Raw genomic sequence first — 60,374 nt, forward strand, 5'->3', positions numbered from 1 at the left:
CAACTCACTTCTTTCCAGCAAGTCAGGCACTGGGCACAATGGCTCCTGAGATTCCCCTTTTCTCTCTCCCTCCTTTCCTCTTTTCCCCTGGAAAAATTCCCAAGTTCTTTTTGCTCTATAGATCCGTGGGCAAAATGCCTGTAACTCTTTGGGGGGAGCCATACTCTTTGCTTGCTAACTCTCAAAAGAAATATGCATTTAGTCTGAAAACGGATGCAGGAATTTTTATTTCAATTACACCTCTTAAACTTATAGCTGAAACACCTCATTGAGCTAATGAATGATTTGGCAAGGAGGTAAAAATGCTGGAATTTTCCAGACATGTGGAATTTGAGATAAAACAAACTGAGCAGACAGGAAAGAAAAGGAAATGGAAGGGTTACATTTTGTAGCTTTGAAGTGGAGCGAAAGTCACGTGGTCTCGTTAGTGGAGTTATAATTATTTGAATCAATTCTCATGGCTTAATTCCAAAGTGTTCAATTATTACACAGTCATGTATCTGAGAGAGAAAAAAACGCCTATTACTGGCAGATACCCTTGGTCCAGTCAGTCTCATTTTTGAAGTAAATATGGTCTCAAGAAAAAATATACAGAGTGGGGCAAAAGTAGATTTACAGTTGTTTATATGGAAAATAGTACAGTAATTAATAAATAATAATACAAGAATAAACTCAGTGTTTTGCATACTCACAACTGTAAACCTACTTTTGCCCCAGTCTGTATATACAAGCCTTTGCCTTTATTTTTTTTCCAAAAAAGACTATTTAAAAAAATTTTTTAAATCCTCATCCAAGGACATTTTTTTCATTGCTTTTAGAGAGAGAGGAAGGGAGAGAGAGAAACATTGATGCGAGAGAGAAACATCAACTTGATGTCTCCTGCACGCGGGACTGGGGATCAAGCCCCAACCTAGGTATGTGCTCTGACTGGGAATCAAACCTACAGCCTTTCAGTTAGGACTAAGCTCCGACCAACTGAGCCACACCTGTTAGGGTTCAAAAAAGATGATTTTCTTGAAGAACACTTCTTGAGCACTTACCATGTAGCAAGTGTTTTACATATATCATACCGTTTAGTCCTTGCAACAATTCTATAGTGAAAAGATTATTGACCCCCATTTTACACATGAGAACACAGAGGCCCAAAGAAGAGCAGTTAACTTCTTCTAAGATTAGCCAGTAAGTGGCAGAACTGATTCTAAATGTTCTACACCTAGCTAACTCTTGCTGAACCAAGTCCCCTCTGTGCCTCTGTCTTCTACTCTATGAAATGGGGTGATTCCTGCCTTAGCTAGTGCACATGCAATATACAGAGGCACAAGCAAACCATTAGATGCATGACTGTGATAGACGATAGAGTACAATAACTGGGAGAATCAAAAGGAAAAATTGGTTTGACACCTAAACAGTGATATGAAATTCTAGAGTGTTGGTAAATAATATTTGTTACTTTAAATATGCATGTACATTTGATTTGTCCCTCCAGATGCACCCTGCACACACTTCTCCATCCTGTGGTGCACAGGACGAGGAACCACTCCCAGCCCACCTCGAGAGCTCTGCACCAGGCACTGCAACGTCCCGCCCAGGTTCCACACACCTTGCGCACTTCAGTTCTCCCCAGAATTCCAGCTGCCAGTAGCCGCATCTCTGTGTCTGAGGGCTGGCCCCAAGTCACGGGAAGCCCAGTCTGCCAGCCCGGCAATCCAAAAGCAATAAATAACCCAATCCCAGGTGCAGCCCTCGATCAGACTTCAGAGGCATAAATGCCCCAACTCCCTCGCCCTTTGGTGGAATGATCCTGGGGTGTGTGTTTGCATTAGTTCCCAGCGTTTCTCTGTGGGACCACATCCCTATTATAACTGGCTTAATAACACAATCTTATTGGCCGCCTTCTCTTCCCTGTATCACTCCCTTACTCCTCCACTGGTGCACCTTGAATCTCTCAAATAAATTTTCACTTAGACTTTCACTTAAACCCTCATCCCATAGTCTGCTTCTGAGCAACCCCCAAACTCAAATAGACTTCCTCAATGGCTGGCTTCCTGTTGGGTTCGGCTAAGAGGGAAGTACCCGCAAGGAGGGGGAGGGTGGTATTTTACATTCTACCCTCCCCCCAGGGGTGACCAATGCCTGGCTCTGTCCTGGAGCCAAAGGTCCAGCTCCCGTCTCCTGCTCCCTCTCATTACTCTTTCAGGCCATAAACAGCACCTCACCTTCACTAGGCCTGGGGTACTGCCGTGTTCCTTGTGATCACCCTCCACCCCACTCACTATTCTGCAAATAGTCCCTTTATTAAACCTTTCTCAGGTTCCGATTTTAGCCCACTGCCGGCCCCTATTGGTATCACAGTGATTCGGCAGGGTTGAGGGCTTCTGGATTTGGCCTCAGGTAGTTGGTAACAAGAGTAGGTGGAGAGAGCTCACAGGGATGATGGGATTGGTGGAGGGAGCAGAGATGCACACCGGGCACCGGGGCCTAACTGGTCAGGGAAGGTGGGGACGTTGGTTATCTTTTGCTGTGTAATGAAGTATCTCAAAATTTGGTGGCTTAAAACAAACATTGATTTTCTCAGTTTCTGAGGTTCAGGAGTCCAGGGGCTGCTTAGCCAGGTGGTTCTGGTTCAGGGTCTCTCAGGAGATCGCAGACGGGCTGCCGGCTGGGTCGTAGTCGCCTCAATACTTGACTGCAACTGGAGACTCCGCTTCCAAGCTCATGTACTAGTTGATGGCAGACCTCAGTCCTCACTGGCTGCGGGCTGGAGCCTTTAGTCCCCTGCCACGTGGCCACAGGGCTGCTCACAAGCCAGCGGCTTGCTTTTCCCAAACAAGCGATCCAAGAAAGCACCCAGCACAGACCCCACATCTTTTATAATCTCATCTCAGAAGTGTCAACTTGCTACTTCTGTTGTATGCTGTTGGTCACAACCCGGTACGATGTGGAAGGGGAGTACATGAGGCTATGGACACCACTGAGGGCCAATTTGGAGGCTGTTTTCCACAGGTGTTCGAGCGTAACAGAACATCCCATTGAACTTCCCCGTGAGGGCACAAATATTCTTAGATGAGGCACCGGCAGCTCAAAGTTTAAAAGAGCGTCCCAGAAATGAATTGTAAGAGGCACCCAAGATGGGAGCATGGGCAAGACTAGAAAGCCCAATCATCCAAACATAGTAAAAGAAACCAATTGCGTGCCCTTTAAGTAGGCTGGAGAGCCGCTGTAACTTCAGAGGAACCACTTCCTCTCTCTGAACCTGTTTTCCCACTTGTAAATAAGGAGATTGGACTGAACTCTGGCCTAATAACAGATACGTAGCCAACTTATGATGGTTTATGCTCTACCCACATTAACTTCTATTAACTCATTTTGCCTTCACAGCAAGGGGCAAAGCTTATTTGTAGGAGTCTTTGGTACCATTCCAAATGGGCTAGCTCTCTCCCACATTAATTTCTCCTTTTCCCTCAGAGCTGGAGCTCTAATCACGTGATTCATGTGTGATTAATGTGTTTAGCAACCCACTGGCTCTTTCTCTGAGCCTCTTGTGAAATATGCTTTCCTGTGTGGCAATCAGAATGCTTTGTGACTTGAACAAAGTAAACTAGAGACTCAACAAGTTAGATTCATCGCCTTCCTTCCATGATGTTTTGATTTTGACCTCTGGGAGAAGAAACAACCTTGATATCTTCTGAGTAAATAAACTCCCAGTGGCTGAATTCAGCCAAACCATGAAATGGATTATCCCCTAGTCCATAAAGGGCCTCCCTGGCGCATGACTCTTTGCTGTTCCTTAGTTAGGCCTTAGAGACTTTGCTCAGCCTCTGCCTGAAAGGCTCCTCCCCCAGATAGCCACTAGACCCTTTCCCCACCTCCTTCAAATCTTTACTCAAATCTTACCTTTTCACAAGGCCTACCCTGAGCTTCCTATGTAAACTTGTGTGATCTGTGTCCCTTCCTTTGTTTCTTCCTTTACCTTCTAAAAGAAAGCACTGCTAAAAAATCACAAAGAAAAAAAATAATTCATTTACTATCTTATCTGCCAGTAAGTTTCAAAGAGATGAAGATGGCAGTTCATCGATTCAACAAATACTGCTCTTTGTCAGCTACTGAGTTAATAGGAATTCAGTCTTCAGTTCTATTTTTTTCAGTTCAATAAGCATTACACTGGTGGTCTCCTAAGAGTGAGCCTTGAGGTTTGGTGGTGAATTGTGTCGAGATGGAGATCCGGCCAAGTCTGTGAAGGCAGTGAACTTGAAATGAAGACCCGAGTTCAAATCCTAGATCACCTTCCTTGGTCGCCTTGGGTAAGTCCCTTCCCCTTTCAGTTTTCCTTCTCTAAAATAAAGGGAGTGTACTAGTTAACCTCTAAGATTTCTTCTGGCTCTACTGTTTGATGATTTTACCCTTATTTCACTGAGAGTTATGGCCTCTTGAATCATTGTGAATTCCCAGGGGTGAATGGGCAAACACGCAAGAGGACAAGATAAATGGAACAGTGTATGCCTATGAGCTGTTTCTTATGAGCCAACACCTTTGGGGCCAGAGGTCTTCCTTAAGCATGAGTAGTCATTGGGTGACAGCTGAAGTGGTTAACTCAAGGTCATCCTTTTTGGTTTTGGCTGTGTATCCTTCAGCCAAAGTAGGGTGCCCAGCTCATGTGTCTGCATCCTCAGCAGAGGAAGTGTTCCGTGGTGCACAGAATTGACGTTAGCTTCTGGTTAGCCTACTAAGCACAGAGAAGGGAGTGTGAAGAGGGCAAGTTTTGGTTAGGTGTGAGGTATGCTCGAGAAATTCTCATTGAAGCCACGAGGAGAGCATTCCAGAGATGTGAAATGCATGTGCCCAGAATGGGAATGATGCAATTCCAGCGAATGTCCAGGGCATATTGAATAGGCTATCCATGAGCCTCCCACTTTCCCTTGCATTTGCTTTCTTTTCTTTTTAAGTGTTGTTAAAAGAGCAACAAATCTCTTACTTGGTTGTGGGTATGAATTGACTGACGTGGCGTGCAGGCAACTGCATTTATGGAATCAGAGAACAGCATATGGTACCAAGAGTCAGAAAACCTGTGGACGTTTTCCTTTGACTCCCTGGGCCTCATTTTCTCCATCTGAAAAATACAGGGATTGAACTAGGATCTTTCTAATACATGATGATTCTAAGTCATCTAGTCTACTACATCAGGATACCACAGCAGGTATCAACAAACTCCAACCCATGGCTGCTGTCTGTTTTTGCAAAGCCTGCAAGCACCACTGAAACAGGCTGGCACTGTGCACCTTGGAAACCAAGTCAGGTGTCCTCCTGTGTTCCCTCTTGCTCCCTCTGCTCCCAACGCCTGCCTTCCCTGCCAGTGTTTTAGCATTGCTGCTGTTCAGGGACCCTGCTAGTCACTGCCTACACAATGGGGTTGTGCTACTAGTGACTGCTGGTCACTGAGCAGTGGAATCTCATTCAGGTTAAAAATCAAAAAAGGAAATTCTGCCATTTGCAGCAACATGGAAGAAGCTAAAGGACATTATGCTACGTGAAATACACCAGACCAAGTCTAAGTGACTACTAAGTCACTAACGGGCTGGTAGCATATATGGCATGCATACACTAGGCAAAGAGATGATTCGTTCCCTGGGCAGGATAGAGTAGGACACAACAAGATTACATCTCATTACTCAGAACAGCATATGATTTAAAACTTATGAATTGCTTAGTTCTAGAATTTTCCACTCTGTATTTTCTGACATTTGAAACACAGAAAGTGAAACTGCAGATAAGGGGTTTGCTGTACAGACTTAACCCTAATGCTAGTACTAGAAACCTGTAAATGAGAGAGATGTGGCCTCTGTGTGGAAGAACGCACGGTCTAAGAAATTTCAAATTGTTAATGGCAAAATGGCACCAGATGTTAGACTTGGGTCTTTGAGTTTGGTTAAAAAAGAATTCAGAGCCAAGAATCAAATACAAGCAAAAGGTCATTTAGAAAGTCACAGAGGTAGAAGACGTGAGCTAGACTGCTGGGCTCAGGAAGCAAGTTAAGAGGCAAAAGAAAGGCTCTTGGAGCTTAGGACAAAGAAGAAAGGGGGAGGAAAGGCGTGTGCCTGCTAGAGAGAAAAAACAATGGGACGAATCCTTTGTCTTAAGGGCTGTCTGAAGGGTGTTTAACTGGAGGTCTCAGGGGAGGATTATAATAGAATATTCACCAGCTTTCCAGGTGTGTCCTTTCAGAGTCATTGTCTTTACTGATTGGTGGGCCCCAGGGCAGAGAATCTTTAGTCAGTGCGAATGGAGGCTGGTCCTGATGTCAGCCGTGCATCACCCTGCCTGGTTTTGCTGTTTCTAGGCCCAGAATTGAGACATAGCTGAGGCCTAGATGTTATCTCTAAGGTTTAAAGTTTAAGTAAGTGGTCGTGCAAGGGCTTGTACAGGAGTCCCTTGAGGCTATTCTCAGGTGCCCCTGGTTTCTCCTCTAACGGGTGCTGTGGGGATTTACCACATGACTAACCAGATGCCAGGGGAGGAAAAGTCAGGGGAGGGTCTGAGCTGCACCAGCAGCAGATAAAGGTCAGGGGGGTTTACACCACATGACTAGAGGTATGCTAGAGGAGGAAAGGTCACCCTGGGGGTTAGGTCCCACCCCAATTTTGCCATTGCTAGGCCCCTGGTGCTTTCCACCTGTACCTAGTCTATTCTTACTCTTCTTGTGTCTAACTGCCTACTATATCATCATGCGATAACGTCTGAGAACGTTTCCTACGGGCTAATGGCAAGACTACCAGAAAAAAGTGCTGGTATGACGCTCAGCTTTCCAGTCCCCATGGAACTCCGTCCCTGAAACCTTCCATCCACTTTCGGGATGTTTTCCTAGAAGATGAGGGCAGGAGAGGCAGTTGTAAATAAACCGAAGGAGCAACCTTCCTCCTGGAAGAAAAAAGATGAGCACTGAGCTTATCTGGATTTGATTTGCGATCCTGTGCTTAACGACCGGAAAGTCTGTCCCATACAGGTTGGTGACACTAACTAAAATAAGGAGGGGGGCGGACCTAAGATAGGGGAGAAACCGGGGATCCCTGCTGCGCACGCGCATTTGGTTTCTGGCGGGCGCAAAGCCCCACTGGGTCGGAAACCTTACGTCAAAGTCTACGTTGAAAAACGTAGGGCGGGCGGCGAGGAAAACGCAGGCTCTCGGGTCACGTGATGCGGCAGGCGCGTCGTTGACACCTCCCTCTCCAAGATGGCGTCCTTGCTGCAATCGGAGCGGGTTCTCTACCTAGTCCAGGGAGAAAAGAAGGTTCGGGCCCCTCTCTCGCAGCTGTACTTCTGCCGCTATTGTAGCGAGCTGCGGTCGTTGGAATGTGTGTCTCACGAGGTAACGCAGTCTTCTCGCAAAGGCTATGTGTGTTGGGGGAGGGGAAGAGGCGTTCATATTAGTCACCGCGTCGGACGGGGCGGTTCTCCCAACGTGCTGATTGGCCTGTTTCCCGTCACTCAGATTTGCTTGAGCTTTAATTTGCTTGTCATTTGTCACTTGAAAAGGAGGAGCGGCCTTGGGTGGGGCTGAGCGGATCTTCTGGTTCCAAGGCACCCTTGGATTGGACAAACTTGACTTTGGGAATCCTGGCTATCTTAGGGGGGGTTTGATAATGGGGTGGGTCGGAAAGAAAAAGGCGTGGGCGTGCTTAATTCACGCCACTTGAGGGGCGAGATGCCGTCCTTGCACGATTGATTTGCGTGGAATGGACGCAAGCATTGTCATTCATGCCCCTCCCATTCTGGAAGTTCTGCCTCTACTTTGTCCCGAAACTAGGCCCTGCTCAGACTCTGTCCTGGCTCAGGCCATGGCCTGCAGCAGGGAAGAGGTTGGGATGGGGTGAGCGGAGCCAAAAACGTTTACAACAGGGCAAGTCGTGTAAGAAGCTGAGTGTTCTGTTCATGGTGCGTCCCCTGAGGGTAGGGGGGGGCTGTCGTCCTTCGCAACAAATAGGCATTGGTGGTGAGATTGCTCATAAGGTAAAAGACCCCGCCCCGTAAAAAAATCACCAGGTCACTAAAGCCAAAACTTCTGCAGCGCTTGGCACATCTCGTTCGTTCAGTAAACTTTGGGAATTAAAAGATGAGCAAGACATAATCCTGCGCTTGAATAGCTCACAGTCTCATGAAGAAAAAGCTGATAGTAATAATAGATACAGTTAATTCAGTACTTTCTATATGCCTTATACTTTACATAATCTCCTTTAATCTTCCTGCAACCCAGTGGAGTGGGTACCTTTTATAAAAAGAAAATCATTTGACAGGTAAAGAAATGGACATAAAATGTTTTCCCTAGGCCACAGAGCCAGACATTTGGGGGTCAGAGGGAGAGCCAGGATTTGAAAACGAGCAGACTGACTCAGAACTTTAGTGAAGATCCCTGGGCTGTTAAAAAATGCATATGAAAAACATTGCTTATATTACAAGCCACTTTACATAGTATCAATATTTTACTGGGGATATTTTTCACAGCATTAAGAATCGTGAGGGGAGGCATTTAAATAATAGAAGAAAAATAAATGCTATATATGTGTAATATGACATTGATTTTTCAGGGATTTTTTTTCTCCATGAACACTTTGTGTGTGTTTATGTGCGCAAGTGTATCTGTGTATCTCCTTGGCAGGTCCTTTCTCTTTTAGATGCTTACTTGTTCCAGCTCCACCCTTACAATTTGTTGGACTAGATTCTCATTTGGTGGTGATTAGGGAGCTGAGCCTTCCTGCCCTCTAAGGATGTCCAGTTAGGACATTGAGTCAGTAGCTGCATCTTTACAGACTGGTGTGCACCTGTGAGATAGAGGCCGTTAGGGCTTGGGAAAGGATGAGACTGGGGAGGGCTGGAGCAGTCCAGGGAGCTCTCATGGAGAGCCTGGTTTCGAGCTGCATGTGAAGGGACAAGCGTAATTTGGAAAGGGACACACAGGAATCATTTATATTTTGCCTTTTTATGATGAGTCAGTGCAAATACTAGTTAGTGATATTCTGTTTTATGTTTTGGGAGATTTTTGAGCTGTAATTTTATTAACATTTTCAAAGATGGTCCTGTTCATAGCAGATGATGAAAAAAGAAGCCAGTTTTTATCATAGTATTTATTGAGTGACTTTGTCTTTCCATATGCAGGGGACTAGAATTCTAGAATTGTCAAATAGGATCTATTTACATTTAACCAAGTAATTATTCAGACCTTACAAAATACAATGAATTTAATTTTTGTATTGTGTTTTGAGTTAAATACAATAGTAGTTTAGCTTAGTTTAATTTTCCATTTAAATATCTCTGATTGGTTGACTATAGCTGACTTTGTAAATTATAATTTATAACTGTTCTTCAGTGAACATGTACTGCTTCAGAATGAGAAAACTTTTTAAGTCTCACAATTTAAGTGTGGTCAAATCACTACAATCCAATAAAGCTAAACTAGATAAGAAGAATATTTGATCACAGCTTTACAAATTAGCTTATTTTATTTATTAATATATTCTTCAGGTTATTATAGAGTTCTTCTTTTACATAGATAATTTTTAACAAATCTAATTCATAAAATCCTGATGGAAGGGAAAAGGAAAGATCAGAAAGGAAAAATAGAAGGGTTTAGGCAGTCTGGATGATTAAAACAAACAGGTGATTAAGGAATAAACCCTAAGATGAAAATAATTTAGGTCCTTTGCCAGATCAGCGGTTTCTCCCCTTCTGCTTCAGTATAACGTAGTTTAAATTTTACTCTTCTGGCAGAGACATATACACCAGCTAAGCTGAGTTTCTTTTCCTCTGATTTTTTAAATTTCTTGTTTCTTTCTAGGTGGACTCCCACTATTGTCCCAGTTGCTTAGAAAATATGCCATCAGCGGAAGCCAAACTAAAAAAGAACAGGTAAGACCGGGATTCATTTTTTGTTTTCCTCAACAATTTTTGTAGTAGCTGGTAAGAAAACACATGGAATAAACTTTTATTTTTTAACTAGCTTTTTTTCTTTTTCTTTTTGCATCACCTTTGCAAAAGATAAAATGTCCTTTGACCCTTTAAATAAACGTCCCATTTTAGAACAGTTTCAGACTTAAGAATTATTGTGAAGATGATACAAAGAATTCCCATTTACCCCATACCCAGTCTCCCCTATTTTTTAAAATTTATTTGAGGGAGGCAGAGGGGCAGGGAGAAAGGGAGGGAGGGAGGGTGAAAAGAGAAACAGCAATTTGTTCCATTTATTTCTGCATTCATTGGTTGATTCTTGGTATGCACCCTGACCAGGGATTGAATTCATGACCTTGCTGTATTGGGAGGACACTGACCCACTGAGCTGCCCGGCCAGGGCCCCCCCAGTTGTTAACGTCATACATTAGCGTGGTATATTTGTCTCATTAATGAACAGTACTGGTACATTATTATTAAAAAGCAACACATTTTATTCAGATTTCTTTATTTTTTCCCCTAATCTCCATTTTCTTTCCCAGTGTCCTATTCAGGATATTCACATTTTATTTAATAGTTATGTCTCCCTGGGCTCCTGACATTCTCTTAGACTTTTCTTGGTTTTGATGACCTTGAAAGTTTTGAGGAGTAATGGTCAGATGTATTGTAGAATGTCAGTTGGAATTTTTCTGATGTTTTTCTCATCAGCTAGGAGAATATGTTTTGGGGGGGAGGACCACAGAGGTAAAGTGCATCTCTCAACATATCAAGGGAACATACTATCAGTATGACTGTCACTGTTGATGTTAACCTTGATTATTTGGCTTTAGCTAGTGCTTGTCAGGTTTCTCCCATGTAAAGTTACTCTTTTTTCCTCCTCCTTTCTCAGGCTATACTCTTTAAAAGGAAATCCCTATCAACAGCCCACACTTAAATAGTGAGGAGTTATGCTTCCCCTCTGTGAGGGCTATTTACATAAATTATTTGGAATTATTTTACATGGAAGATTTTTCTCTTCTCCCTCATTTATTTATTTAACCATTGACTTAAAGCAGAACCGGCTCATGGATATTTATTTTATACTTTAGATTATAATCCAGTACTACTTTTCTTATTTGCCCAAAGTGGCCCACCTTTGGCCATTGGGAACTCTGTCAGTAGACTCCTGTACCCCTTTGACTTACTCCAGTTGTTGTGTGTGGGGGTTGTTTGTTTATTCTTTAGAGCACTTTCTTTCCAGTACTACAAGATTTTCTAGGCTCGTCCGGTATATTTTCTGCCTCAATCCTAGAATGAACCATTTTTCCAGGAAGCTTTGGTTTCTTTTATTGGAAAATGGTATTAAAAACCAAGACCTGGGTAGCAGGTGTGCTCATTGCTCCTGCGTGCTGTTTGGTTTTTCACTCGATGTGAAACTCCTTTGCCATCATACTCCCACTCCCCAGTGGATATGAACCATTATTATTTGCCTTTCCGGTCTCTGAGAAATACTTTCTGATAAGCCATATAGTTTGTATACTGTTCCCACATTAATTTTTATCATTTAATCCTGAAAATATCCCTGTGCGGTGGATACTCTTATTATCCTTATTTGAGGATATCCAGACGGCAAAATGTTGCAGCTAATTGGTGTGATGGAATGGAACTTCAGACCAAGTCCAGGACTGGCCGTGAATCTTGCTCATCTCAGGTGGTGGAAAATTTTAAAACAACAAGGTACAAGGGCTCCTGAAGAGGAAATGTTGGCCGAGCACGAGGAGGATAGTGCCAGAAAGCCTGGAAAATGCAGCACTTCGGAACCATTCCAGTTTGATAGCATTGTTTGGTATCTCTTTCAGCTCGCTGGCACAGCAAATAAGCAGTTATTTTCCAAACCAATTTCACAGATCATTGCATTGTTACCTCTCAGTTTTCCATTGTGCAATTGGTCTGTTGTCTCTCAAGGTACAAGCTGTGACATTTCTGCTTTCCTCAGATCTCTTTGTGTTCTGTAGAAGCATAAAGAGAGTCTGAAAATAGTTAACTGCAAATTGTTAACACTGATGCCCTCAGTGGAGTAGGACTTGGTCAGGCTCTAATTCTTCAGGAACTTTGGTGATGATTGCTTTTTTTTTAAAAAAATAATGAACATATAATACTTCTGAAATTTTAAAACAAAGTTTGCAAGAGTCGCGGGAATACTTTGTTAGTTCTTTGTGCTTGAGAGACACTTCTCCTTTACAGTTCTCTCTTGAATTTCTAATACCTAGAACAATGGGGCATAGTAGGTGCTTGGTAATGTTTGTTGAGTAAATGGATTGTTGTATTTTTTTGTGTCATAGGTGCGCCAATTGCTTTGACTGTCCCGGATGCATGCACACGCTCTCCACCCGCGCAACAAGCATCTCCACACAGCTTCCCGACGACCCAGCCAAGACCACCATGAAGAAAGCCTATTACCTGGCCTGTGGGTTTTGTCGCTGGACATCTAGAGATGTGGGCATGGCAGACAAATCTGTGGGTGAGTGGCATAGACTTCACCTGGAGGTTTTGTGAAATCAGCAGCACCGTAATTGCCCGCAGGGTATTATTTGTTACCTTTTGGGTAGTAGGAGCTAAATTTAAAGTACGTTGTCATTAAATCTTTTGCATTCCCAAATTCTCACACTTAGGGACGATATTTCATCTAAGACAAGGTTAACTAGTTTTCTTAGAGTTGGTAAAATAGTTTTTATAAATCTGACACTTTCTTAAACTCAAAATATTGATGCTCTTTATGAAAAATAAGTGTTCCTGATAGCAAAACACACCATGAGCAAAATTAAAAATAAAAGTGAAAAATTAAGAAAAATATTCGGATCATATGCAACAAACTAAAGATAAATAACCAAAAATGAGGAACCCTTATCAATCAATAGGAAGGAGACTCAATAGAAAAGTAGGCAAAAGACATGAACAGCAGCTCACAGAGTACATATAAAAATGGCCAGGAACCAAAATGTGCACCCTGAAGATGCCATAATAGGCTTAAAATGGTATCTGTCTTCACCCCATACCCTTAAAGTAACCTTGCACATTCCATGGAAAGACCTGAAACTTCTTTGAAGTCATAACTCACATCTCACCCTCTCATGTCCCTCCTCTCAAATTTTATAGACCTTTTTTTTTTTTTTTAAATAAAGGAGTCTTTATTCAAAAGCTATGCCATTTTGGAATAACAGCTTTCTGCCTGCATTAGTCACTTAAGCCTATCAAGGCTAAGCGCTTTAACTCTTTAGTTACAGCTTTAATCACTTAAGCTGATCAAATAAGGCTAAAATCTTTAACTCCTGAGTTCGCCTATTGTTTCCGCCAGTTAGTTTTTAATTATCTCATTTCTATAGAATTGGTTTACAAACTAAAAGAACAAAAGATACAAAAGCTACACAATGTTGGAAAAATGGCAGGCTTCTGCCCCAGAAGCCCTCCCCTCTAGAACACCCAAAGAAGCAGAACCCTGCCACCCTCTGCAGGCTGGCCTGACCCTCAGCTGTGCCCAGACTTCCTTCTCCCATCCAAAATACCGTCCTTTGGGAAAGGCACGCAGCGGCGGCACGGTCATCCGGGCTTCCTAAAGGAAGACAGCTCTTTTTATCTTTACTGTTTCTTTGGATATCATGAACTGCCTTGTGATGTTAATATTGTTTATATGTGAATTTTTCAAGTATCTTCAAGTCATATTAATATGAGTTCTTTGGGAACAAAGAACCTGCATTGAGTGTATGAATTCTTCATTTAGCTTTCATTGTCCAGTTAATTTGATTTTTTGTTTTCACATACAACTTGATGAGGCAGTATTTTCTGTAAAAAGTCAATAAATACACATTAAAAGTTCGTTCACGTTTACTATTAATCAGGAAAATGCAAATTGAAACCTCATTGATTTGGTAAAATGTTTTATATCTGGTAATAAGTGTTGACAAGAATATGGGGAAATAGTTCTTTCATACACTACCACCTTGAAGAGCAGTTTAACAATGTCTGTTCAAATTTAAATTGCTTTTTTCATTCTCCCCGGCAATTCCATGTCCCCAGTATCTATCCTGAAGCATTCACACAAATGCTCAAGGATACATGGATGCATATGAATATGTGTGTGTACATATCTATGTATGAAATGTTTATCAGTGGAACAGAAAAATTATGTGTGTTTGGACCTAAAGACTACATAAGGCATTAATTACCTGTCCATCTTTTGAGCATTTCAGAGTGAAGACTTCCTTTATTTTTTCATTTCTTATACTTTAGAGAATAGAAATACTCTTTATACAATCAGTTCAAAATCTTAACTTGCCATTTAATTTTTATATAAATAGCGTTGCTAACTATTGTTTTTTTCTTTCTGAATTCCATTTAATTTTCTGAAAACATTTTAGACATTAAAAATTCCCATTTGTGGATTTTAATAAAAGATTTTTGCTTACTAATATATGAGAACGCTCATACCAAACTTATGTCATGTGACATAACTAAAATGAACGTGGATAATTCTTACACAATATGGACGGAAATATGGGTTACTATTCTTTAGATTCAGCGCTGTTCTTAAAAATCTAATCCTTGATTCTGTTTACTTTGCCTCTTGGTTTAGAATGCTTGAGTTCTCAGTTCTTTTGACTTTGTACATTAAGTTGATAAAATATTCTTCAAAAACAAAAAATGTTAATTAAACAAGCATAATCTTAGTTCCTTAAAAATGCTCATTGGTGGGTAGGTATTTCCTGAAATGTGATTTATATCAGAATGACTCCATAGCAGCTTCTTAGATTTTGAGTAAATATTTGTATGTGTATGTTTTAATTCCAATGTAGCAAGTGAGTTGTTTGAATTTGTTTGAATTTAAGTTAAACATAAAAAAAAAAAAACCCTCAAATGGCAGCGTAATATATGTCTCAGTGAGTTAAAATGTATATTTCCATGTTTGTATTATGTCTCTTTTTAGCAAATTAAAGAAACAAAGCCTACAAATCCAAACAAATTTCTCAATTTGTTCCTCTGTAAGTGAATGTTTATGCTTTTTGGATTGGGAGCCATTAGGATTAGAGAATTTTTTATTTTAGAACTTAAAGCCTGTGCTTTCTTCTAGAAAGCTCATTCTTCTAGGGTATCTTGACACTGATAATTGAGTTCCAGGAGCTCTGAAAAGAGTACAGATAATTTCATTCTTCCGTGATGTCATTGGTGTCTGAGGAGCTCTGAAACCACTTTAGTCGGAACTGTTTGTTTTTAAGTGTGCCATTGTGTCAGTAATGTGCAGAGAAAAACTCACAATGACATCGTTGTCTCCCAAATTGCTCTTTAGAGTAAATTACCAGTTCTACAGAAGCAATTAGGTAGAACATTTAGATTTTTAAAGATACTACAACTGAAACATTTCTTCCGCATAATTATTTTTCCTGGTTTCCTTAAGCAGACAATCTTTAAAATATGAATAATGTACAAAAGAATGTTTTTGCTGCCATTTCTTGCAAGGGAGTATAGTGGCACCTTCAGCAAGAGTCCTTTTGGTATTGAAAAAAGTTATTTTAACTTACACAAATAATTCACATTCATGTATTTGTCCCCCAGCTTAAGAAAGCAAATATAACCCAGCAGTTGAAAGCCCTTGTGTTGCCCCCTCCCCATACCCTCCTTGCCCTTCCTCCTAGAGAGAGGCGATCATCACTTACCGGTGTCCATGCATGCCTTTGTACTTCATCTGTGTGTTTAGCCACTAGCAGTAATGTTTTTCCGTGTGCAGCAGATGGAAACATGCTGCATGTGTCTGTCCTGCTACAACTTTTCTCTATCAATATTGTATTCATTGATAGTAGTTGATTTCATGCACAACTGATCACCGTTTCCTTACTCAGTCTCTTAATGGACATTTAGGTTGTTGTCAGTTTTTTCCCCTCCACAACAGCACTGTTAGGAACATTCCTGTCTGTGTTTCCTGAGTCACAAGAGTGAGGGTTCTCTGCATAACTAAAAGTAAAATTGCTGGTTTTAAGTTGTGTACTTCTTTAGCTGTCTAAAATGGTTTACTGGTTTTTCCTCCCACTAGCAGTGTGTAGGAGTAGACTACCCTTTGCTTTAGGTCTTTGGCAGTTATTAGTATTGTTTTTCCGGACTGATAGTTGTGAAATGGTATCTCATTATAGCATATTTTTTCAGTTTTTTTTATTAGCTTTATTGAAGTATCATTTACATATAACAAAGCTCACCAATTTTAAGTGTAGACTTGTATGATTTTTGACAAATATGTGTGCTCATGTAGCTGCCACTGCAACCATGTTACAGAACAATTCCATCACCCCAAAGAGTTTCTCAGGGCCCCTTTGCAGCCAGTCTCTTCCCTGACCTCCTGGCTCTTGGCCCACTGATATGCTTTCTATCCCTGTAATTTTGCCTGTTCTAGAAGTTTATATAATTGGAGTCTTCTAGTATGTAGTCTTTTGTGTCTTTTTTCACTTAGCATAATACTTCTCAGGTTCACCCATGTTTTTGCTTTTTTTTGTTGAGTAGTATATCTGTTGTATGGATGTATTGCATTGTCCAGAAAGTCCATTTAAGTTTTTTCTGTAAAATGAAAGACACATTTTTCACTTTCAACAATAACTTTATTGACCCGGATATTTTGAGTATGTCAGCTATCTACCTCATGGTGTAATGTTGGTTTTTCTCAATGTCTCGATTTGATCACTCTCATCATCAACTGCCTACCCAGCCGTGGAGCATCGTCCGGTGAAGAAATCTCCAGCAGGAAACTTTGCAAACCACTTTTGACACATTCGATCAGTCATAGTACCTTCTCCATACACTGCACAAATCTTTTTTGCTTTTTTACCTTTCTTGAAATAATAAAGCATAATATGCCAAAAATGTTGCGTATTTTCTTCCATTTTCAATATTAAACGGATACGCAAGAATTCTCCGATTCTGGTTTTTTCCCCTTAGTGCACACTGATATGACAGCTATCACAGTACAGTCTAACAGGATTGTTTCGCATGAAGTTAAAGACAACTAAGTGCAACTAGAACCATCTTATGGAGAAAAAAATCAAACAAACTTTTTGGCCAACCCAATACCATAGTTTCTCCAGTAATGGACATGTGGATTTTTTCCAGTTTTTGTCTCATGAATAAAACTGTTACGAACATTTGTCTACAAGTCTTACTGTGGACATGTTTTCATTTTTCTTGTGTAAATATCTAGGAGTAGAATTGCTGGGTCATAGGGTGAGTGTATGTTTAACAACTAGAAAATGCCAAATTCTTTTCCAAAGTGGCTGTACGATTTTGGATCCTCACCAGCAGTGTAAGGAGAATTTCAGTTCCTCAGCAACCCTTAGTATTGCTGTGCTTTTCCATTTTAGCCATACCAGTGAGTGTGTAGTGATACACCTCACTGTGGTTTTAATTAGCATTTTCTTAATGTGCTTATTTGCCATATATATGTATTTATATATATATTTATTTTTTGGTGAAGCGATTGTAGATATCCTTTGCCCATTTTTAAACTGAGTTTTTGTCTTTTTATTGAGTTGTAACAGTTGTGTATTCTGGATACAAGTCCTTTGTTCAGTATATGATTTGCAGATATTTTATTTCAGCCTGTAGCTTACCTTTTTATTTTCTCAGCAGTGTCTTTTGAAGACACTGCTAATTTTGATGGGGTTCAATTTATCAATTTTTTATTTTACAGTTTGTGCCTTTTGTATCCTAGTGAAGAAACTTAGCCTAACCCAAGGTCACTAAGGTTTTCACTGGTGTTTTGTTCTAGAAAGACTGTAGTTTTAGCTTTTACAGGTAGGTCTGTTGTCCATTTCAGGGTAAGATTTGTATATGTCGCGAGGTAGCGTGGAGGTTCATTATTTTTGTATATGGGTACCCAGTTGTTGCAGCACCATTTGTTGAAAGTATTCATTATGGTTTTACTTTTAGCTTTTTGGAATAAATAATCTTTTCCTTGATGATTTGTGCTGTTTGTTTCTCATGTCAGAAATTTTTTTCTTATTTTTCCAAACCAACATCATAAAACATAGAAATTGCACAGTGTTGCAGACAAGAGCAGAGTCTCCGGAGTCACAGTTTGGTTCCTGGCTTTCCCACTTACGGTCAGCGTGACTCTGAGCAAGTCGTGCAGCTCTCTGAGCCTCTGCTTTCTCATGTGTCAAATGAGGCTAATCCTGTGATGGAAGTCCCCACCTCACGGGGTCATTACGGGAATAAAATGAAATGTAATACATTTCAAGTGCCTGGCACCGAAGATGCACATGCGTTAGTTGTGCTGGTGACCATTACCACCATTACTACATTTAAAGATTTATTCTGAGCATTCTGGTCTATCTAATTTTAGGACTCTTTCTTGGAAGTTCTGTGAATTTATGTTTTTAAGTCTTATATTGTGGCCTGCAGATGACCTGTGTTGTGAAAATAAAATTATCAAATTATAAAGTTCTTACTTAATGTTCCTGTATTTTGCAGCCAGTGGTGGTTGGCAAGAACCGGAAAATCCTCACACTCAGCGGGTGAGTACAGGGTCATTAGCGAGAGGATGATACAAGAAAAGGTGGAGAGAAGGACTGAAGGTCTTCCATTTTATCAGTGCATGTGGCCTATGCTTAGAAACCCTTGGTGTGTATTTTGATGTCTATTACACAGAAAGTGTTTTTCATGTAAGACATTAAATCACAATGGCAGTTTTTTCCATTAAGTTAATAGAAAAACCTAGGTATAGTTTCAGCTGTGTACTCAAGTTGTGGACTGGAAAAAGGAAATGATACATTTTTGTTTTTCACATACCCACCAACTAAGTTGAGGTTCCTTTTGTTCTCAGATACTCTTGGAAGTATCATCAGCATACAGACATCTTAACTCCTGGATACACCACTAGTTTAGAAGATGCCCTTTGACTCAGTAGTGGTTGCTTATAGAATCATGACTGCAGCATCCTTTAACAGTTGATAGAGATTTGATCTCTGTAGTATACATTAGCGCTGATGTTTTTTTGCCCCTGAAAATAGAATGTAAGGAAGATAATGAAATACTATTGAAAGGAAGTATGTACAGTCAGATTGCAAATCAAACAATTTATTATCTAGTAATTACATCAACAAAAGTTTAAAATACTGAAAGTACCCTGGAGAATAGTGTGGGAATTTGTACCTTTTTACATATATTGTTGTTAGTATAAATTAGTACAAAGTTCTTGAGCTCTCAGCAGTACCTACTTCCTAGAATCGGACCTACAGAAATATTTACACTATGAACAAAAATACATATTCATTTATCATATATTTATTGAGAACTTACTATGTGCCAGACACTGTCCTGAACAATAGGAATACATGGTCCCTATCACCTAGGGAAAACAAAATCAAATAATCCCCAGGTAAAGGAAAAAATAAGTAATATGAAGGAGAGAAATTATGCCATGTGGACATTTATTGGAGGGATAGTTATATCTGTATCTAGGGATGTTGCTAAGCTTTGAGGATAGCAGGCACAGAAGGGAAAGAATTCGGGGCAGGGGAACAGTATACGCACGGAGCTTGTAACTGGAAGAAGCAGAGCAAGTTGTAGGCAAGGTGAGTGGGACGAGTGGAGCGTAGCATCGAGCGACCAGAGGGGCGTATTTGCTGTCAGACCCTGTAGGGTCTTAGAGACTAAGGTAAGGAGTCTGTGAAGCCTATAAAGGTTTTAAGCAAAGACCTGGCAGGATCAGATTAGTGTTTCCAAAACATAATTTCTCCTGAATTGAGAGGACAAGAGTGGATGCCAGGAGACCATTAAGTCTTATCATAGGAAACAGTTAAATACCTTCTAGGATATCTGTACTGGGTAATAAGATGTAGCCTTTAAAAAGAGTGAGGTAGATGACCTAGATGGGAAGTTTATGATACTTTCAGTGGAAAAGAACATTACAAGACTTTTTCTTCTTTTTTATTTTATTTTTTTAAATTTTATTTATTTACTTTTAGAGAGGGGGGAGGGGAGGGAGAGAAACATTGATGTGTGAGCCATTGGTTGCCTCTCGCATGCCCCTAACTGGGGACCTAGCCCGCCACCCAGGCATGTCCCTGACTGGGAATCGAACCAGCAACCCTTTGGTGCACAGGCTGGTGCTCAGTCCACTGAACTGCAGCAGCCAGGACAGTTTTTTTCTTGTATGGAAAATAAAAAGATCTGTATTTATTTTTATGCATATAAAGCTATATGTCTATACATGGGTTTTTTAAAAAATGTATTAAAAATATAATATCATACCTTTGCCTTTAAGTGTGTAAGAAGGATATCTAAACTCTAATAGTGGGTACCTTCAGTGAGGACAGATTAGATTTGGGCATGAGAGATGAAAAAGAAGTTTCACTTATTTTTATGTTTGTATATTTTTTGAATGCTTCACAATTAACATATGTTGTTTTTATGATTAAAATATATTATAAAAATGTGTGAGGGAATGGGGGAGAAAATAGAGTATGAAATATTACATTCTTAGAAATAGATGGTCCTGTGGCCTTGCAGAAAAAATAGCATTTGTGAGGGGAAATAAGTAATGAAGTAAAAGAACAGTCAATAGACAGCATGACATTTCCAAGCCTTTTCATTGCCCATTTCTTCCTGTTGTTGACCTTGAAAGTTCCATTTCAATTCCAAAGTAGATCACGTAATGGAGATAAATTCTCTTTGAAGAAAAGGGCAAACCTGCCACCTTAATAATTTGTCCTCTCTGTTTTTTATGTGTCTCGTCAGTATAGCTGATTAATTTTGTATGCTTTCTGTTAGCTTTTTCGTGAAATGAATTCTGAGTCTTTGATTTATTACAGATGAACAAATTGATTGAATATTACCAGCAGCTTGCTCAGAAAGAGAAGGTTGAGCGAGATCGCAAGAAACTGGCACGACGTCGAAACTATATGCCTTTGGCTTTTTCGGTGAGGACTTTGTACAAAAAGGAGTTTGCAGTTCATTGAACAGACTTAGTACAAAAAGGAGTTTGCAGTTCATTGATCAAGACCTCTGTGGCATGAGAACAGTGACTATTTCAGAAAGTGGCCATTGTCCCTAGCCTCTGAAGGATGGCTAACAGAGAGGTTCCTCAGATCAGAGATGTTCAAGTCCAGTAGTTATGCATTTACCATATCATTAGTTGTGTTTGAGTTCTGAGGACATTTGTGGTTCTTTCTCCGTCATTCCTCTTTTTCTTCTGATTGTTCTTCAAAGAGACTAGAATTTAAACTGTAGGCACCACAGACCTGTTAAGAGTTTTGGATATTAGAAACTCAGAAGTGGTTTTCCAGCTCTAGTTACAATTTTGGCACCTGCCTGTGTTTCTCCTGTATAAAAAACACTGACTTGACACAGTATATTAGCGTGGTTAAATAAATAGTAATATATGCAAGTGTAATTTTTAATAGGAAGTATTTTTGGAAGTCATTCTTTACTGGTCTGTATGCCACCAATCAGAAGCAAGAGATAAGGATTTGGAGCTTTTGTTGTTGTCCCCAAGTTTTATTTACTGTCACAGAAGTTTGTTTTCTGTGTGTTTGCTTGGAGCCAAGCAGGTTGGCATTTAATAAATACCATTTGTTGAATAGCAATAAATGATGCGTCAAGCACTAGGCTAAGCACTTAATTGTAATAATAAAACCTGTGACAACTGGATTGGGGAATAGATGGTATATCCCCATTTTACAGTGGAGGAAATAAGACTTGTAAAGGTTAAATAACTTGTCTTACTGCTTCTGCATGAGAATTAGTTAAGCCATCGAAATTCTAAGAATTGGTAAGGTCCATATAAAAGTATCTAGAATTTAACAAAACATTAAAATTCACAAAGCATCTATATTTGCCAAAGACTTTAATGAAGTCTCAGTGAGTTTTTCTGCATAGTCCCGTGGTACAAACAGCATGTGCCCTGGTGTATTTAGGAAAGGGATTTGAATTAAATGCATCATTCTTCCAACTTTCCCACATAAGCTGCCTGCTGTATGAGTTTGCTTCTATCTTATGCTGCATTTTTTTGTCTCTGTTGCAACCTGCTGCTATTTTGGGGCCTACAGCAACACACTATTCATGTAGTGGTAAGTTCTCTTTTATGATTCTTGCTAACCCTGAAGAAGTTAGCAGATGGTCACTGGTGTTCCAAGAAGACATTGATCATGTGTCTTAGACACTCCACATCTCATCTAAGCCATAGCTTAGATCTTTCAGGTTAATAGTTAAAAAAAAAAAAAAATCACATTATGTTCAGTTTTACTATATTAATGTAGTTTTAGTCTCCACTTTTAGTGCTTTTATTATTATTTTAAGAATAAGATGATGTGGGGCTACAAATTCCTCTCTTTAAAGGAAGCTTTCAAATTAAGTTTGTTTTGGTTTTGTTTGTTTTTTGCTTATTTCCCTGAGCTTCTCATGCTGTCCCACCCAAAATTCTTTCTTTTGATAAGGAGGCTGTGTAAAGGTGGGATTTCTAAGAGGAGTTTCTGAACTCTGTTTAGGACAAATACGGTCTTGGAACGAGGCTTCAGCGACCACGAGCTGGTACAACCATCAGCACTCTTGCCGGACTCTCGTAAGTTTGGACATTCAGTGCCTTTGAAGAAAAAACGAATCAAAACGAGTATTGAAGGAATGTGATTTTTAAGAAAATAAATAAATAACAGTTGCCAGTGGTGAAGAAAATTCTCATACTTAGAAAAGACCTGAACAGAAAGAATATTCTGTAATAGAAGAATACTTCAACTTTTGATCTCTTAGACTTTAAAGCTAATCAGGTGGACCCATGAGAAATTACTGCATTTTCTCTTTTAGCCTTAAAGAAGGAGAGGACCAGAAAGAGATAAAGATTGAGCCAGCTCAAGCTGTGGATGAAGTGGAACCTCTACCTGAAGACTATTATACAAGACCAGTAAATTTAACGGAGGGTAATTTTATACATGATTTTACTTTGTTTATATTTTACAACTAATTCTGCTTTTGTTACTTTTATACCTTGTGATTTGAAGTTTTTCCTAGCATAGTTGTTAGTAGTAAAATGAGTCATGTAAAAAATAAAATAGATTTAATAGAAGTAGTTGTTTAAAGAACTTTGAAATGTCCAGTTTCTGTGTGGTAGTTTTTTGAAGAATATTCACAAAAGCAGTGTTATTTTATGTAATCATTTCATATAAGTGATTTTGAGTAAGTTGCTAAACTAAGCCTGGTTTCTGCCTTTCATGCTAGTAACTACCCTTCAGCAGCGCCTCTTACAGCCTGACTTCCAGCCACTCTGTGCTTCTCAGCTCTACCCTCGTCACAAACATCTTCTGATCAAACGGTCCCTGCGCTGCCGGGTAAGTATTACCTTCTGTAGAGTTGCTGTTTGTACCAGGGGAAAGCAAAAATAAAGTAAAGAAGATTGGTATCTGGCTAATATCATAATCTCTGGGATGCAGTAAATAATAGAGAATAGATAGGTGTCCAGGCAGTATTTTAAATGCTTTTAATATAAACTCAGTATTTGAAAGTTAAGTTCACAGTACTAACCCCTAAAAGAATAGTGAGCGAATAGTTGCTAGTTTAGTAGAGAGGAAACAAAGAGGACTAGTAAAAAATAATTTAAAATCAAGAAGAAAAATTAGCAAAATCCAGGCTCTGGGACTCTATAGAAGAAACATCAGAATTTCTTCAATAAATAAAGGGGAAAAAAACAACCTAGGAAACCTTTTAGATCAGTTCTCTCCACCCAGAACTTCCTCTGATGATGAAAATATTCAGTATCACAGTCCAATGTGGTTGCTACTAGTCCCATGTGACAGCTGAGCACTTGAAATGTGATAGTGCAACTGAGGAACTGAATCTTTCATCTTAATTCATTTAAATACACACTTGTGAATAGTGGCTACTGTTAACAGATAACACAGTGTGAGATTAGAAGAGTCTTAAGAGACATATCGAACAGTGTGTGGACTTTACCTAATTCCTGATTCAAGCAAAACAGAAAAAAAGAAGGGGGCTCGAGAAGGAAGGAAGGAAGGTAAGGAAGGAGATTAGGGAAGGAAAGTAAAAGTTATGAAACCTCTGGGGGAATTTAAACACTGTCTATATTTTTTATGCTGTTAAAAGAATTGTTTATGTTTTAGAGATAATGTTACTTTAAAAATTATCTTTATCTTTTAGAGATATATATGAAAATTTCTGTGGGTGAAATCACATGTCGTCTGATGCTTGTTTCAAAATAATCAAGCGGGGGGGGGTGTGTGGATGAGAATGTAGATGAAAGAAGATTGGCCATTGTTGCTAACAAATTGCTAATTATCGAAGCTGGGTGATGATGGTACCTAGGGATTTATAATACTATTCTGCTTATATTAGAAAATTTCTGTAATGGAAAACCTTTTTTAAAAGAAAGGAAAAGCCTACTTCGAATATAAAGACACATATAGATTAAAAGTAAATGGGTGGAGAAAAATAATACCATGCTAACGCTAATCAAAAGAAAGCAAAAGTATCCATAGTAATTGCAGACAGATCAGGTTAGTAAGGATGGACAGTTATAAGGGATAAAGGAGGGCATTACCTAATAGAAAAACGGGTCAGTTCTCTAAGATAATAACAATTCTTAATTGTGTGTGCCTAACAAGAGAGTGTCAAACTATGCGAGGCAGAAACTGATAGGACTGCGTGGTGAATTGGCTGTCATAGTTGGAGACTTCCACATTCCTCTCTTAAAGACAGATCTAGCAGGCAAAAAATTAGTAAGGAGGAAGTCGAACTCCGTTATATCATACTCATCAATTGCTAAATATAATTATTTAAACGAATGGAAATCATAGAGTGTCTGCTCTCAGATCAAAATGGAATTAAACTAGGAATCAGTAAGAGAAAGATGACTGGAAAATCCCCAAATACGTGGAGATTAAAGAGCACATTTCTAAATAACACAGGTCAAAGGAGAAATCTTGAGCGCTTTAAAAATATTTTGAATTAAGTGAGAATGAAAACACAACTTACCAAAATCTGTGGGATATGGCAAAAGCAATGGTTAGAGGGATTTATAGCACTGAATGCATATATTAGAAAAGAAGAAAGATCTAAAATCACAAATCTAAGCTTTTTCCTTAGGAAACTACAAAAAGAAGAGCAAATTAAATTCAAAGTAAGCAGAGGAAAAGAAATAAGAATTAGAACAGAAATCAGTGAAATTGAAAATGCAATCATTGGAGAAAAGCAGTGAAACAAGCAGCTTTTCAAAAGCTGGGTTTTTGAAAAGATCAATAAAGAATCCTCTAGCCAGGCCACCTAAGAAAAGCAGGGAGAGAGCTTTTCAATTATATCAATTGAAAAAGGGAACATCACTTCCGTTCCGTGGAAATGAAAAGGATACTTAAAGACTGTGAACAACTCTGTGCCCACAAATTTGATAACTTAGATGAAATGGACCAATTTCTTAAAAGACACAGTCTGCCAAAATTCACTCAAGAAATAGAGCTATATCTATAAAAGAAATTGAGTTAATAACCTTCCAGAACAGAAAGCACCATGGCAAGATGTATTCCTTGGTGAATTCTGCCAAGGATTTAAGGAAGAAATTCTATCAATTCTCTGTAAACTCTTTCAAAAGATAGAAGCAAAGGGACTGCTTCCTAACTCATTCTAATAGGCTAGCATTACCCTAATACTAAAACCAACAACGAAATATCACAAGAATCTGCTGAAAATAAATAAGCTGTATGTCCCACGGACCCAACAGCCTCACTTCTAGCAGTCTGCCCTGCAGATTCACCTCTACGAATACAAACCAAAATGTGCAGAGGTTAGCATACATCCGTACAATGTGTACTGTAAATCTATAAAAAAGAACATACTAATATGGGATATATTTTTAAATGCAAAAAGCAGGTTGTACAGTAGGTACACAACTTTGTATAAGAAAGAAGGGAAAATATACATATATACAAACATAAAGAATAAGAAAACACGTTAGATTAAAAGACTATTAGAACATAACAGAGAAAGCAGGAAGACTCACGCATATGAGGAAACTTGATTTTACTAAATAGGGCATTGCAGATCATTGGGGTGAAATAGCCTATTAAATTTTGCTAAGCCACATGATTATGTGAAAAATAAATTTATCTCTACCTCACACAATACACAAAAGTAAATTTCAGGAACTCTGGGAACTTTAAAGAGTAAATATGGAAAGCAAAACTTCTAGAAGGAAATATAAGAGAATATCTTCATGACTTTGGGGTAAGGGAATATTCCATAAGTAAGACAAATAAACTATAAAAGAAAAAGTTTATATCACACAAGTTTGACACATTAAAAGTCAAACTTGTACGCCCACTCCAGAGAAAAACCATAAAAAATAAAAAGACCATAGACTAAGGAAAGTAATTTGTGAAGGACATAATTCACAAAGGATTAGTATCCAGCGTATATACAAAACTTCAGCCCTGAGCAGGCGGCATGGTTGGTTGGAGCATCGTCCCGCACACCAAAAGGTTTCGGGTGCCACCCTGGTCAGGACCCCCACCTACGTCGCAGGTTTGATCCCTCGTGGGAGGCAGACAGTTGGAGTTTCTCACATTGATGTCTTTCTCTCTTTTCTCTATCTATCTCCCCCTCCCCTTACGCCCCCCCCATCAGTAAATATATCCTGGAGTAAAGATTTTAAAAATAAAGAACTTTAGCAAATCAGTAAGGAAAAGATATCTCAGTATAAAAACAACAAGTAGATACTAACATACTAGTCATGGCAGAGGCAGAGGAACTCCAAAAACCCAATGCATAGGAAATATACCCAAACTTACATAGTAACGAGGGAAGTGTACTTTAAAACTACAGTGAGACACCATTTCTTAAATTATCAGGTTGGCAGACGTTAACAATTTGGCATTGTCTATCAGAATAACAAATGCACATACCCATTGATTCACTTTTAAGAAATTATTCTACCAGTACGTTTACACATGTGAAAAATGATTTGATGTGTGAAAATACTTATTGTGGCACTGTTTGTAATAGTAAAATCATGGAAACATCCATCAGTTGGGGTCAGGTTAAATAAGCTATGGAAATCATTGCAGAAGGATCCACAGGCACCTCTGTGTACTGGTATGGAATTCCAAGAAAGATTAAATTAAAAAAAATCAAAGGGCAGAAGAGCGTATACAATGTTCTCTTTTGTGTTATAGTGAAAAAGTTGATGTATGCATATAGATCTATGTGCATGGACTATCTGGGAGAAAACACATGAGAAACTAATTGGCTCTGGGGAGAGGAACAAGGGGACAGGTACTGGGTGTCTTTACACACTTTACCTTTTTGTACTGTTCACATTTTTTTAACCAGGTGCATGTTGTACCCATTCAAGAAATTAGTAAATAATTGCTAGTGTATTTTAAAGTGTGGGTACTGGAATCATACTACTTGGATTTAAATCCCAGCACCAGTTCTCACTGGCTGCGTGAAGTTGCACAGATTACTTATTCTTCCAGTGCTCTATTTTCAACATCTGTGAAATGGGGACAATAATACACCTACCTCATAAGTTGTGTGATGTTTAAATCTACTTAAAGCAAGAATGTGTACCTTCTAGGCTAGTAGAGAGGAAATTAAAAGGACTAAAAAACAATATTAAAAAAACAAGAAAGAAGAGAAACCAGTGTAGTCTACATTGTTCACACTTAATGTGTTTTATTAAGTTTTGAAATACTGCAAAGGTATAACAGTATTTCATAGTATGGTTGCTTATATCCTAAAGTTCAAAAACATCTTTTGTATATTTTGGTTATCTGTAGCATACAGTATTTCACAACATATGTAGCCTTGCAGCAAAATAAAATAAAACTCTAGTAAATGGTATCCTTCTGAATTTAGTAGCTCCCTAGATGAGCAGAGTATGTTCTTGTTTTCCTCTGATACATATTTTTTTCTTTTTAGAAATGTGAACATAATTTGAGCAAGCCAGAATTTAATCCAACATCTATCAAATTTAAAATCCAGCTGGTTGCTGTGTGAGTATTTTGGGATTGGTGTTTTTCGTTACTGTTTTGGGGATTCTTTCTCATTGTGAAATGTGCTTACTCTTGGCTTAAATAAGAAAAGGAAAACCTACATCATATAATCTTGCTGTTCTGTTCCAATTTCGGTTTTGAATTATATGCCGTGAAATTTAAGGCAAGTCTATAGACAGAACCCAGGGTGTGTCTGTGTCAGTGACACAGTGATAGTGTGGTCCAGGACGATGCGGTGTGTTGGTTATTGGGTGGAGAGTCACTCATCATTCATTACAAATTATAAAGTACCAAAGTTTGGAAATGATCTCTTAAAAAAATAAATAAATAAGCAGTGTGTATAACAAATTGAAGAATATCCCTGAAACAATGTTCATTTTCTTTTAACTGTGTTCTAATGACACTTCACCAAATAGGATAAAAGTGATTAGTTAGTGTTAACGCACTGAGACTTGTCAGTAGAAAGGGTATTTTTGTGTATGAAAAATCTCCTGTCAAACAAGAAAAATATTTTGAAAACTTAGGAAAATATTGTCTTGACTTTAGGGTGAGAGAGTCCGTCCTAGGGGAGGCAAGAAGCTCAGAAGCCACAACAACCAAGTCCTGAGACAGTAGAACAGAAAAGAATATTTGCCTTTTCATTACAAATAAGTCTAATACCCTGAAATGCAGAATTCCCATAAATTGGAAAGGATTTGGACAGGCAGCTCACAGAAGAGGAATTCCAAATGGGCCAGTAAATACTATATGGAAGGATGCTGAGACTTGTTAGGAAAAGTTTAAAAAAATAAAGAACATCTGGTGCTTGTGACACTTTGGGTAAATGCTTGAATACGTTGATAGTAGGCTTGTATTTGCTAATCTTTTTGGACAATGGTCTGGAAAATCAAGACAAGATTACATAGACTTTTTAACCCGGCAGTACCATCTCAAAAATCTATTCTGGAGAAACAAAAGCACCAATATCTAAAGATACATTTATAAGGATGTATATTGCAACATTTGAATGACAAAAGCTGGAAATAATTTCAATGTTAAGATGGTCAACTATTAACAGAGAAATAGCCGATACTGAGATGACACTAGTGCTGTAGAATATTATGCAGCAGTTAAAACGTCACTGGCAGTCAGAAGTTGAGAAGTGCTGCTCTGGTGAGTTAGGAGGAGGGAACTCAGAGGGCCTGGGATGGGGTGTGTCACTTACTCTATTTGTCTGTACTTCTCTCGTCGCTGAAATGGGAATACCAGCCCTGCCTCCCTCAGGGTTGTGAGAAGAATCATGTGAGCTACTATGTTTGCAAATGCTTTATAACTGTAAATCACTGCAAAATATGTTCTGTCTTCCTATTATTTAATACATGGCTGGTTGGTTATCAAGGAAGAAAACAGTAAGAATAGTACATGTGAAGTCTAGGGTGAATGCCTTTCATAATTAAGAATTACACTCATGATAGAAACCCTGAGTGGCAGGATGTACCTAGCGTTAATCTCCTAAGCTTGTTTTGAGGAAAAGTGCTTGCTTCTGACATCATGGCAGTATCGCCTGGGAATCGTAATATGTGTGCTCTGCAAAATCCAAATCCTTGGTAAAGGGGCCCTTGAGTTTGTATTAAGTTATTGGGATAATCTTGATGACCAGCATGGACAGCTATCTAGTCTGAAGCTAAAATACCTTATTTGCCTCTATTTTAAAGTTCACTTTCCCCTTCACTTCCACTTTTAGAGTCCCCGCAATAGATTTTGTCTTATGTTAATATATGCACAATGACTGACACTTATGAGCACTTTGTTCCAAGTACTTTTACATATATTATTTAATGTATTCTTCACAGTAACCTCAAGATATAGATAGATACTATTAGTGTCCTCATTTTAAAATTGAGAAAACCAAAGCACAATAAGGTAAACATCTTGTCCAGGTCTTTAGAAAGGAATATCTTGGTATATAAATACGGAACTGGAATTTGAACCTGGACAGCTGTGAGTCCAGAAAAACCACCTGTGAGTACAGCCCTATGGTCTCATTTAGAGGGGCAGCATGGCAGCGGGTGAGGGCGAGGGCCCCGGAGCCGGACGGCGTGGGTCTGAATCCTGGCCGCTTACCAGCAGGCTCCTCCTCCTGAGCCTGATTGCATCATCTTTATAAGGGGGGTAATAACAATGCCTGTCTCATGCAGTTGCAGTGAAGAGTACGTGAGTTCATGTGTGTAAAGTGCTTAAAACATGGCCCGGCACATAGTAAGTACTATATAAAAGTAGGTGGTAGGGTTTTTATACTCCTACAATGTGTTATTAAATCATAATCTCAAAAATATATATAATAAGTACATAGGGAAGATATCTTCCATGATACCCACACATATATATAGGCTCTAGACCAGAAGTATTAATAAGATTTCAGAAAGAACTCTTTACCAGTTTGGTTAAAGTCATAAGTTCTTACTGTAGTGGTGATAATGATTCTCTAAAATTCTTTTTATTTGACATGTTTTAATTAACATGAAGAAATCTTTTCTTTGCTGCACTAGCTAAAAAAGAAGGTAATAATTTTATGAGACTCCAGTGACCATTAATGCTTTTTTTATTGATGCACAGCAATTATATCCCAGAAGTGAGAATCATGTCGATTCCCAACCTTCGCCACATGAAGGTTAGTACTTTGTTTTATTAATAGGAAAAGAACGAATTTATTGATCGAAGATGTGTGCATGTGTGTGTGGGTGGCTGTGTGTAATTGGCACGGGACACAATAAGCAATGGATAGAAAAGAAGTAAGTTTGGAATAATGAAGGGATTGAGAGTTTAAATTTCTTTAAGCTGGGATTCTTGACAGTAACATCTGTGAGCAGAGCAGTGTGCACATACGGAGACATGGAATCATGGGTGGTGAAAAGAAAGAGGTTGAACCCCGCAGGCATCTTTAGCGCTTCTCCATCATCCCGTGTGTGCCTATGTAGCAGATACCAGGAAAGATCTAGATTTCTTTACCACACCTTGTCTCTATTTTGAGGTCCGAATCTGTGCTCCTTCCTCCCACCCCTCCCCCACCTTTCCACCAGTGAGTTGTAGAATATTCTGCAGCACCCTCTTTAGTTCTTTCATTTCACGGTGCCTTGAAGACATTTATAAAGTCTCTGTTCATTGTAAGGATGTTTTTTGCTAATCTCAAGGGAGTACAAAACAAGGGCAAACTATGGTTCAAAAAAATCTTAAAAGTCTTCTATAGCTTTGATGTGCCATTTTTTCTGTGTTACTAATCTGAAGAGCCTGTGGCTCCTACATTTTATTTATGAGGCCTGCCTGCCTTTTAGGCCTTAAAGTCGGGGGCTGGATGGAGCAAGAGTTATAAACTTGAAATAATCACTTAGATTATATACATTCCTTAGAATTTCTGTATCTAGTAACTGTCCTTTTCTATGAGATCTGCCCCATTTCCTCAGTGAAATAGCAACTCTAGAGCATATATGGCATAAAATATAAATAATAGAATAGGAATGAGCGAGCACTTTGAAAATGCAGTGGTAGAGCGGTATGGGTGGGCGTTACTGCTCAGGAGTAATCGGGGAAGGTGAGTGAGGACTTTGTGAGATATTTGGTGTAGCAGCTGAGAAATGGACTTGGATGGCAGCAGTAGAACCTGTCTGAGAGGTGCTTTTCCTGCTGCACAGGAGAGCCAGGTGCTCCTGACTCTTACGAATCCCGTGGAGAACCTCACCCACGTGACGCTGCTGGAGTGCGACGAGGGGGACCCCGATAATATAAACAGCACTGCTAAGGTAGGAGCAGTTTGCCTTACCCTGACTGACCCTGAGTGGCCTCATGTGACCTGGCTAAGGACTCCCCGCTCTCTCTCATTCCCACATCCAAGCAGTCATCGGTTCTGAGTCTGCCTCCAGGTTTTACTTTATCTGCAAACACACTGCCTCTGCCTGAGATGAAGGACCCCTCATTTCTTGCCTGGACAGTGACTTCCTAACGGACCTCACCGTTTTGTGACCACCCCCGCTTCCATTCTGATCCATCGGTCTTGCCCCCCGGGTGGCCTTTCTGAAATCTAACTTTGATCATTATGTGCCGATTATTTGTTTTTCCTCTGACTTTGAGATGAAATTCAAATTGCTTAGCGTAGCAGAAGAGCTCCATAACATCCTCACCGCTGTCCGTTCTATCAGGCGATCTTCCCCCAGATCCGGAAATCTAGCATTCTCCAAATCATACATAGTAATGGTTGTGATCCAGGCAGGTCCAGTGGACTGTGAACTTTCCTGCTGGAGGACTCCATGTGCCCTTTGTTTTATTTAGAATGCCTCCCTCTTGCCCCCACTCCCCTGGCACACATGCCCACACCTGTCTCTCAGTCTGATGCATACTCACTCTTCAAGACTCCGAGGAAATACCATCTCCTTTAAAAGCTGGTATGTCTCCTCTCGATGCCTTCTGCTTACAGAGAAGATAGATAACACTAACTAAATGTTAAAGTAGGAACTGACTCTCAGTTTATGAATGAAATGTGGCCTTTCTGCATTTTGCTATTTGGTGATTCATTTGGTACTTGAAATTTTAGATCAAGAACTTTGTAGACCATCTACTACTCATAATTCAGCATGATATTCATTAATAAAGATTGGTAGAAAGGATCCCTGTCTTTAAGTAGCTGTTATTCAAATCATACTTACTAGTAGAAAATTTGTCTCTTCTCTTCTTCCTTGTGCTTTATTTATGAGGGCTTCCTTCCTTTAAGTCCTTAAGTGGAGGACTTATTATTTCACTTATTAGCATTACTTCCAAAGAGAGATGACAGGCATCTGTCCTTTGTCTTTTTTTTTTTTTTTTTTAAATAACCCTGAGCTGACCCAATAATAAGAGACAGAAATAAGTGCCTGATGCAAATGCCAGCTTGTGGATTTGCTATTTTTATTTCTCTTTATACCTCCCCAGCCACATTCGTATCCATAATTAGAAATGCGGTTGACATTGTTATCTGTTACCTGTGACACAGCAAAGTTGGAGCCTAGTTACAACATAAGAATACATCTGAAGAATGTGTAACTGTTTTCCAAGACCATGAACGTACCCAGCATCCCCATTTCAGATAATGCTATGTTGGAACCAATGTTTCGCCTTTATGTTTTTCTTTTTTTAAAAAATGATGAACTGTTCTAGTATACCACAGAGTTTGAAGAATAATATAACAAATACCCGTGTCCCTCCATCCCCTTAAGAAATAAAACATCCACTCGGCCAGTAAAGCCCCTGTGTCCTTCCCGCTTGGATTCCCCAGTGCGGCCGCAGTGAAGTGAGCACTCGCTTGGCTTTACCATCCCTTTACATCTCTTTGTCCCTCTATTTTCACTAGAAATGTCTGTATTGTTTAACAATGTTTTTTAACTTTATATAAGTGATGGAATGCTGTATGTTTTCTAGAGTCTTGCTAATTGTATTATAGTAAGATGGCAAAATGGATGGTAATTACTTCTGAATGTCTAGATCAGTGTAATACTTTACTGTGTTCTACTGAATGAATGTCCTATAGTGCACTGATCCCTTTTGAGGAAGCCTCTCTCTGTTGCTCTCCAGGTGGCAGTGCCTCCCAAAGAGCTTGTGTTGGCTGGCAAGGACGCCGCAGCTGAGTATGACGAGTTGGCAGAACCGCAGGACTTTCAGGACGATCCTGAGTGAGTGATCTTTTTGTGATCTACACACCGCAGTTGGCTGGTACAGGAGACCCGCTTACAAATCCCATTTTTTAATCTGGAGTTTTAAAAAAATAAATTTTCTTCTTATAAAATAATTACTGTAGAAATTTGGGAACTATATGTAAAACCATGAAGAAGAAAAGAAAGCCCAACCTCCAGGAATAAGCATCATTAACATTTTGGTGTTTGTCCTTTCATAGATTTCTTTTATCATTGGTATCGTTCTATAAGCACATTGTTTTAACGTTTGTTTTTTCATGTAAATATATTTTCCCATGTTAAAAAAAAATTTCAAGTGCATGATTTATAATGGTTGTGAACATAATACAGGTTGGGAACTATAGATTTATCATTGGATTTGTCTACTGCTACCCTGCTTTCTTAGAATAATTAATAGATTTTTACTCTTTCATATGTAATAACTGAAAAGTAAAAAAAAAAACCGTTTCCTGAATGAGGAACGTATCAGTCAGCATCCAGTCTAAAGACAGAAATCACATTAGGTGAGCAGCGAAAATTTAAAGAATTGTTAACTGGGTATCCTCAGAGGTTAAAAAGAACTCTGAAGTATCCCAGAGATGGTGATTTTATGAAGCAGCTACCACCTCAGGACTGAGGGAACAAAGGGAAACAGGTTGGTTAAAATTGAGAAGCTTAAAGGAAGAGCCTCATGGAGCTGAAATTCAGACCTGTGGAGAGACCAGAGGAGAGACTCGGGTTGACAGACGCTGACGTCTCAGAGTGGCAGAAGAGGCGTGCATGGGAAAGCTGGTTATGCAAGAGTCGGAAAACTGCGGCTGGCTGTTGCCACTTCCTGGGTGAAGGGGCGTTGCTGGAGTGATGCCCATGGGAACTGCTCACAAACAGGAAGCTCACAGGGAGGAGCAAGTCCCTCCCTCCTGCAGGCCCTAGGCTCCCTTTAGAGCCTCCTAAAGCAAACCTGACAGGGAGCAAGCCTGCAGAGCAGAAGAGTGCTTTGCACAGTCCTGGATCACAAAGCAAGACGTAGAAGATGGGCTTGGAGCTGAAAAGCAATAGCTTAATATACTGGCACAGGGAACATTTAAGGCTTTGTAACAGAATGATTAAAAGCGCCCTTAGCAAGATATTAGAAAGAAAAGAGAACATAGGATTGGTTGGGAAAATAAAGTGAGGGCAAAGGTGAGATTAATACAGTGATTACTAAGTGGGTTAAGTGAGAAAGCACCAGGGTGGGTGGGTGGTTTTGTTTCATTGCTCTGTAGAGCCCCAGGCTCTACCCCAGAGTCTCTTCGGCAGGCAGGGGTGCAGGGAGCACCAGAAATCTGATTATTTTTTTTTCATCTCCACCTGAGGATATGCTTACTGATTTTAGAGAAGGGGAAAGGGAGGAGAGAGAGGAGAGAAACATCGATCAGTTGCCTCTTGTATACATCCCGACCAGGTATTGGACCCACAACTTAGGCATGTGGCCTGCCCGGGAATCAAACCCCTGACCTTTGGTTTATGGGATGACACTCCAACCAATAAAGCCACACGAGCCAGCACTGCTGTTATTTCAGCCAGCACTGTTTTTTTAAATATTTATTTATTTATTTATTTATTTTTAAAGGCCTTCCAGATGGCAGTGGTTGCCTGGGAAATTAAGGATAGAAATATAGACTGACTTTTTCCTTTCTACTATTTTTAACTGAATTTTAAAAAATGAAACTGACACAAATCAAAGGTTTAGTTAGTTAACTACAAAACAAACTGCATTCTCTGTAATCTTTTGCTTGATGTGGGTCCTTAAATTACAGTATTTTGGTACATAAATTTGTTAAGCCAGGGTCAGCTTCTGGAAAGATCATCTGAGATACCAAATTCCAGTTAATTACATGGCAGATTGATAAATTTGAATTAATTATATTTCAAGTTTATAGGACTTTTACAGATCTGTAAATATTATGTAATACTGCTTAAAATATAAATGTTTAATTCCAGTAACTTTTCTGAGACTGAGTATCATTTGGACAGGAGATTATTCTGTTTCTTTCATTAGTTTTTGAAGCTAAGTTATTAAAGCACAAACTTCAAGTGCATGTCAGAGAAAAGTGAAATGGAAGCTTCAAGTAGAGATTTTTTTCTATTCTAAAAATTCCTAATTTACAGAGGTTATTTACAAAAACATTGATTTATGGTATTCCAGAAATTCCTTTAGCTCTGAGTTATGGTCAGTCTATGTTCTGTAGAAATATTACCACATGTGCACAAAGGTGAACATAAAAGGATTTTTGCAGCACCCTTATTTTTATAACAGAGGAACATTGGGAACAGCCTCAGTGTATGCCAATCATGGTAAATATAGAATAGGGTACTAGGCGACCACTAAGTAGAATGGAGAACATCTATATGTACCAATATGGAAAGGTGTTTGTGATAAAGAGTGGAAAAAAGCAAGTTGCCGAATTGCAGAATAGAGTGTCCCATTTGTGTTGGTTAAAAAAGCAGAAAAGTGTAAACACAGAAAAATATCTGGTAGGTTAAGAACCAAAGTTTTTGCAGTTTTTCTCTTGTGCTGAAGGGAAAAATAAGGGGAAAAGACTTATACTTTTTCCCATTTGAATTTGTATGACTGTACTGTACTTCTGTAAGATTCAAAAAATAAGGAGATTAACATTTTGCTGAAGAAACTCTTCATTGCTGATAAACGGGATGGTGGTTATCTTTTCCTCAGAGATTTCCTGTTGGGCCATAAAATGACTGTCAGTCTTAGTGCCGTGGCTGCCTTGTGACCGCTCTAATACTGTGCTTGTTTCCTTCCGCAGCGTCATAGCCTTCAGAAAGGCCAACAAAGTGGGTATTTTCATCAAAGTGACCCCACAACGTGAGGAGGGCGAAGTGACCGTGTGCTTTAAGATGAAGCATGATTTTAAAAACCTGGCAGCCCCCATCCGCCCCATCGAAGAAAGTGACCAGGGCACCGAGGTCATCTGGCTCACTCAGCATGTGGAACTCAGCTTGGGCCCTCTTCTTCCTTAAAAGGTGTCCCTGGTGGGAAGATTCCAAAGGACACTATCACTACAAACCCGTGTTAAAATGTGGAAGCCGCTGCTTCATTAGGCCTTGTTTAAAACGATGTACCCACACGCTACTGAATCCTGTTCCCCGGGGCGGGCATAGGCCAGGCATTGGGAACACGGGGAACTGCTGTTCCTCCTGCTCTCGCTGCTGTTCACGCCAGTGTTATCTGTGTCTCCCTCACTGAACCCTGCACGTTGAATGACAACAGCACAGTTCCATCCTAAGAAAGGGGATGGCTGTGCCTTGGAGTGGCATTCAGTTTACACTTGAGAAACTCCGACATGCTATCTCCTGACCTGATCTCACAGAGGATCATAATCTTACAGAAGAAACTTAAAATGATTATTGAAAGGAGGACCTGCTAGTCGTGATCCGACATTGGTCTCAATGTACCATGTGCTTTCTGCATTCCATTAGCTATACTCTTGCAGCCTAAACATATCCTTTCGCTCGCCATTGTGGCTCCCATCATGCCGTAGATTCCATTTGACAGAAAAATAGAATTGCCACATTGTCTTAGTTTTGTGATGATTGGAAAACCCATGTAGTTTTTAAGGCAAGGCGCTCTCATTTGCCCTCTTCTGAGTGAGCACAGGATACTTTTTTATTGGTTGCTCTTAAAATTTTTTTTTCCCCAGTAGAATATGGAACTTTTTTCTAAGAAGAATTTGAGAGGTAGGCATTTACATGTCATGTCAAGGGGGTGGCAAATTCTATTTATTCTAAATGTTGCGGCACTATCCAGGGATTAATGCTTCCGCAGGGAGGAGTCTGTGTGTGTCTGACTCCCCACCCCTTCTCCGCTTTGCCTCTGTAACTCAGTAGATTGTTCTGAGTACTGGGGGCCTGGAAAGAGCCCAAAGAAAACTTGGTGGCCAAGTTCACTCCTGGAATGCAGAAAACGTTGTAAAGGTTCGGTTGTGAGCATGATCTGAACTAATGTTCTTTCCATTGATTTGAAGAGATTAACAATGATCTCTTGAATCCAAAACTGGATATTAAGAAAAAGAACCTTTCCCCTTCCTGAGTTTGACTGTTATCATACGTGTCAAATAAGACCATATTGATTGTAAACCATAAATAACATAGCTCAGCAAGTAGCCCAGAACACTTGCCTAACAGCACACATTCTGTTTTCACGCCATATCCTGGAGTTGGGTTGTTTACTTAATTTCTGTGGTGTTTTCTAAAATGAGACTTGACAGAGTAGACCACCAGCTGCACCACATTTTCTGTAAATGCATTGTTAGCAAGGGGACAATAGATTTTGGTGAAAAGAGAAATTTCCTGTTTACCCTGGTGTTTTTTTTAAGTTCAAGCCTTTAGTTTAAAGAGAAAAAATTAAGATACGTAGCAATCTAGAAATACAGATAGGACATTGTATCTTGTCAGCTCCCCTGGAAGATAAAAAATATTTAGGAAACCTTTGAAAGACACTAAGTCATATTCCTCATATTCTAAAGATCAAGGCCAATTTTAAGAAACAATATTCCACAGAGTAATATAATATACATGCTGCAGTGTTACTATTATAACAATAATAAGATTTATCCCCTTAAAAGTTGGGGTAGAGGTTGTGTAATTATAAATTTGCAAACTCTGGAAATAGTTTAATGTGTTGTGACCCCACAGAGTGTCAAGTTAATTTTTATTTCACCACCTGCTAGAATCTCCTGTGGAGGAAAGGGCATCAAAGTAGAGAACAGCTTTTTCAGTTTACATATTTGCATAGACTACACATGTGGTTGTATGTCATGCATTTATAGCACGTAGCTGGTATTCCCAAAAGTAATGCTCTTATTAATGGGTCTCATCATCCCCCTGTGACACAAACACAAAATCACTTTTGATCATAGAATTTATTTCCTTCAGAAGCCAAATTAACCGGCAGAACAGCAGGGCCATTGGTTTAATACATCCTCAGGATAGTTTTCAGCGCAAGCTGGTATTCTTTGTGTTAGTAGAAATGATTCAACACCTGCAGCTGGTAAATTTGGAATTTTATTTGTTACTTTTGTATATAAGATGCCGTGCAGGATTTTTAAAGCATAGTCATCATGCACCACTGCAGGCGAATTAGAGGCCACTAGGAGAGACTACAATTTTGGAAATTTAAGGCGAAGTTAATTTGGATTTGTGATTTGATTAGCCCACCAAAACTTTTGTTCAAAGTGTTTATAGACATGAGCTAAATGTCATGCATATTTGTGAAGAAACATCCTTTTTGGTCCCTTTTGGGAATAAGAGGCACTTGATCTTTATGAATGACAGATTTCCTGTTTTGCCTTATTGCTTAACTTAATGTAGTGAAATAAAGCAGACAAAGCTTGAATGTCTTTTGTTTTGCTTATGAAGACTGACTGTGGTAACAGCTCAGAGTAAGAAGACAGGTGGAGTCAAGAGAGTTAATATGAGAATCATTGAGCTGTGCTCCCTTCTGTTCTTTAATGAGCTAACACCTCACACCAAATCGGTTCACTGTAACATTGTATGTTTAGATGTTACTTGACCTCCTTATAAACATATTCAGAACCATTATGTAAATGCTATGTTGTTAGGTCTCTACCAGCTTCTATCCTGAGTTATGGTTCCCAAAGATACCCTCTCAAATATACAAAATGGCCCAGGTCCAGCAAGTAGCCGCTCACCACCTTCATCTGTACTCGTATGACTCTTCCCTCCTTTGACAGAAATGTTCACGCTCCTGTCTAAAGCCAGCCGCGCCACTTTGTGCGCTCAGTCCCGTCCTCGTACCTGTTCGAGGATATCAGCAGTTCCCACCCTCTCCCGCATTGATTCCCGCAGCCGGCTAGTGGTTGCTCTCACCTTAAAAAAGAACTTGGACCTCACAGCCCTGTCCAGCTGCCACCCCATTTCTCTACTCCCTCGACAGCAAAACTCCTAACTCTACCTCTCAGTTCCTCTCCTCCCAGGCTCACCTGAACCTATACCCCTACCACATCCCCAATGATCCACACTACTAAGTCCACAGCCAGTTCTCAGTCCCTTATCCGCTTACCCTCCATCTGATAGTTGATGTCATCCTAGAACATAAGCGCTACGGTCCAGGGATTGTTGTCTTTTTTTAAAAATTGTATCTGCAGAGCCTCAGACCCATTCCTGGCAAGTAGTAGGCCAGTATGTTGAATAATGCTATCATCCTTTTCCTTATTTATATAGCTGTTGATCTTTTATCTGTTTTAATATACATATGCCTCCTTTTGTCATAAGCTAAATACCGTACTTGCCTGAGTGTTCTTGTTCTGGTGTTTTCTCAGCGTAGCTACTCTTCCCTCTCCCTGCACCTTCAGAATTACTTTCTGGCTCCCATCTCTCCCTTACTCCCCTCTAAGTATGATCTTCATCCACAGCACTGTTCCCCTCCGGAGCATTTGCCTCTTTCTTGTATGATGGGATTTTGTATGCGTAGCTCCTTTCCTGGGTTACAAACTCCTTCAGGGCCAAATCCAGGCCCATTTGTCATCTGTTTCTCATGTATTCTCTTTGCAGGGCTGCCTAGAGCACACTCAAAATCCCGCGCCTAAGTCACTTGCACAGTTGCAATACAGTAGTACCCCCATCCCACAATTTTCAGTTACCTGTGGTCAACAGTAGTCCAAAGATACTAAATAGAAAGTTCTGGAAATAACTCATACATTTTTAATTGTGAGCTATTCTGAGTAGTGTGATAAAATCTCATGCTGTCCTCCTCCATCCCACCCGGGCCATGAACCGTCCCTTTGTCCTGCTATCCACGTTGTATACGCCTGTATACGCCTATACGCTTGGTAGCTGTTTCATTTATCAGGTTGACTATTGTGGTATCGCAGTGCTTGTGTTCAAGTCACCCTAATTTTGCTTCATGTCCCCAAAGCACAAGGCACATGATGCTGGCAATTAGGATATGCCAAGGAGAAGCCATAAAGTGCTTCCTGGAAGGGAGGAGGTATGTATGTATAGGGAAAAACAGTGTTCAGTACTACCCATGGTTTCAGGCATCTGCTGGCGGTCTTGGAAGGTATTCCCACACCGACAGGAGGGGCCTGCTGTACTTTATCCTGATTTTCTTACGGTCAGGGACACGAGTAGTGAAATATATTTCACTATGGATGCTAGACAGCTGCACAAGATAATGACTCCAAGTGTTAAATGCCAACACTCATTTTTGTCACATCTAACACTCTTTTTTTTTTTTTTTTTAACATAGCCTTCTGGCTCAGAGCCTTTGGCAGACAACAGTAGCTATTTACCCCCAAAAAGTGTTTCATTTTCCTTGTACTTGTCGTTAAGGCTACATCTAGACGTGATACTAATTTCCTATTTACAGAAGTGATCAAATTTTCCTTTTAAAAATGAGTGGAATTCAGGAGTTCCACTGCTGCCTGTGGTGTAGAAATCTGCAGAGTGTCAACCCTCACCCCCTTAAAAAGTAAGGGTGGATCCTTTTGTAGTTCATAAGTGTGATGATTGGGTCTTCACGCTTTTGTGTGACTTGTGCCTCCCACCAACCCTTGTTACGACGTTGGCACATTACCCGTCTGAGGTGAAAAAAAAAAGGGTGGATAGATGACAAAAGTCATAAATTTTATTGGAGCTGCCACAGAGCTAATGTGGCAGAGCAGTCAAATATGCTGAATTTCAAGGAAGGACAGACCCCTCTGAAGAGGGATAAGACATGGAAACTGGTTCCCCTGTATGTGGCAGAGTGTGGGAGGAAGAAGTGCCGGCTGCCATATGAGCAGGTAAGAGGAAATCAATTTAAATAGTGAAGAACCGGTAAAGGCCGACTTCGGGCTAACGTGGCAGGATGATGCACCCCTGAGAGCTTCAGACGCTGAAGGAGCCCACACGCACTCACCCGCCCGCCAGCTGCCCACAAGAAAGAGCTGCAGGGACAGGAAGCGGTGCTGGGGTGCTGCGGAGCCTTCGCTTCAGAGGCATGCGGGGGGCATCTGCTGCCCCTTCAGGGAAGGCAGGACACCCAGCCCCACCCCGCCCAGGCCGGTCTCTCAGAAAGAGCAAAAAGCCCTAAGCCACCAGGGGAGGATCAAAATCCCATCTCTCAAGGCTGCTGGAGCAAGTTTCGAAAAAAACCTCAACCATGGGAGGGACAAGATTCAGTCATGAGGCCCAGGATTCTATACCAATTCCATTAAAGGTCTCCTGCCACCACAGGAAGGCCAGCAAACTCCTCCACAAGACCAGCTGCCCCTACTAGTCGGGGTTTGGCTGCCACAGAGAGGAGGAGCAGCAGTCCCAAGAAAAGAGCTGTTCCCAAGGCCTGGCCACAAGGGACCTGCTATAGACTGAGGCTGAATCAGAACAGCAGGAGCAGCAAAAAAACTGGCCCGTCCCCCTCTACCCACCTAGCAAGCTGCCGATAAGCAACATCAGCTGCTGGGGGTGAGCAAAGGCAGAGACTGATCGCTGTGGTGAAGGAAGGCAGGACAGTTGAAAGCTAAGGATGAAATATGAACAGCTGAGAAAAGCTCTTCAGTTCCAACTTAAAGCACAAAATAATGCGGGAGGATGGGAAAGCTGTGGGACACTGAAGGCAACCATAGCAACAACAAAACCCAAACCCAGCTCAGTTCCTGACCAGACCAAACCCCACACAAGAGCCTTACAGAAGAAGGGGCTTGTCCATTTCCAAGCATTGCTACTATTTATCCGTTGCTATCATTGTATAAGCACTGACTGGCAATCAAGAAAAAAAAAAAAGATACACAAAGAAAAACCAACCCATTTTTTTTGTCAACGATGAACAAAACCACATACAGGTATGATTCAGACATTGGATCTATTGCAACAGGGACTTACCTGATTAACATGTTGAAGAATCTGGTTAAAAATATGGGTAGTATGTGTGAAAAGAGTTCAACAAAGACGTAGAAACTATGTAAGAAAAATTGAAGTAAAAAAACACAAGGTCAGAGATAAAGAATTATCTTCTATGGGTTCATCAGTAGACTTGTCATAGCTGAAGAATAATTAGGAAATTTGGAGATGGGTCAATAGATATTATTCAAACTGAACTCCCTGCGCCTCCACCAAGGAGTGAAACAACAGAGTATTCAAGACCTATGGGACAATATCAAATGGTCTAACGTGTGTAATTGGAGTTCCAGATGGAGAAGAAACTGGGCAGAAGAATACTTGAACAGATGACATCTAAGAATTTTCAAAATATAATGAAAGGCAAACCACAGATCTCAGAAGCTCAGAAAGACTCAAGCACTTCCTCATACAGAATATATATTTACCATATGATCAAATAATCTCACCCCTAGGTATTGACAAATGAAAACCCACATCCATACAACAACCTGTATTTACTTATATTCATGGAAATCTGGGACAACTCAAGTGTTTATCAACTGGCAAATGGATTTTTAACCACGCCCCCACCCCAACCCCGGCATTCATACAATGGAATTCTCAGTAATAAAAAGGAACAAATTACTGATACATGTAACAATATGGTGAATCTCAAATACAATATTCTAAGAAAAAGCAGTTAGACCCAAAAGACTATATAGGATTCTACTTACGACATTCTGGAAAAGGCAAAACTATAGGGACAGAACCCACACCAGTGGTTGCCTCTGACGGTGTGTGTGAGGAGAAATGGATTAACAGGCACAAGGGGACTTTGTAGATTGGAACTATATTTGTGGTGAATGTATGTAAAATTTCCTAACTGTACAACTAGAAGGTAAACTGTACAGAAACTATACTTCAAATAAACCTCATTTTAAAGAAATTAGGTGACAAACGTTTTAGGTAGTTTGATGATAGGATATGTCAAAATTATTAAAGTGGTACCAGAATGTTATCAAACAAATGGACCCATGGGCAGGGGGGTGCCCAGATGCTATTACCGAAACGACACCCCCCTTCCCCAGGATCCCTTGGTTGTAGGTCCTTTGCCTGCGGCCCTTGGAATTATGGCTCTGAATGGCAGAGTTTGGTGAAAAGGAAAGGAACTATTATTTAAAAGTTATACAGGTTTGATTAATGGCTAAATGTCGTCCTTAAACCTCAAAATCCCTTTAAAACCATCACCAGCACACACACCGTCCTGCCTCCCCCCACTTTGCCCAGTCAGGCCAGTCAGGCCTGTCAAGGGTACCGTCCTTCAGAAGAAAAAGAACAGAAGTCCGGGGCTCGGCGAGGCAGGCCTCCCGCGGGTCTCAGCACCATCCACTGCGTCGCCACGATCTCCAGCTCTTAATCCATAACCATGTGGCACCTTCTCCTGGCCCACTAGCAAGAGTCCTTTCTCCCCTCTTTCTTCCTGCGTGGTCTTCACACTGTTCCTGAGTCTGTGTCCCTTTGTCTCTCCTGCAGGCCCGTCTCTCCTCCTCCTCTCCGTTACATTCTGTATTTTGTCTTTTTTAATCTTCCTGATTAGCTTTCATGATAGGCAAAATAACCCTTTTTGCAAATGAGGAATGAAGCTATCCTGTTACTGACATGTAAAATGGCTCTCAATGGCCCTGCTCAAGGCTCCCATCCCCATGGTGGCCCGCCCTGGGGTGGGGAGAATATGTTTTTCTTGGACACACTAATCTCTAAATCCCATTAAAAATACCCTTTGGGGCGGGGGCCCTGGCTGTGCCCCGTTAAAAGAATGCTTGTAATTCATAAAATATTGGCAGAGTGGTTATAACTTGTTCCCAAAGTGATATAGCAATGCCTGTGTTAATCCTTACTACACTTTTCATTTCAGAAGTTGAAAAAACAGTACTATTGACACAGAGAGATCTGATCAGATTACTGGGGAGAAGCAGGGTGCAGCATAGGAGGAGTTTCGCAAGACACTGGGTCAATAGTCTAGGAGAGGATGGAGTGAGAAGCTGAATGCCTCCAGAGCACATGGAAATGAAAAGAGAGCTGGCTCTCTGGCTCCTGGACTGGCTCTCTCTCTGGTTCTCAGGCTCTTCTTCCTTGAGGATGCTTGGATAATCGTGCTGTTGCTGCCTGCGCTTCCAATTGACACATGGTATTTTGGATGGGAAGGAATTCTGGGCAAGCCTTGGATGGGGCTGGCACGGCAGAGGGTGGCAGGTTTATTTTTCGGGTGTTCCAGCAGGGACGAGCTCTGAGGCAGCGGCTTGCCATTTTTCCAAAATTGTGTAAACTTTTGTATCTCATGTTGTTTTAGTTTGTAAACTAACCCTGTAGAAATAACTAAAAACTAAGAAGGGGAATGCTAAGAGAACCCAGGTGTTAAGAGGTTAGCTTTAATTGATAGGCTTACATGACTAATGGATGTGGAAAGTTATTATTCCAAAATCATGAAGTTTTGCATAGACTCCTTTCATCACCAAAACTTTGCCTCTGGAATTTTGCCTAGGGGTGGTGGTGGGCAGCAGGACCCCAGTTGCTGTTTGGTAACAATTTTAGTATATAAATTTCTGGAACATGTTTATACTAAAACACGATGCGCTGTTTACCTGAAATTCGAACTTAACTAGATGATCTGTGTTTTTGCCTGCTAACTCAGGCAGCCTTGCAAGAGTTACTGTGAGAATTAAATAAAACACTGGCCCAGCAAGACGTTCGCCCAGCTTCTGACATAGTAAGAGCTCAGTAGGAGCTAATGCTGCTTTAACCCCACCCCCTCATTCATTACCTGTCCCTTTATTTTTTCACTCCATTTTTAAATAAATCAGATATACTTGTGGCTCTTTACCCCAACCAGGGAACAGCTCAAAAAGAAGAAGAATTTAACACACCAAGATTCCAAACGTAAAGAAAAGGCATTCCGAGGGCGCGAAGTCCAGGCGTGCAAGGCCCCGCCCCAGGGCCGCGCAAGGCCCCGCCCCAGGGGCGCCCTAGACGCGGAAATAAGACGTAACAGCCCGGGAACCAGCCTCGGGCCTGACGGGATTGTGGCGGTCCTCTCTTCCCACTTTGTAGCTTCCGCTGCCCCCGGACGCTCTCAAGATGGCGACTTCTCTGGGTTCCAACACGTACAACAGGCAGAACTGGGAGGATGCGGTGAGTGTGCCCACCGGAGCGGGACGGCGGGAGGTGACGAGGCCGGGCCTCCAGCGGGCGGGCGCGGCCGGGTCTGCAGCGCGGCCGGGGGGACCCCGGCGAGGAGCCAGCGCCGCGGCCTAGCTAGGCCGGAGCCGGAGGCTGGAGGGAGGGGGCTTAGCCAGGGTCCGAGCCCAGCCCCCTTTCCTTGGTGTCCCTCTCCACTTTCTTCGTGCTGGTCTCCTTTCCCGCCGGAAGAGCAGACAGCTCCCCCTCCCGCGACCAGGCCCGTGCTGGACCGCGGGTTCCTGCCTTGCCCTGTTCCCACCTCCCTCTTCGCCCCGCTTCCCGCCCTCCCTCCCCCGTTACCCATGACTGGGGCTGAGATCGCAGGGTCCTCGGAGCCTGGCTCTCAACCAGATCTCCCAACTTCACCAGGACTTCCCCATTCTGTGCCAGACGTGTCTTGGAGAAAACCCATATATCCGAATGGTGAGTGATCGTATGTGGAATGGGAATTATTCATATTGTCAACATGGGGGTACTTGCACACTGTCCATGAAGTGCTTCTCTTAGCCAGGCAGAAATAATGATGCTTCTTTACCAGCCCATAGCCTATGACAGTTTGCAAAGGACTGTCATGCTTATTCTGTCACTTTGGAACTCAGAGACAATCCTGTGATGTAGGAGTCATAATAATAGGTCGGACTCGTTGAGCATTTTCCTGGGAGATCTGTTAATTAGAAACGTGAGTTTGTGTCTTTTCATATGGCAAGTAATGAGTGGAGCTGGGATTTAAATTCAGATACTCTCCCTCCAGGGACCTCAGCACATTAGGAGAGCCAGGACTGGAAACAGGTTTCCTGACTCTTAATAGCTTTGGGCCACTGCATCTTGCCTATCTCTAACGTAAGTGGCCCCTATTGTTATAAATAAGGGTAAAATTAGTGACCATTAACATTCAATAATTAGGTTAGGACCATAATGTGATCAGTCTCAGGTGTTAATGTGTTGATAACATTCAAAATATTGAATAGCTTATGGGAAGGGATCATTTACTATATGCAGGAAGGTTATCAGCACAGTCTTTGTTACCTTCTGACCAAACTTTGTACAATGGGCTGGCCATGGCGACATCCTTTTTGATTTGGGGACTGTGGAAACTTAGGAATTTTAGTTCTTGGGAGAGAACTTGGGAAGTGGCAGTGAACCTAAGAGTTGTAACTGTGGAAAGACACATACTTACCTGATGTTAGATCCGTGAGATTCTTAAGAAATTATAACTCCTTGGAGGTGATTTGAATATATACCCTACACTACCCCAAAATGTTTTTCCTCCCCTCCCGCCCCCGCACCTCCCCTTAAAGTGACAGGGATCTCCAGACATTTCTTGGGTTGCATTTGGGGAAGAAGCAGACATCTGGTCTTTTTTTTTTTTTTTTTTTCCTTTTCCCCCTGGAGCTTCAGTTCTTTTCTGTTTCTTTTCTATTTCAGACCAAAGAAAAGTATGGGAAAGAATGCAAAGTAAGTATCTCTGTTAAAGAGTAATGATTTCATTTTATTTTCCTTTTTTCTACCAAATTAGCTTTTAACTTGCTGAGCTTCAAGGTCCTCCAGTAAAAGTCAGTGCTACACAACTTGCATGTATCGTTCACATACCCATTGACTGTTTATGTATTCACTGACTACTTAGTGTGTGGGGTAAGAAAGTGAGCCCTTTAATGTAGGGACTCTTAACCTGGTGTCTGTGGATGGGCTTTGAACTCCCTGAGACTGTATACCAAGTGTTGATTGACTATACACATGAGAATTTTAGCTGATGAGGAAGGTCATAGCTGTCATAAGATTCTCAGAGGAGGATCTGACACTTACCCCATTCCCCCCTAAAAGTTTAAGGGTAGTTATTAATGGTGGTTACCTCTGGGGTAGAGAGGACTTTGTCTTTTGAGTATTTCATTTCTATACTATGTGAATTTTTTACTACTGGGGCAGGGTGTTGTAAATATAATTGAAATATCAGATGGCATTTAGGCTAGATGATTGCAAATGTGTCTTGTAAACCCTGGATTCAGAGATCCTTCTTCTGAATCCCCCGTGGCTGTTACCACATTTTGCCGTGTATAATGCACTCCTGTATATAATGTGCACCCCCGTTTTTGTGCGCATCATACACGGGGTTATTGTGCCCATTATTATACCCATGGTATATAATCATTATACCCATGTATAATGCACATCCTTATTTTTCCTTCAAAAATTTGTGCAAAGACAGTACACATTATACACAGCAAAACACGATAAAGATTGATTGTCCGGGTGAGGACTGTTCACTCTCTGTGGCTCTTCCTTTGTGTTAAAGATCTGTGCCAGGCCATTCACAGTGTTTCGCTGGTGCCCCGGGGTTCGCATGCGTTTCAAGAAGACTGAAGTGTGCCAAACCTGTAGTAAATTGAAGAACGTCTGTCAGACCTGCCTCTTGGATCTAGAGTATGGTACGTTTGCGCTGTCAGTAGATCTGAAAGTGTGCAGGTGCCCTAGACAGCCAGCCGGTCTCTGTCTCCCATGTCTCCCCAATCTCGGTTGTGACCCCACTTCTGAATGTCTGCTGTGGGCTGCTTTTCCTAGTAAGAGGAGAGCCACCCTGGGCCATCCTAGAGTCCTCCTGAACCATAGTAGGAACTTAAAGAAAAGTTGGGAATTAGAACTGGCTTAAGACTCCCTGGTGCACATCCCTATAGCCAAGGTGAGGTAAAGGTATTGTTCCTATTATAGGTAATTTCCTTGCCTTGGGCTTCTTTGTACATCAGAGCTTTTTCCCACAACCTCTACCAGAAGCTCCGAGGCTAATTGTCCTTTTAGGTTTTTGTGTCAAGGGTATCGTTAGGACTGATATACTTCCAGTGTTTTTGAGTAACTGCCTTTTTTTTTTTTTTTTTTAAACTGAAAGTGACTTATTTATTTTTTCAACAAGAGTTTCTACTATACAGAAAAAGGGAAGAGGAAAATTTGGGTTTGTAAATGTTAAATTCAGAAATTTACTCTGCTTCTTAGAGTCCTGGTCACATATTATTTATATGTTTGTTAAGGAGGTGTTCTGCAGGGTATATAATGACCCATAGAATATAATGACTTGTACTTGGCCGTGACTCTCCAGAGGCTCTGTAGGACCAACCTAAAAACCACTTTTTATGTTTATTTTAAGTAAATGGTGTTGTAATAAAAGCTAGATACATTATTAATTTACAGGTCAAGTCTGACTTCCCAAAGTTGGTTCATCTAAAAGATTGTCTAAAACATTTGTTTCAAAATTATGACATCTTAGGAAATAGGACAGTTTCTTAGAATGCTCTGCAGCAATTTCTGTGTATATAAGTGGTAGTAGCTAAAAATATGCCTGAGGGTTTTTTTTTCCCTTTCTTTCTTTTGTGCCAGGCCTGCCCATCCAGGTTCGTGACGCAGGGTTGTCATTTAAGGATGACATGCCAAAGTCAGATGTCAACAAAGAGTACTACACACAGAATATGGAGAGGGAGGTAGGCTGTCACTTTCTTGATGTAATCTTATAATGGATAAAAGAACCCTAGTGGGGTTTATATAATTTATCTTTTGAATTTGCCACCCCTGTGTAGATTTCTAACTCTGATGGAACTCGGCCAGTTGGCATGCTGGGGAAAGCCACTTCCACCAGTGACATGCTGCTCAAGCTGGCCCGGACCACACCCTACTACAAAAGGAACCGGCCCCACATTTGCTCCTTCTGGGTGAAAGGAGAATGTAAGAGAGGAGAGGAGTGTCCGTACAGGTGAGGGCTGAAGTGCATGTCCAGTGTTTGCTTTCAGATGATTAGTCATAAAAGAAGTGAGAGGTACTAGCTTAAACTATTTCTGCTTTAAAGTCTAAAAGTTGATACAACTAGTATGGTCTAGCTCATGGCTTAAGACTGTTAAATTTAGAAAAGCTTGATTGAATTGTTGTATTTACATATAATGGAACTTTTACTTCTAACTGAGCCTCGGGAAGCTAAATTGCTATGCTGTGTAAGATAAATGTTGACCCTGAGCGGTTCTGCCTGACACGTAAGTCTTCACTGTCATGGTGTCCCTGGCTTGAATCGCAGTGGATAGCTCAGGTCAGTTGAGGTCAGGCATCCAAGGGTGTGTGAGTGTGTTTCAGTTGAGACTGCCAAGCATCTGGATTCGGAGCTCTTAACTTGGGGTTGGTTAACCCCTGCCCTTCCATTTTCTAGGGCTTTTCTGGGGCTGGGTCATAGCTTTAATCAGACTCTCAGTGGAATACAAGACCTCAACTATGTTAAGAAACATTGACCCAGAGCGAGATAACGCTGTTTTGGTTGCCCTTTGTTTGGGGGTGCATGGTGCCAAAAGCATTTCTGTCTAAGGAAACTCTGCCACCCTAGATGGCCATTTAAATGGCTTTTGGGAGGCTAGCAAGTTCTTGGACTACATACAGTAAATCACATGATATCAGCTCTGTTTTGATCATTATGTTTTGGTATGACCAAGGTTTTAGTTCAGAAGCATTTCACGGTATGTATTTGGGACTTACGTAGCTACTGTTGGGGGATACTTGTAATTTTTTTCCTGTTTCACCTTTCTGCATTGTTCTTTCTTGAACCATAGACATGAGAAGCCTACAGATCCAGACGACCCCCTTGCTGATCAGAACATTAAAGACCGATACTATGGAATCAATGACCCTGTAGCAGATAAGCTGCTAAAGCGGGCATCAACAATGCCTCGCCTGGACCCGCCAGAGGACAAGACTATCACCACGTTATATGTTGGCGGCCTGGGTGATACCATTACTGAGACAGATCTAAGGTCTGTGGATGTAATTTAATGAGCTCTTTTTGCTTTTAACTGCCCTGGAATAATTTGAGGGGGCGAGGGGAAAAAGCAGGCAAGCAAGGTAGTCCTTTACAAAATACGTTTTTCTTTACCAGTTTATAGTCAGCAAATGTCATGCAGACTAGAATTTTTATAAGATTGTTCTTTTTGAGGCCAAAGTAGAAATATTCATCAATAGAACTTATTCCATGCTTGCATATGGTAATAATTACATGAGATTTTATTTGGCTTAATAGCTGACTAGAGTTTTTAGAATAGAGCACACATCCAAGTATGCTTAATTATGTAAGGGAAGGAGAGCTTTGCAATTATAAGACTCACATGGTTTAAATTGTTGTCTTTTAAAAGAGATTGGCACTTGGTAAATTTGTATGATTCTTGGCTTGTATTTTGGTCAGCTAGATGAGACATCTGGGCAGAGAGTGGAAATACCTCTTCCAAAGAGGCAAAGTGGAGAGGAAACTCCATAACCTGCCCTTGGTAGCCTGTCCCCACTAAGCTCTGTCTGTGTGAGCTGGACAGTCCCCAGAGGGTGGCAGATGTCCTCCCTTCTTCTCTTTTTTACAGCCTTTGAGATGTAAAAAAAATATTTTTGGTGCATGGGCCATGGGGCTGTTGTTGGCCAGCCCATTATCTAGGGTTTAGGGTCCCTAAGGAACTTCCTGGGGTCCCCTCTTCTCCGTGGGGAGAACCCTGAGATGTTCCAGCCTTTATTCGCGCATTGTTTTTCCTCGCCTGAGGGGATGCGTAGTCCCCCTCAGTGAGACACGGGGGGAGTTACCACAGTCGTCGAGCCCCCGTCCGTGGGGTCGCGTTCTGTGTGGCGTGTCCGTGGCAGAGTCAGCCACCTGCCAGCCTCTCGGGAATGGCTGGCCGGCCTTACCTCTCGCCCCGCTCTGCCGGCGCCCCTCCAGGAATCACTTCTACCAGTTCGGAGAGATCCGGACCGTGACCGTGGTGCAGAGGCAGCAGTGCGCCTTCATCCAGTTCGCCACGAGGCCGGCCGCGGAAGTGGCTGCCGAGAAGTCCTTCAATAAGCTGATTGTCAATGGCCGCAGACTCAACGTGAAGTGGGGAAGGTGAGAAGAGACTATTTTTAAAATGTCTTTGAGATTGTCAAGAAAACTGTTTCATTACCTGGGGCCAGTAAGCTTTTGGTGAATAGACCAGAAAGGATTTTCCATTCTCTTAACATTCATTCCTGTGGATATGGGGGTCATCCTGCTTTGGAAGTTCATTCAGGGTTTGGGTGTAGTGATCTCCTTTGAGGGTTCGTGTGTTTTCGTGACCAGCTATTTTGGCCAAGTGTAATGCTGGAGCCTGAAAGGCAGATTTGAGAGTTTACAGAACGAACGAGACCCAGATTTTGTCCTCTAGAGGCTGACTGTCCAGTGGAGAAGAACAGCTAACTTAGGTTGAAAGTGATGAAATGCCCTGAAAGTTCAAAGGGGGACCCTGTTTCCAACTTGGAGCCGGGGAAGAGCGCTAACCTCAGCGGCGGCCCTTAGGGCGTGCTTCCTGGGTTAGCCCCTGTGCTATGCGCACACGGGCGGCTTCTTCTAGGCCTCGCAGCAGTTCTTGGGAATTTTGAACCCAGGTCTTTCTGGCCTGAAAACCTTTGCTCTTACCTACTCTGCACTGTGACATTTAAGGGGAAAGAGGACAAGAACTCCATGTGGATAGGAAGCACGAGAAGGAGAGGTGGGAGAGAAGGGACAGAGTGCCGATGTCATGTGTCTGTGTCCCAGGTCCCAAGCAGCCAGAGGAAAAGAAAAAGAGAAGGACGGAACCACGGAGTCTGGGATCAAGCTAGAGCCCGTTCCCGGCCTGCCAGGAGGTGAGTGCAGACGGCCAGCCTGCCTGCCCCGTGACTTGCCGGCTTCGGTGCTCAGACTGAGCTGATGTCCCTCAGATGTTAGAAGAGACCATGTCTCTGGCACCTGCAACAGCTGTCTCCCAGGAGGAGCTCCACGTTTAACGGCAGTGACCGCTGTGGCTCAGTTGGTTGGGTGTCATTCCACAAAATGAAGGTTCCCTGTTCAACTCCCAGCCAGGGCTCATGCTTGGGTTGCGGGTTTGGTCCCCGGTCGGGGTGCCTATGAGACAAAACCAGTTGATGTCTCTGTCTCACATGGATGTTACTCTCCCTCTCTTCCTCCCTCCCTTCCCCTCTCTCTGAAAATAAATACACCTTTAAAAAAAATAAAATGCTAGAAACATCATGGCACAGTTGTCTTCCCCTCTAACTGTTGGCTATTTGCTCTTCTCCAGCGCTTCCTCCTCCTCCCGCAGCAGAAGAAGAAGCCTCTGCCAACTACTTCAACCTACCCCCCAGCGGCCCTCCAGCTGTGGTGAACATTGCCCTGCCTCCACCCCCTGGTATTGCTCCGCCCCCACCCCCAGGTACATTCACCATCCTTACTAGATAGGCCTGACTAAGTCCAGAGGTATCCTTAGGAAAGTTTTGTTTTTACACCTCACCATCATGTCTAACGGTCTTAACTCCTTTTTAGTTTGCCCCATAGAATTCCTCAAGTAAATCTGATTTGTTAGGATTTCTGATTTTTTTTTCCTGGCCTGCTGAGGAGGGGAAAGTTGCCAGTTTTCTAAAGATCTCAGTGTATGTAACTCAGTGGGAGTTGCTGGATTCCAGTGACCCATCGCCAGTTTGTTCCCTGTTCTAACACAGTCCCGATGCCCTGGAGCGCCGTCGCCCAGGGCGTAGGCTGTGGACGTTTGTCATTTCACAAAGTATTATTGTCTGTTTGCAACAAGATAAGATGTGCCAGAATGTAAATTGATTAAGAAAGTCCTGTTATAAAAATTATCTGAACAAGTAAACAGTGCGCTTGGTGGTGCGATCAGTTTTATTTGTAGTAAACAGTCCAAGGACCGGCAGGCGCTTCGGATAGTGCTGCTCTGGAGCCGCCAGCGCCAGCGCCAGCACCAGCAGTGTCGGCCAGGCCCTGGGAGCCAGTGCCCCCGGGGCAGGCTCGCGTACTCGGGGAGGGAAGTCCTGGTTTCTGAACGCCCTCCTTTCTGGTGTAAGTCATTGAGGTTAAGGATGACGGTGTCTTCCGTCTTGTGATTCCGTCGAATCGGAGTCAGCCTGATTTCCTGCTCACCTCCCAAATCCTGCTTTGGTAGGACTGGCCTGTTTGATAGCCCGCCGGGGCTCAGGTGACATACTGGCACATTCCTGGAGTCCCATGGAGTTTTCTTTTAACCAGGACTGAGAGGAATGGTTTCTCAAACCAAGGAAGTAAATACAGGGAGACATTCCTAAATAAGTCTTATAAACTACCATTTTCTGAAGCTCCTTGTCATTTGGTTTATGTAAGTGGTACTGACTTTAGAAAGATTCAGAGGTTTGACAGGCGGTCAGGAGAACTGCAAGCCTAACAGATTTGTTCTCCCCCATCTGCAGGTTTTGGGCCACACATGTTCCACCCGATGGGACCGCCGCCTCCTTTCATGAGGGCCCCAGGACCAATCCACTATCCTTCTCAGGACCCTCAGAGAATGGGAGCTCATGCCGGGAAACACAGCAGCCCCTAGCACATTGTCACCGCTCTGGGGCTCTGCAGGAGACAGGGCGCTTATGAATCCCAGTAAACGGATCTTGGAATAAATACATTTTTCCTTTCTCTGTAGTTCCCACGGTAGCTGAATGTGTTCAGATGTGGGCAGTCGGGGAACGACAGCCATGATCTGATTGATGGGCCTCACATAAGCTGCCGTTAACACACCTGGTTACTACTATAATATTACTAATAAAACCCCATGCCTGCTCCCCTTACTCCTGTGGGGAACAAGCAGCGGGATGAATTGGAATGTCCAACGGAGTTACCATCCCAGCTCTATGTTCATTTTGTATTATTTTTGGGGGGAAAAGAAAATTGACCTGCGGTAAAAACCTTTTGACCATTTTTATGTCCATTGGGTATTTTCCTTTTTATCGTCTAAAAAAAGGATGACTAGTACTAATCATTGTAGTGGCTTGAGTGTGATTTAACACTTCTGCAGTCACACCCTCAGAAGGACAAGTGGAAACCAGCAGCCCACGCAGCCCAGGTCTCTCCGCGCCTTCCGCTGAGGCCTGCCGGGGTCTGGCTGACACTTCTAGTTCTCCGCTACCAGAAAAGGACACAAATTACAATTACTTAGTATTCCTATCAGTTCGATGGAAACAAATGTCGCGAAGCTGTGTATCACTGAAGAAACCTGGTGCCTGGGATGAGATTATTTTCAATAACTTCCTGTAAAACACTTTTAACAGACTGTGAAATGTTGGCGCGTGTTTGAATGGGAGACTGGTGACCTGCAGCTGGAACTTTGACCTTCGGCACTCACCTTCGAGTGTCTCCTCCTAACTCCCCGCTTCTGGGCAGGGAACTCTGTTTGGTCTTAGAATGTTTGGGTATAACTGAATTGTAGATGGAAAAAATAATTTGATGTTGTGTTGTGTTGTTTTGTTTTTAAAAAATTAAAACGGGTCAATTTTCCAAATGTCATAGACTGATTTCTAGATTTCTGTTTTCTTTCTGTCCTTTGGTAGCTGAACTTGAGGTCAGTGGAAGTTAGAAACAAGTTACATATAAATGTAAATTTTTGCTTTGGACTTTATTTCTATCTCCGTCCACTCTATGATGATAAAAAGGCCCACAGCCTGCCATGTGGCCACTGATAAATGGTAGCTTTAAAAAGTCATTTTAAAAGGAAACGCAAAATTTACCTACAAAGCCAATTCCATGTCATTTTTATTTATAATCTGTATGTATGGGATGGACATACCCCATGTAACAAGCACCCTTTTGTAGCTTCACTGGAGAATTTTTGTTTTCCTCTAGAGGGTTTCATTGTGCCTTTGTTTTCTTTTTTAAGACTTAAAAAATCTAGAAACACAAGTTTGATTTTATTTCAGCAATACAAGTACTTTCTAATATTTTGAGACCATTTTGGGTAGGGTTTGGGCTTTTTTTGGTCTGCTTTTGAGGATGTAAAAGATTTTTAGCCAATTTGTAAGATGCGAAGCATGTAGTGTGGATAATTGCGAAACTTGGAATACACACACACATGACTACTCAATTGTATATTCTTGCCTTTTTGAAAAGGAAGAGATTCTAAATTTTTTGCGTGCTCCTATTTGTTGAAAAGCATAAGCCAATATAATTGAAGTATAGAACAGATGATCACTTAGCCTTGAGTAAATCAGAATCACAAGCAATTGGCAGAAACGTGCGCGTGCTCCCCAGGCTGCATGCCCTTCTCCCCGGGCACAGAGCTGCTCTGTAAGAACGTCTCACCCGGTCGGTCCTGTGAGCTTCTCCCCGCTCTGTTGGCTAAAGGAGCGGGATGACCTCAGAAGATGGCAGTCACACAACGGGCAGAACTGGGCTCCTCCGTCACTGCCTTGAGAAGAGCATTGTGATAGGAGGGCTTTTGTCACCCGTAAGCCATTGAGGGCTGGAGATTTTTCAGTAAATGCAACTAGTGTTACTCTAATAACGGATGTCGTCAAATGATCACACAGTAAAAAAAAAAAGGAAAAAAACAATTTTTTAAAAATTCTGAGTAATGGTTTAAACAGACTCGAGCCAGATTCCCTAAGTGCAAATCCCCACTTCACCTCCCAACTGTGTGACCTTGGGCGTGTTACTTAACCTCTGTCTAGTTCATAATGCCTCACCTCCTAGCCCTGCTCGCTACCCTGCCTGTAGTATTTGGAGCCACGCCGCTTGCCCCTGCAGAAGGCTTGGAGGGAATAGCATCCTGACAGCTAAAGGAAGGCAGTGACTGCCCCCTGGGCAAAGTGCACCATGACCCACTTTTGGAAGCCAAGTTACATTGAGACTTTGTAACCCAAAACAAATGGAGGTGAAAGAGGAGGAATGTAAAGCAACCCCTGCCCCCAGGTCTCTTGGTTAAGTTGTTGTCTTTCAGGTTTCTTTGTAAAGGCACTACTTTCCCTCCCTGCGCTCTGTTCTTGGGAAATTGACAAGCCCAGTCTGTGGTCCGTAGGAGGAGCATTGTCTGAGGGGCATTATGCTCCACCTCCGGAAGGGGCGGGGTATCTACTTAAATTATTTGGAAGTCTCTAAAGAAGGGCAGTTGATCTCTTTTCCCACTTTATTGAGTCATTTATTTATATCTATGGATTCATGGATATTTACTTTATCTTTTGAATTATAATCTAGTCTGTGAGTTGCCTTTTCACTCTCTTGACAGTGTCCTTTGATACACAGAAGTTTTTGTGTTTATTTTTTTTTAATGTTTCATAGGTAGTTGAATTAATGAGTATTCTCTAATTTGGTGGTGCAGGATTCTACATTTTCATCTTATTCAAATTTTCTCTATCCTTATTTGATAACTGATCAATAATTGAAAAAAATTCTGTTAAATTTTTCACTATGATTATGGGTTTATCATTATGTAAGTATTCTTACATAATGCTTTTTGTCAGAAAGTCTCATTTTGTCTTCTATTAACATGGCTAGAGCACATTTCCTTTTTTAAAAATTTATTTTTCAACTGTAGTTGATGTATATTAGTTCCAGGTATAGAATATAGTGATTAGGCATTTCTATATCTTATGAAGTGATCGCCCCAATAAGTCTAGTACCCATCTGGCATCATACATAGTTATTACAATATTTTTTTTTAAGATTTTATTTATTTTTAGAGGGGGGGAAGGGATGGAGAAAGAGGGAGAGAAACATGTGCAAGATCTATTGTCACACACCCCCAACTGGGACTTGACCCACAACCCAGGCATGTGCCCTGACTGGGAATCGAACCTGTGATCTTCCATTTCACTGGCCGGTGCTCAGTCCACTGAGCCACACCAGCCCGGGTATTACAATATTATTGACTATATTTTCCGTGCTGCATTTCATGTCCCAATGACTATTTCTATAACTGGCAATTTGTACTTCTAAATTCCTTTCACTCTTTTCGTCCATCCCTCCAACTCCCTTCCCATCTGGTGACCAATAGTTTTTTCTTTGTATCTATGAATTTGTTTCTCTTGTTCATTTATTTTGTTTTTAAGATTCCACACATAAGTGAAGTCATATGGTTTTTGTCTTTCTCTGACTTACTTCACTTATCATGATACCTTTTAGGTTGGTCCACCCATATTGTCACAAATGGCAAGATTTCATTCTTTTTTATGACTGAATAATACTCGATTGTATATATGTACCACCTCTTTAATAAGTTGTCTATTGATGGACACTTAGTTTGCTTCCATATCTTGGCTATTGTAAATAATGCTTCAAGGAACCTCGGGTGCATTTAGTGTTTTGGATATCTTTTGGTATATACCCAGAAGTGGAATTGCTGGGTCATATGGTAGTTCTATTTTTGATTTTTTTTAAGGAACCCCTATACGGTTTTCCATGGTGTTTGTGCCAATTTATAATCCCACCAATGGTACATGAGGGTAGGACACATTTCTGTGGGATGTCATTTGACTGGTTTATTCTTCCCCATTTTTAAATTTTGCTCCTGTGTTATATTTGTAAGAGTGCTGCTTATGCACAGCATGGAGCTGGAACTACTTTTGATTCCATCTGTGTATCTCTTATCTTTAAACTGGTGAGTCCTATCCATCTATATTTATTGTGATAACTGATACAGTTGAATGTATTTATACCACTTTATTTTATGTGCCTTCTTTTTCATCCTTTCTGCTGTCTGTGGAATTGATTTCTCTGCTCATCATTGTTTCTTAGATTCTATACTTTTTTTCTGGATCCTTCCCAGAACATGTTCTTTTGTGGTTCTTGCAGGGGTGAGTGGGAAACTCTTAATATCTGTTTGAAAATTATTTTGCTCCCACTCCTTGAAGATACATTTTTTCATTATTGCTGTTATTCTAAGTGTTGTTCTTTTGTAGGTAATCCAACTTTTTATCTGGGTGCCTTGGACACTTCTCTGTGACTTTGGAGCACTGGAATTTTAGTACAGTGTTTCTGAAGTATGGGTTTAATTCGTCCTCCTCATGACAGGGTGAGGATTATGTGAATGTCTGTCTTTTCCAGAAAATTGTAGGAGTCTGGAAAACCCCCGGTCAATTTTAAACTCCGTTTGGAACTCCTATTAGTAGTGTTGGGCATTTTTATTTTATTTTCCATGTCTTTTAACTTCTCTCATATTTTCCATTTTTTTACGTCTCTGTGGGCATTGTGGGCACTTTCAGTTCACAAATTCTTAAGGTATATCTAATGTCATTTTTAGTTCACTAATTCTCTCTTCACATATATCGAAAGTGCTAGTAATCTATTAACTTTTTTAAAAGGAGGAATTGTTTTGGTAAAATGTAACAGATGTACCGGAAAAGTACATAAAACACAAATGTACACCTATCTTAGGTATTTTAAAGTCAACGTCTGTGTAACAGTGACCCAGCTCCAGAAAGAGAAAGCTTCCAGCTTTCCCAGGAGCATTTCCTGCCACTCACAGCCACACACCTTTCTTTCCTCCCAGTCGCCACTGTCCTGACTTCATTACACACGCCCTTGCTTCAGCAAACACATACATTGGACCCGCCTTCCTTTGCTCACCACTTGGCTCCTGAGATGCCTCTCGATCGTTGCATGTAACCGCAGTTCGCTCATGTTCGTTGCTGCTGTGTCTGATGTCCAATGTTTGGGCTGACCTCAGTCCCTTTCATTTCCCTATCACCATATGATTTCATTTACATAAAGAACAAAACAGACAAAAGTACAGAGTTTTATAGGAAGAGTTTGTTGGGCCCCTAAATTACATGAAAGGTTAGTGACCTGCTTTTTCAGGATCCAAATTTTACTTACTGTTGAATAAAGAAGCAAAATACAGAATAATACATATAGCATGATCCCATGAAAACAACCATATCTTTGTACTAATGCAACTCTACACATATACGTATTTATCTATTCAAATAATCCTCGGACGCTGGAAGGACCGCACTGTTACCAGTGGTCGCCTCTGACAGGTGGGACGAGGCAGAGTGCAGGAGAGTGGGGAGGTCAATGTCGCATAGGGAGGAGCTGTGTGGGCAGAGACCTTCATGCTTCACTTCTTCCTTTATTTGCTTATTTATCTATTTTTCCAATAAGAATTTTTCTCCCAAAACAGTATCAGTGAAAGCCACACTATAAGAAGAAAGGAATGAGGCTTTGCTTTGGGGCGTGGAGGCACCACCGGGCTCTCCTCTGCTGTGCCCTGGTGGCTCCCGTCACCCCCCACGCCAGCACAGCCGAGCCGACGCAAGGCCGTCCTACTCCTCTCTTGTACGTTTCAGACACTTTCATGGCTGGTTTTCAGCTTATGGAAACATGACTGTAAACAGCAGTGCCCAAATTCAAGACGACACGCCGATGGCAAGCAATTCCGAGTCAAGCTGTTGGCCCCTTGAGACTGTGTGGGGCACAGGGAGCCTCCAGACCTCCTCACTGCCCCGAGAGAGGGGGTCAGGGAAGCAGCAGAGAGTGGCGGCAGGGAGAGGAAATCCCTGGGCAAAGGGGGCCCTGCAGTGATCAGAGGCTTCCCTTCCGGCTCCGGCTTCCCTGACCTCCAGTCGCACCCTAGTAGCCTGCTTCTCACGCTGCATCCACCGCCAGAACTTCTTTGCCAGTTCAGAGCAGTAGTTGTATGAGTCTCATAATGATCCATCGCTATGCCTGCAGCGACCCCGTTCAGGGGGCTCTATCCTTGCCCCACAGAGGTCCCCAGGTGAGAAAAGGCCTGGCAGTGGCTATGAGAACCACCCCATCCCGTCTGACTCCCCAGGCCGCACTCTTAACCTCTGTGCTCTAAGTAGGACCCTGGTATGAGATGATGCAAGCATGAGTGGGCGT

At 41.4% G+C, this 60,374-nt stretch overlaps 2 protein-coding genes, 1 long non-coding RNA gene and 1 other non-coding gene across 5 annotated transcripts; 3 read left to right on the plus strand and 1 right to left on the minus strand.

Annotated features, from left to right (window-relative positions):
* Positions 1-4,099: 4,099 nt before the first annotated feature.
* Positions 4,100-7,281, minus strand: LOC129066542 (uncharacterized). The gene is made up of 3 exons (XR_008528707.1): positions 7,124-7,281; positions 4,973-5,107; positions 4,100-4,332 (listed from the first exon to the last, which is right to left on the minus strand). It is a non-coding gene; the product is annotated as an uncharacterized LOC129066542 (long non-coding RNA).
* Positions 7,185-39,161, plus strand: DCTN4 (dynactin subunit 4). Of its 2 annotated transcripts, XM_054568166.1 has the most exons (14): positions 7,185-7,360; positions 9,824-9,894; positions 12,255-12,433; positions 18,418-18,461; positions 20,760-20,867; positions 21,996-22,016; positions 22,434-22,507; positions 22,747-22,859; positions 23,158-23,267; positions 27,865-27,938; positions 30,534-30,588; positions 31,607-31,714; positions 33,516-33,613; positions 36,421-39,161. In XM_054568166.1, exons 1-14 carry the CDS (start codon positions 7,226-7,228, stop codon positions 36,632-36,634), a joined length of 1,404 nt encoding a protein of 467 aa, XP_054424141.1. In that variant the 5' UTR covers positions 7,185-7,225; the 3' UTR covers positions 36,635-39,161. The 2 variants fall into 2 exon arrangements, with proteins under 2 accessions (XP_054424141.1, XP_054424142.1); XM_054568167.1 differs by lacking the exon at positions 21,996-22,016.
* A 1,954-nt stretch (positions 39,162-41,115) lies between these two features.
* On the plus strand, positions 41,116-41,220 carry LOC129066812 (small nucleolar RNA U13). Its single transcript, XR_008528744.1, has one exon. It is a non-coding gene; the product is annotated as a small nucleolar RNA U13 (small nucleolar RNA).
* Positions 41,221-45,545: 4,325 nt separating this feature from the next.
* RBM22 (RNA binding motif protein 22) lies at positions 45,546-55,022 on the plus strand. The gene is made up of 11 exons (XM_054568169.1): positions 45,546-45,682; positions 46,100-46,153; positions 47,156-47,185; positions 48,021-48,153; positions 49,094-49,194; positions 49,291-49,463; positions 50,302-50,502; positions 51,444-51,608; positions 52,278-52,366; positions 52,801-52,932; positions 53,957-55,022. Exons 1-11 carry the CDS (start codon positions 45,629-45,631, stop codon positions 54,085-54,087), a joined length of 1,263 nt encoding a protein of 420 aa, XP_054424144.1. The 5' UTR covers positions 45,546-45,628; the 3' UTR covers positions 54,088-55,022.
* The last annotated feature ends 5,352 nt before the right edge of the window (positions 55,023-60,374 follow it).

Source organism: Pteronotus mesoamericanus, unplaced genomic scaffold (assembly GCF_021234165.1).
Source record: "Pteronotus mesoamericanus isolate MK-2021 breed Mesoamerican mustached bat unplaced genomic scaffold, CSHL_Meso_final contig_2, whole genome shotgun sequence".
NCBI lineage: Eukaryota > Metazoa > Chordata > Mammalia > Chiroptera > Mormoopidae > Pteronotus > Pteronotus mesoamericanus.

What these genes read in the sequence shown, in the direction of transcription:
- RBM22 (XM_054568169.1), top strand. Translation starts at nt 45,629, where the DNA reads ATGGCGACTTCTCTGGGTTCCAACACGTACAACAGGCAGAACTGGGAG. An exon ending in CGTTCCCGGCCTGCCAGGAG is followed by an intron (nt 52,367 to 52,800) that starts GTGAGTGCAGAC and finishes GCTCTTCTCCAG; the next exon opens with CGCTTCCTCCTCCTCCCGCA. An exon ending in TGCTCCGCCCCCACCCCCAG is followed by an intron (nt 52,933 to 53,956) that starts GTACATTCACCA and finishes CCCCATCTGCAG; the next exon opens with GTTTTGGGCCACACATGTTC.
- DCTN4 (XM_054568166.1), top strand. Translation starts at nt 7,226, where the DNA reads ATGGCGTCCTTGCTGCAATCGGAGCGGGTTCTCTACCTAGTCCAGGGA. An exon ending in AACACACTATTCATGTAGTG is followed by an intron (nt 22,017 to 22,433) that starts GTAAGTTCTCTT and finishes AACTCTGTTTAG; the next exon opens with GACAAATACGGTCTTGGAAC. An exon ending in AACGGTCCCTGCGCTGCCGG is followed by an intron (nt 23,268 to 27,864) that starts GTAAGTATTACC and finishes TTTTCTTTTTAG; the next exon opens with AAATGTGAACATAATTTGAG.